This window comes from Chenopodium album, chromosome 6, assembly GCF_948465745.1.
Source record: "Chenopodium album chromosome 6, dcCheAlbu1.1, whole genome shotgun sequence".
NCBI classification, from domain to species: domain Eukaryota; kingdom Viridiplantae; phylum Streptophyta; class Magnoliopsida; order Caryophyllales; family Amaranthaceae; genus Chenopodium; species Chenopodium album.
In genome coordinates, this window is record NC_137839.1 from 74833377 (window position 1) to 74904864 (window position 71488).

Genomic DNA, 71488 nt, shown 5'->3' on the forward strand with positions numbered 1-71488 from the left:
ATCCATACTTTGAAGAAATTTATAATGGTCGATAAAAATTCCTTTAACAAATAAAACAGACTAATATGAAGTATAAAAGTTAGGTTACTACATATTTCATAATGAATTTTGATAGTGTCTAATAAAAATTTTAAAAAAATGATTTTTTTTAAAAAAATTATAAAACCACCGATAGATTTCACTTTGATTTATTAAAGTTTTTTTTAAAAACAATTTATTATAGTTTTTTATATAAAAAAATAACCCGGGCCTCAAACTAGTTATCTTGAAACTTTACCGAGTTGCGATTATTACGAAAAAGACTCACAATTCTCATTACAATTGACACCGGCGAACGACGTCGATCGTGGCATTGTCCACACCATCAAGCCATATCATCCGCCAGCCGCAGTACCGGGCCACCTCCGTTCCAGCAATTCTGGTGAATTTTCAATATTTCGTTGGAAATTTTGACAAGTCATCAGCTCATTTGTTGCTATTCTGTGCTTAATTATTTTACTTAGTGTTAATTTTATTTTTCTGGTTGATACTTGATGAGAAAGATAACTTAGGGTTTGGTTTAATTATCAAATTTGTTCGTTATTGATTGATTAATTGGTTTAGTATTCTGTGTCACTGGGGTATTAAATTTCAATTCGCAGTTGAATTTAGATGATGTCAATTGCCACATCTTTCATTGCGATTGATTTATTGATTTTTGTTGATGTCCAATTAAGGCGATTGATTGGCTGATTTGAGTTGTTGTAGAATGTTGAGGTACTATGATATTGTTTAATTGTCTATTCTTGTTGTTGGAACTGTTTTTGAGCTGATTGTATATACTGTAAATTTTATTCTAAATTTCGAATGTTACATTTGTAGTTTAAGTGTTATTTGAAGATGGATAAGATCTAATCAATTCATGATATTAAATATTCAATGATTTTCGTATCTTGTATATAATTATGTAGTAGTTGAAAGTCTTGAATCAGTTTTGAAATCCTGAATCCTTACAGGTTTTGTGGTACTACAACAATGCCACCAAAGCCTTATTTTTGAAAATTTGAAGCCGGAATCATGTACCCAGAAACCATTGTTTTGTGGTAGAGCTAGAAGAGTTGTCTTTCTACTCATTACTTATTTCACATTTATGCCAATAGTTAGCTACTATTATGGATTCAATCGGAGGCTTTGATGGATTTAGTATTGATTTGAAGTTTTGTTGTTCATTTCGTTCTCTTTTTATTTTTTTGATTGCAACTTGGGTTTTAAGACTTTTAACAGCTGTTTTTGCAAGATGATGAATTGATACTGTGTTCCCATTGTGCAAATATACATGGTGGCGAAGTAATTGACTGTGTAGATTCAGTAGATAGTAGATACTGATCAATTCTTGTAATACATGACTAAGTGGATGTCTATGTTATTCCTTACAGATATAAAGTACAAAGGTGTGGGAGCTTCTTGTGATCGACAAGATGGCAACATCTAATCCTGCTAAGAAATTAGTTTCTTCTGTGATCCTTGATTTGGACGGTACACTTCTTGATACAGGTATGCTTAATTAATGTTTTGTGTTTCCTATTTATCAATTGGTGGGTTGTTTGCTTTTCTAAACTTGTATGAAGTTATGCATCTTTTATGAGGGGAGATCAATAGTATATATGCTATTTTGTTCATGCATTAAATTGTGTGGGGTTGGCATGGGAATTGGCATAAAATTGACCAAAATTTTATGAATTGCATCCCCCACCCTGCAAATCAAATCTTGAAGAAAAGTTTTCAATTTCATATTACTCAAATACTCAGTACAGTCGGGGTATAATTTATGTTGTGCTTTTGAAGCTTGGTGGCTGAACCTTGTATGTGCTCACTGCCATAAAACAATGGAATATTATGTGATCTTTGGTGAATTTGCTTGTTTGGTAATTGTTCTTACAATATTGGGAATATGGGTTGTGAACTGGTGAAGGAAATCAAGGAAATCCTTTTACAGCTGTTTGCTTGTAGCTGCTAGTGTTTAGAAGATTGTGGACTTAAAACACTGGAAAAAACTGAAGTAAAGAAGATACAATGGGAATTTTGGGCTGCATCTTCATGGGGCTTGTAGAGTTCTCCCACCCTCCTTCCCTCTCCTGCAGGCTTCGGATAGAGAGATTAATGGTAGATTTTCCCTGAGAATCCTAACAATTTGCAAATTGCAAGACTTTTAACAAAGCTTCTTTATCTTAAAATGTTTTTAGTCTCTTCAAATGTTTTGGGTTGTTAGTATATTTAATTTTATTTTCCGATAGAGTATCCAGAGGAGAGAAATGGAAAAGAAAGATTAGAGAGTTCATTTGGAGATACTTTGCATTGCCTTTAGATTTGAATTGTTTGATTGTGGACTCCCACTAATTATAGTTGTTGATGGGAATATGGGATTTTAGCTTTCGGTTGTCTGTGTATTGACCATCACTTAAATATTATACTTGGGATAAGAGATGGTCAATGCGGTATCATTGGCTCTTGAAAAATCAGTTTAAGCCCTTCCTTTACGAAGACAATTTTGTGATCGTTTAGTAATGATGTTTATTTCAATTTACATTTGTACTTGTTTTGTTTAAGATTTGCAGTAGATATTGAGGATCATTATTAGAGAGTTTTTGTTTTTGTTTTTGCTCTTGTCCCCCCCCCCCCCCCCCCCCAGTCCCCCCTTTTTGTTTAATTTTTCTTGTTCGTACCACTTAGGGTGGGTTAGGGGGTTGAAATGCTGAATGTATTGCAATGAAGAGAGGTTGTTTTTTTTTTTTTTTTTTTTTTTTTTTTATATATAAATTTAAAAAAAAATTTCTCACTCTCATAGGCAATCATTGTTTGCTACTGCCTGTTAAAATTGCATATCAAGATCAAACTTCACAAATTTTGACCAAAAATTCTCACCAATAATATGAGAAAAAGTGTAGTCATTTGCGGTCTTCTTAGATTCATCACAATGTGTTCTTCCAATACATCTATGTTTTATGTACCGTTTATAATTTGCAATTTGAGATAGTTATGGTAAAATATCGTGTCCTTTGGAGACTGAAAAAGCGTTTGTGGCAACTTATCTGAGATGAAGGGAGTATTTCTCAATGAGTTTAAACCATATGCAATTTTCTCAGTGTTTGAATCATTGTCATTCTACTTAATCTTGTACTTTATCTGAAATGGACAATGGACAGGACTACTGTATCAGGCACTTGAATTGTGAAAATGTGATTTGATCTACGTACTAAAAGTGATTAACAAAAGAAAATAATATTAGGGATGTGATTTGAATGGTTTTTGAGGATGCAGAAATTGAAATATCTATGCTTGTCAACAATATTGGATCATGCCAATATGTTAGAAAGGCAAGCACAACAAGGCTTAAGGGATGCTCACCTTAAGTTTGCCAACTTGCCAAGAACAGCCTAGAGGTGCTTGAGGATAAGAGGCAGACTTGTTTAAATTACTGTTTCTAATTTGTTCTATATTTTATCAAAATTAAGAAATCTGGTGATGCTTGATATAGCATCACGGAGTTTCTTGATTTTATTTCTTACTCTTGCAAGATGTGATTCTGAATGAGAAACATCGTGCCTTTCTTTGCCAAGGTGGTTTCAGTTACCTCTCACCCTATTGCTGAACTCTAGGACCAATAATTTATTAGTGTGCACATCATGCCTCACGCCTTTTGAAACTTCTAGGTGCTTTATGATGATTTAGTTTCAATTTTATTACAGATGGAGTAATACTTGATGTATTGAAGAGTTTCTTGATTAAGTATGGAAAGGAGTGGGATGGGAGAGAGGTGCTTAGGATAGCTGGAAAGACCCCCTTGGAAGCATCTGCTGCTGTTGTTGAAGCTTATAACCTACCTTGCACGGCAGAGGAATTTGAAAAAGAATTCACCCCAATGCTCTCTGATCAGTAAAGAAACTCTTACCTAGTCCTCCTGCAATAATTTCTAGGATCAGTAGTCAAAAGTTTGATGTTGTCATACTTGTGTTTTCTTGTTTTTGTGTGTTGTAGAATAGCAAATATCAAGTGCTGCTTGTATCTAAAATTCTAAAGCGTGGACATTTTTTTGGCCAATTATGGAACGTCAACAGTAATATTACTTTCCAAGCATGTGAAGCAAATATATTTTTCTCTTTTCTCTATATCATAGCAAATATCTATTTTTACTTTTTTTTTTTTATTGCCTTCTTGGATATATTTACTTATATTGTGGCTTCTTGGAATTTATTCCTGAGCTATTGAGTTTAAAATTTTGTGATTTCTCCCTCACATGATAATTATTGATCTCACATCAATTACTAAATCTATTTAGACAATTGTTGATTTCGCTTCACTTTGTCATTTTTCATACTTAAATACAGAATTTATCTTCTAGCTTACTTCCATGTTCTATCAAATGATTGTCCCTCTTCTATCCGAGTGTTATTTTCTTTTTGTAAACCATCTTGGTGATGATTTGGGATATTAGGAAACTCTGATTAAGGACAAGGCTATGTGTAGCAAAATTTGTTCAAATGAAAGCTGAAACTTTTTCTGTTTCAGCCATCATCTTCTTTGGAAATCTGGCATTTGATTGTGCCATTTCTGTATGGTTGTATATACTTATTACTCATATAGCCTTTCTTTGCGGAACAGAGTGTCTGTATTTTCGCTTGAATACTTTTGACAAAGCATGACTGTTTCTTTTTTGAGTAGGATAAGCATATTCATCTGAAATACTGCAATCCGTAAATTTGATAACCCTCTATTATTGATTTCTGCTTGATTGTTCTTCCAATTTTGACTGTAGCTTGAGCAACATCAAACCTCTTCCAGGTGCCAAGCGGCTGATAAATCATTTGCATGGGCATGGAATACCGATTGCCTTGGCTTCAAACTCTCCTAGAACTTCCATAGAGAAGAAATTGTCCTATCACCACGGTACATAAATCTTGAAGCCTAATTCATTTTATTGATGGCTTCTCCATCCATCATCATGCTTACTCATTTTCATTTTGTAGGTTGGAAAGAATCATTTTCTGTTGTAATTGGTGGAGATGAAGTTAAAGCTGGAAAGCCATCTCCTGATTTGTGAGTAATAAGTACACTTTTGTTTGCAAAGTTTTTTGTTATATCTTTCTCCTCGTGCATCAATCAATTAAGGGTGTAGGTTGTAATCCTTTTGCATTTATGTGAGGGCTGTTGTGGTGTTGGTAAGAAGAGGAATTGGAAAATAACCTGTGTTTGATCTAATTAAACAATTTTTCTAATGTGCTTAATTCTTTTTTTTGGGCAAGGTTCCTCGAAGCAGCCAAAAGGCTCAATGTCCAACCTTCCAGTTGCCTCGTTATTGAAGATTCCATGTAAGTGTCCTGCCAAAGATATCTAGTATTGGCTGTCAGCAGTGTATATAAAGGTGTGCCTAGGCTCTGAGGTGGGTGAAACTATTTTAATGAGGTGTCCCTAGGCCGAAGGTGCACCGTGCACCCCTTTTTTTAACCAAAAGTTTACAAGCATCACTTAATGTGTATGTAGCAAATAGTTCTGCAAAAACTCTACATTACTTTTTGATGAGAGAAATAAAAACTTTGATCTTATAATCATCAGTAAACATCTTGGGGTGTAAACAAGATCAACTGATTCATATTTTATACTGTTGCGACTCTGTGTCTATAAAAGTTGCCATCTATTGCATACTTTTCAAGTTATTTTACGATATAGTTATACTTCCTTTTTTGGATGACTCGGTGTGTGAAACCAAATTTTAACCTTTGTGAACAAACTTTAAGAACACTTTGTTTTCAACATATTGATTTTTAACACGATTCCCCTTTTTTCTTTTTGAGTTAATTTTTTTTAGTTAGCATTGTGTTATGTGCTGTATATGTCATGCTTGACACTTTAATTTTTCTGCCTATTTTAGACCTGGTGTTACTGCAGGCAAGGCTGCTGGAATGGAAGTGATTGCTGTACCATCACAGCCAAAACAATCACATCTCTACACAATGGCAGACGAAGTCATTAATTCTCTATTTGATTTTCGTCCGGAGCAGTGGAGCTTACCTCCATTTCAAGATTGTAAATTGCCAGAATTAAAAGCTGTCAGAGATGGGATGCTGTTTGCAGTTTATGTTACTGAATATTTCCCTGAACCTGTACAGGGATTGACGGAACCCTTCCTATAGATCCTTGGCACATTGGTGGTCCTGTCATTAAGGGATTTGGCCGTGGCTCAAAGGTACTTGGCATCCCCACAGGTGTGTTTTAATTAGTCAGTAATTTACTTGCTAGATGAAAATATATATATATATATATATATATATATATATATATATATATATATATATATATATATATATATATATATATATATATATATATATATATCTTAACAATAGTTCCATTATAATGTATCTGACATTTGGTAGAGTCTTGTGTAATTTGTTTGATAAATTTCCACAACTTTTATCTTTGAAGTAGAGATTTGGATGATTTGTGTGAATTTAAACCTGATAATATAATAAGAGCCTACTGAACATTTGAATGGATGGTTCAAATTCTGAATCCAGATTAATTGGTTTGTGGATTGGTGAACCATATTCAAGATTTGTACTAACATCACTCGTCATACTTGGGCTAGTTACTTTCTATCAGCAGCCCACTAGCCCTGATTAACTGTTTTGTTATACTGTATAAGTGTATAACTGTATGAAATTTTGAATTTGACTCAAAAAATGACGTACTTTCTTACATTTCGGTTTGTTACTAATACGTTGTAATAATACTAAGCTTAATTGGTATTTTGGCATGCTATATTTGTGCTCATAATTTCTTGACAATATCAGAATCTGCATTCTGACCATTTCATCAATATTTTGTAGCAAATTTGTCCACACATAGCTACTCAAATGTTCTCTCTGAATATCCATCTGGTGTATACTTTGGTTGGGCGGGAGTTTCCAAACGCGGAATTTACAAGATGGTTATGAGCATTGGCTGGAATCCTTACTTCAACAATCCAGAGAAGACAATAGTGAGTGGAACATGAATTTTATGGAGGTCTACCCCATTTTTGTTTTTTGTTTTTTTTTTTTTTTTTTTCCCCTCTCACTACTTTATAAGATTTATCTTTAACATCCTTTTGTTTTTTTGAAGGAACCTTGGCTTCTGCATGAGTTTGAGGATGACTTTTATGGAGAAGAATTACGCCTTATTGTTGTTGGTTATATACGACCTGAGGTAACGTGTTTTGTGTAAACTTTATTCCCTTTCCACTCTACTATGAATACCATGATTAAGGCCTTTTTTACTTTGAATTTTACAGACCAATTTTCCTTCTTTGGAAAGTCTTGTAGCAAAGATTTATGAGGACCGGAGAATAGCAGAGAGCGCTCTTGAGTTGCCTATTTACTCAAAGTACAAAGATGATTTCTATCTTAACAGCTTGTTGGAGACCACTGTTAGCCACACTAAGTCATAACTAATTGCATATGAAGAAACATGTTTCATTTGATAATTTTATTGTAATGGACCTCTGGAAACAGAACTATTACAATACATCTTCTCATTTTATCATCAAAATATAATAATAATGGAAGATGTTCTTGTCCATCTGGGCCGAGTTCAGTTGGCTATGTGCTAGCTTAGTTTGCCCTCCTTACTATTCATAAACATGTTGTATTCTTACAGTATCTATACAGTGTGGCTCTAGATTCATGTCTCCTTTTGCTGGCTGTAGACACAATGCTCCATATATTCAGGCATGTTTGTATCAGTTTTGGTATGGCTGTACGCCTGTACGTGAAAGCCGGGAATTTCTGAATGTAACTACTTGTTCTATGTAGCTATTTCTTATAGCTTGTTTGTAATTTGGTAAAAAAATTAATGGTGACTACTTGGTGCTTTGATGTGAATGTCCCTAGTTTTTTTTTTTTATGTTTGCATTATGAGTTGTGTCACGCTATTATTATTGTTTATGGGCGCCTTATGGCACTTTTCTCTCTCTTTTCTTGGAGAAGGATCCTAATCGTACCCCAATATTTCAGGTTATTTTGTTCTAATATTTACAAGATAGACATTTTTCCACTAGACCATGCTTAGCTTGGTTGTGTAATAAAATTCCAAACAATAGCACGTAAAAAGCCACTGAAGTGTTGATCATAAATGTAATTATAACACAACTCAAATCATAAAAAGCCACTTCTATTTTTCTACAATATTTTTAAAAATAAATAATTTGAGCTAGCCAATGTAATGTAATATGTTATGATAAACTCTTGTATAAAAAGAAAACGTAATTTAGGGCCTGTTCTCATTGAAGGAAATTAGGAGCTGAATTGAACTGAATTTCAACGTAAGAGAACATGCCCTTAGGCAATAAATGGTTGTGTTAAAGTTGTTACATTGAACAAGACAAGCTAACAACAAGCTATAGCTAGTAAAATTTGCCCGAACCTGTACTAATAGAGTGATAGGCATGGTCTAGATGTGACTTATATAAGTTTAGCTAACTGAAGAACCCTCCAAACCCAACACAAAAATAGTCTAACCTAACATAAGCTTACCACAAGACAAGACAATCCGTATGACAACTCACTTTTTGACCATACAAAGAAAAAAAAATACTTTGTATAAGGTTAATTGATGTAGGGATTCCTTTACCCTTTCCTCCAATTTCAAAGAGCCTAGCCCGTTAATTCTGTAGGATGTTCCAATCCAATAGAGTTTTTCTCGTAAATAGAGGTCAAATGGTGAAACACAAACCTGATATGCGAGTCAAATTCTGCATGAGCTAAAACTAAATTTGCGAAAAGTTCGATTTTTGGGTTGTTTCGGACACCATGAGGTCCATTCCATTGACATAGATTGTGAATTTGTAAACAGGCCCGGCTTGTGCTAAGCTGCGAACTCTAGTTTCTCATATTCTTTCTGGCTGCCCAACAAATCAACAATAGATGAAAGTCTAGAATACTACAGTAGATACTAGTGACTCAAGCTTCCTAGAAAATAAAAAAACCGAGTGAAGTTGGCAGCTCTAATACCCAGTGCTTCAATGGCGGAAGAGCAGCCGCAACAAGAAGATGAACAAGAACAACACTTTGAACAAAACGATGAAACCATTGATAATCAAAGTGAAGTTTATTCATGGCCAGAAATTAGGTTCGACATTCAACCTCACAGAAACTACCATTTTCATCGCCAATTTCTCTCTCCTTCTAACCCTAACAACTTCCTCAAATCCGCCAAATGGTACTACTTCTCTCTCCTCCTCTTCATTTCTGATTTTTTTTTTTTAAATTTAATTTTACTGTTGATTTTGTGCAGGTCGCCTGATGGTTCATGCTTCCTTACCAGTTCTGATGATAACACTCTTCGCCTCTTCTCATTGTCAGTATTTCTTTCTCTTTTATTTTTATTTCTAGGTTTGCAATTATAAAACAAAGTAATACTTACGGCCCGTTTGATAGGCGGTAATAAACTATGGTAATGGTAATGAATTTATTTGTAACAAAGTTTCGTGCCAATAACGAAACTCCATCCCAAAGAGCATTATAACTGTGGTAATGTTGTTTTATGAGTAATTTAGTGAGATATTTGTAAGTGGACAAACATTATCATGGACATTAGCCTGAGCCGTTGCTTCCAAAATGTAAATTCATTACTCCCTCCGTCCCTTAATTAGATTCCTACTTCTCTCTATTATGTGGGGAATAAATGCTAGAAGTAGGAATCTTATTAAGGGACGGAGGGAGTGGTGTTTATCGAATGAGCCTTTACGGTCTTTAATATTTGTATGTTATGGTTCTTTCACACGGGGACAGTCCCTTGATACGATTATTTGAGTTTATTGATTTGTCCGTAGTGTCTGATTTTCCGTAGTACATTGTGCCAACATCAAAAGGTAGCCGTCTAAGTTGTATTGAGATTGAGATGCCTTGTAGTGTGGGTAAAGATTAAATTGAAGTAGGAGAATGGAGAAAGCTATAGAGAGATGAAGGGAAGTATCATTTTTTGTTAGATGTTAGCTAAGTAATAGTGGTCCACTAAATAGCTAAACTTTATAAATTAATGTAAGAAATTTATGGAACTGAAATTGTATATCAGAACTACTCTTCTAACCTTGATATTATTGTTTTTATTCTATTTTATTACTCAAAAATTCACCTCAAAATTTAGTGAATGTATTTGTATATAACGCTGACACAAAGACAGAAAAAAATTCTCTTCTTAGTAGCTAGCACAAAGCACTCTAGCAGTAGGCGATTATGATTTGCTGTTCTCATACTCTCCTTCTGCTCATTATATACATTAGCGAGATAATTTTGATTACTGTTAACTTGTTTCTTTTTATGCAGGCCTGATAATGAAAGTGATTACCCGAATGGGTCTTTTTCCTCTGATCCCGATGAAGGTGAGAATTTACTTCGCAAAACTATTAATGATTGTGGAATCCCTTTTCTTACTGACAGCTATTCTGCCTAAATCTGGAGAAAATGAAAAGTACTAATTTCTGCCTTACTATATTTGAGTCAGTTGCTTAAAGTACCAGTATGTATATGATCTGCACATAATTTGAATGCTGATGCCTGATTACATGACCTGCCTTGTGAACCTGTCTAATTCATGTATACATGAACATAAAATTTTTGCTTTATTGCAAATAGAATTGACCAAGCTTCATGTAAATCTCTTTCTTAATTAATGTGGGGCTATGCCTAACTTAGAAGAGTTAATTTTGAGAAAAAACTCCATAAAATGCTTTTTATGTTTCAACTTTTTGTGGTGAATTATTCTGCTATCATCTCAAGCATACTGTAGCCCCCCCCCCCCCCCCCCCCCCCCCTTTTCTTCTCTTCCCTCCCCGGAATATGGAGGCATAGCTTTCTGAAGTTTATTGTTTGGCTGCAGATTCATATGCTGCCAACCTTGTCATAAATGAAGGGGAGTCTGTGTATGACTATTGTTGGTACCCTTACATGTCAGCTTCAGGTATGTGACTACAGGCTCTTAACCTCCTTTTGTTCATGTATATTTAAGTCATACTCCATAATGGAAGATTTTACATGTTCAGTGATGTTTATGTATAGCATCTCTGGTTTAGTGTGCCTTTATTGCAGTTCCTTTCATGAGGCTCCTGCTTAAAGCAATAACAATTTAATCTTACATCAGTGAGTGCAGAGATGCTATCTCCATTAGACCCTTGAATATTGATATATAATATCATTGCCCTTGTTTTTTATCTCCAGATACGCCTAGCTGTGTTTTTGCTACAACTACTCGTGACCACCCTATTCATCTTTGGGATTCAACTACCGGTGAGGTGCTGTGCCTTTATTGTAAATCTTCTGCTTAAGAGTCTGCTGTAGATTTCAATTGCCAATGTTCTCATGATCATCTTATTGCCTTAACATCTTTCAAATAATTGCTCAAAGTCTATAATGCTTTCTTCTTTGACTTTTTTAAAAGCTATCTTATTTGTTTTTATTCTTTGTATTTACCATATATCAAGCCTAAAACTCTTGGCTTCTGTCTTCCTCTTTTTAGCACTTAATTATTTTTCTAATTATAAATTTGTTTTTGCAGCTACGCTGTACATATCGAGCTTTTGATGCTATGGATGAGATTACTGCTGCCTTTTCGGTTGCTTTCAACCCTACTGGAACCAAGTATATGACATGAGTTGCTTGAAGGATTCTTTGTTCTCTTGCTTTTCTAGTGTTCACTTTGTATTTGTATGTTGTCAAGTTCAGGCATTGAAGTTCTGCCACCAAATTTTAGGAACTGCACCTAAGTTATATTGTTTGCATTATTTGACAATGATTAAGTGATTTATCTCATTCTTGTCTTTTTCCTTGTTTCTCAATTCCTAGGATATTTGCTGGGTACAATAAAACACTGAGGGTATTTGATGTGCATCGCCCGGGTAAAGATTTCAAACAACATTCAACTCTTCAAGGATCCAAAGAAGGGCAGTCTGGTACAGCGTTCTGCCTTTTCAGATACTAGTACAACTTATGCAAATGCGTTGGATTGTGATTGAAGAATTTTAACCTTAATTGTTGGTTTAAGGCTTGATAGAAGAGTCTTGATGGTTGATAAGAATTAACATCAATTACATTATAGTAAAGGCGAATCTGGTATGACACTTGTCAGGTTTTTATTAAAAAAATTCCCGCTACTTTTACTTTCCTTTTTTTAACAAATATTTATGAACATTATTTTATAATATCCTATAATATTTAACTTTCAATTTGACAACTATATATAAAGTATATTCTACATGCATTCAATGAAAATATTTTGACATATAATATTTTATAATAGGTATTTTATGGAAAAGAAAATCAAGTATTTGTTTCAATTAAAAATATTGATTTTTATTTTTAATTAATTATTGTAAAATTAACATTATAATTTATAAATATGCTAAGTAAAAACCGTGCATTGCATGGGACTTAAACTAGTTTAGGAAAAGGGCGAAAGAGTAGACTGCAAGTATCTAGGCATGAAAATTAGATAAAGATCTCTCAATTATGCAATTCAAAGCATCTAATTACATGTTCAATTATGTTGACTTCCTAATGCTGTATATACATGCCCCCCCCCCCCTCCCCTCTCTGCGGGCATATTCTGATAGGTGTGAGGTGTTGGTTGTACTTGTTCACTTGTTCAGTGATACAGTATGCTGGCACCATAATGCTTTTATGTCACACGGATCTGTGCTCTCCTAAATTTCACGTAAACCTATCACACTGGTGAAAAGGGAAGTTCACGGCATTAAGATGTTCAGACCTACTCTATATCGTCTTTGGAGTGAGTCACTTATGGTATTCTGACTTGAGAATAATGTGTCATGGCTCCGCACATGCATACAAAAACATAGAGAATAAAAGGAGATAGGAATTTGTTTCTCTCAGAAATTTCCACTGCCATATCCAATTCTATCTAGTTTCCTAGAAATATCATTTGTTTATATACTTTTAGGTCATTGTTAGGTTACTTGTAATTGGGTAGGTGTCATTTTTCCGACAGTTATTATATGAAATTTTTTTACTCTCTCCACGCGCGCGTGCACACACACACACTCTCTCTCTGTCTCTCTCTCTCTACGCGCGCGCACACATACACACACACACACACACACACACTTGTTTTCCCTTATCTAGATGGGAACGTCATTTAGGGTATTGGGATAACAATTGTGTTAGGATTCAACCTCCTTTCCATGTTTTCGATGTTTTCCTAGACTTTTCTAGGCTTTAGATTTCATAAACATTCTGTCTATCCAGTGTTAAACAATGTAAATCTAAAAAGAAGCTCTTTTAGGGAGCAAGTGATGATTAAAAATACAGAAGTTTCCTAGCAAGTGATGTCTTTCTTTAATGCTTGTGTGTTATTAGACTTCTAAAGATATTGTGTTGTCACATGCAATTTAGTGTCCTAACTCACTAGACACTATAAGGAATTCATGATTTGATCTTGTTTGTGCCCCCCTCGACTAGCTCGGCTGTCACAAATCCCAGTCACCCGTACTCCGTCACCAAAAAGATAGGAATGGCCCTTTAGGTCTAGATCCAGATTCTAGCTTGTGTTGCTTTGCGCTTACAAGCCCATTTTCCAAAAGGCTTGCGCTCTTGTTCACAGAAGACAAGAGCGCGCTGTAGGATCCGGTGTCAAAAACCTGGCCTGTGATTGTATGTTTATAATTATGCTTTTGTTAGGAATATGTGTTTCTCAAGGAATGTGTCGGTTAGTGAAGTGAATATTAGCATTTTAAACCTCCAATCTCTAATGGCTGGCATAATCAAGGTAGTAGTAACTTAATCAGTTTTAACGAATATCTATTTATCTTCTGTCATGTTGTACTTCAGATGATTATTAATAAAAATCCTGAACATATTTTCAGATTTCCACAATGGGAAAAATTCAGCTGATAGAGAGCGGAGAGGGTAGCAAAAGAATAGGCCAAATTAGAATTTTATTTTATCTTTCTTTCTAATTGTTATTCTTTTGGTCAGTTACCTGTTTTCATTAGGTTACCTACTGTTGTTTGCCATGTGTAGGTATCATATCTGCAATTGCTTTTTCTCCTGCAAACTCTGGTATGTTTGCTACTGGTTCTTATGACCAGACTACTGCCATATATAGTGAAGACAATATGGAACTCTTGTATCTTTTACATGGACAAGAAGGCGGGATTACACATGTAAGTTTTCTGTTAACTGCTCAGTTGTTTTGATTCTTGTGGTGATTACTGATTTATCACTTGGCAATTTATTTTTGTACAATTTTAATATTATGCAGTTACAGTTCTCAAAGGATGGCAACTATTTATATACAGGTGCTCGGAAGGTGAGGCTTTTCCTTCAGTCTGTAGATATATGGGCATACAAAAAGTTGTGGTTATTGATAACCTTTGGAGGATGTTTGAGCAATATATTCATCTCTTTTATAGGTCCTTTTGTCTTAGTTGTTGTTAGAATGCTGAATAAATATTCAATGGAACTTTAGTGTCTTCAGATTTGCTAGGTGCAACTGTTAGTACAAACAGATATTTGAAATCGTGATTCTAAGCCAGATCTTGTTATTCTGATGCATAGGTTTCTAGTATAAGAAAGTGATTATAACAAATAATAATTGTCATAAAAATTCTAGAACGTCATGTAGGTTGATATCTCGGTTTGGACGTTGGAGTGTGTCTGATTTTCTGAACATTGCTTTTAGCTTTTTATCCATTGAGGAGGCGAGTTCAGTCAGATATACGCACCCTTACTTTCTGAAAAAGTGAATGTGACTATGTGGGGCAGGGCAATCTTATTAGCCAGATGATGATTTTGTTAACCTCTTTCTCTTTTGACACACACATAATTTTGTGTCCATTGTAAAACATTTCTTGGGTGCATTGGTTGAGTAGGTGCTTTTATGGTATTATAGTTCTTGCTTAGGTCTTGTATCTTTTTACTTATTTTTTTAAAGTCTTAATTTTTCTTTTTTAATCAATAGTCTCTGCAAATATTGACTTCAGTGTTAATTAGGTTTTTGTTGAGATACTACCAGCACTAGTAATTATGAGGATGCTTCTGTTGGTAGATCTCTAGATGCTTGAAAAATCTGGATTTAGCATTTTTTACTTCCGCTCTTACAAATGGTTTTCGAAGTACCAAATCTATGATGCCTCTTTGAAGCACATTACTTTTGTGGCTAGGGAACAGAGAAGGGAGAACAATGAAGGGATTCTGATTCAAAACTATACTTTGTAATGGGATTGCAAAAGTGGCTTTGTTTATTTTTTTTTTAAAAAAAGAAAGCAGCTTTATTTATTTATTTTATAATGTTGATTGTGTTGCGTAAATTAGTCACTTGTGATATTATTAATATAAGGTCTCTTGTATTGCTTGGTTTCAGATTACCTGTTAGTTTGTATATCCCTCTTGGTATAATATTCCGGATCAGTTGAATTTTAGAGGTTAATAATAAAAAGCTGCAAAATTGCTGAAGCAATTTTTTTTTTTTTTTTTTTTTTTTTTTGAAGGATCCCTATATAATGTGCTGGGATGTGCGTAATACTGTGGAGGTTGTGTACAAGTAAGCAGTATTCTTCTCTCCTTGGTTAATATATATATTGAATATAAGGCTGTGTGCTATATACTGCTATGGCTATCAATTATAAATCAAATTGTTATTATTTATTACAATATTGGCACTGCCGCACTGCACTATATTATTACTGTATGAGGTGTTACAGGCAGCCATACTTGTGCTGTTATTCCCCATATATGTGGACAATTGTTATTTACAAATTTTTCAAAATTTATGGTTTTGATTATCTGATGAGTAATAGCTGTTGCCATAGATGTAAAGTAGTTTGTGGTAAAAGCATGCAGGGTCTAATTTTCCAATTTTTTTGCCTAAATTAGCTTGTCCTTTCTCTGATTTCCTCAAATGGATGGTTTTAAGGTGCTACATTGGTGATATTCTGTACATGCTTCGCTAGATAATCAGTTGTATACAATGAACTAAGCTTCAGGGTTTCTCTCTGTAGGTTATATAGATCAACAGAACATACTAACCAGCGGATATCATTTGACATTGAGCCCATCGGTCGACATCTTGGAACAGGTGGACAGGTATGTTATTAATTCTACATTAATCTTAAGATAACTAGTAAGTGATCACAAAATCCATTATATCTTATTTGTATCTCATTCCTTTTGCTAGGATGGTTTGGTGCACATTTATGATCTGCAGACTGGGCAGTGGGCATCCAGTTTTGCAGCTGCATCAGGTATTCATTGCACTGTTCAGCATTTACAAAGTATATTGCAAGATTAACAGGATAGCTTATGTTGTTTATGTTGGATGTCAAACTAATTTTTTTCTATAACTATCATGCTCTTCTGTAGATACTGTGAATGGATTTTCCTTCCATCCATTCCTTCCAATGGCTGTCACTTCATCCGGACATCGAAGGTTTGGGTTTCCTGATGATGCTGATGATGCAGAAGTTGTCACCACAAACAGTAAGTCTTCAAACCCTGTTGCTGTTGATGCACTTAATTTCCCTTTGCTGTAGTCAAAAAATTAACTAAACCTTCATATTACATCTGGACTCTCCATGCTTAATTGCTTATGTACTCTATAGACATTGAGGCTGTCTGACCTGTCTAAAGAACTATTAGGGGCACTAGGTGATTGCCCTCGAGCTTTATTTTACTTCCTCCATATTTTTTTTCCCCTGAATTCTTTGGTACTCATTTTTTGTAGTCTTTGGTTTCTAGGACAGGTGAGTGAATGTAAGAAACAGGTGGATAAAAGTAAAATGGTAAGTGTAAGATAGAACGTAGATTAATTAAGAGTGACTAGAATGGTGTAAACATTGAGTAAGATAGGTTGAAGATGATAAAGTGTTTGCTAGGCATAGAATAACAAAGAGATCATATGTAAACAAATATTTTAATGTAAAATGTTTTGGATTAGTAATCTCAAATACTGAACTTTTAAAACTGGTATTATATAAAAATCAAAATATAAAAGGACAAAGTTGTCTGGTGTCAAGCATAAGTCAAATTATTGTGATTTTAAGAAAGTGGAGATAGTAGCTACTATTAAGCCTTTTGGCGTTAAATATTAAAGGAGATAATCCTAGACATTAAGGTCTTCTTATCTGTCTAAGAGAGTGGTTTGGAAACCTCATAGTGATCTGTTCATACAAGTGCATTCTTTATGAAACCAAAAAACAAGTGACTTCTTAAAAGAATTGAAGTTCAGACTTCAGAGTTTTTTATGTTTCAGATAATAATTATGAATAATGAGGTGCTTAGAGAGTTAGAGTTAGGGTGTAATTTTTGTTTTATTAACTGAATTTTGTTAGTAGAAACTTATTGTAAATCATATGAATTAATGTGTGCATCTTGTTTGTTAAGGCTTGCAAATGAATTTTTTATTCTTGGCAAATCCATACCAAGGTAACTTGTCTCCTTCACCTGTTCATTTAGGTAATGAGAATTGTGCTTCTGTCTGGGGGTTCTCCTATACTTCAGCGGCAGAAAACATGATGAGCATCGACAATGGAGATTCGGATCCAAAGTTGGAAGATGAGAAGTTGTAGAGGAGCTTAGGTGACTCTACACTGTCAATTTCTGAGAGGCATGAAAAGTGTTCAGGTTCTGCAATTTCATTGAACAATCTAGACTTCATTTTCGTGTAAGTCAAGCACTATCATTAGCCTATTGTAGCTTGTGAATATGTAGCATTTAGACTGTACAAGTTGGCTTGGTGCCATATCTTATATTTCTTGCGTGCTAGATAGCTAACTTAGATCATTGCCAGGAATGAGCCATGTCAGGTTTATGGGTTTTCAACTTTGAAGTACAGTTGGTTTGATCAAATTTTACCAAGTTATAGGTTTCTTATTGTTTCGAACTGAAAAGTATATAGATTGTCTAGCCTGCCCTTTTCGAATCGATGACCTATGTGCAAGGTGACCTATATGGACGCATCATGAAATGTTGGTATAAGTTAATGATATTCATGTGTTTGGCAGTACTAGTTCATTCTGAATAAAACCATTGTAAGTGCACTCAAGATTCAAAAATATCCCCTCTTACAAACGTGAGAGCACTCAAGCATGTAACTTACAAGCTAAAATAATGGAAAGATCTTAGAAGGTATATGTCAGTCTGTTGAGTCTGTTGTAACCCCAACAGTCCCAAACTGAAGGCCAGTCCTAAACCGGCGTTGTTGAGGCTGTCTTAACCCTACCTTACCTTAACTCTCGTCAGTGACTAAGCTATAGGACTTAACCATGGAAGATTGGAAGGGTTTGGCATGAATTTAATCCTATGTTGGAACTTGCCTTCAGCCGCCCTTTTGATGCAAGCCAGGCAGTGAAGGTTCAAGCACTGGTTACTTCAAGACAATTCTCTATAGTTGCATCAATAAGTCACTAAATCTACCCCAACACACCGTGACATTTTCTCCATTCAATCCTAAGAAACAATTGAAAAACACATCAGTGATATTTGACATATTTACAATCCTAAGTATTATTTGACATGTTTATAAATGTTTACAAAGCAAAGTATTATTCTCTCCGTATTTTAAAGCAAAGTCCAACCCAAAATAAGAAGGAAAAATATTACTCCATAATATTGATGGAAAATTATGTTGATAGTTAAAGTTTTGGTTGGACTTTCTTTCATGTGATCAATATATTAATATTTTTGACTTAAAATATCCTTAGCAAAACTTAACTTTCAACATAATTTTCCATCAATCATAGCTAAAGCAAATAATTTTGAAAAATATCATCATAATATCGTAATCATTTTTCAATCACAAAGTTTCATATGTGGCTGGCTCAGCCACAATATAATAGTTTTATTTTTTATTTTTAAAATCTTTTTCTCTCTCTTCTCTAACTCCTCTTTCTCTCTCCTCTTTTAATTTCTTCTTCTCCACTTAGCCACTCATTTCACCCCCTTCACTAAGCTATTTTTTCTTTCTCTCTCCTCTTTCTCTCTCCTCCTTTCTCCAAAAAAGGGCAGCATACTTGCAAAACAAACCACCTGCAATTACAAAGGAAGAACGCATGTCCTCCACCAACCCGTCGTCGTACTCCGTGAGCTCCTCGTACTCCGTCGTCAAAAAAAAAACTTACAGATTGTTATTTGAAGTGAAATATTCAGCAGTAAAAACTCTAGATCTGGAGTTTTCGTGGTCGAATTTGGCCTTTTTAGCCTTATTTGAAGTGAAACGCGAAGCCATTGTTAATTTTAAAGGTATTTGTTCGATTTATTTTTTTTTTAACGATTTGGTTGTGGGTTCGGTTGGATCTATGTTTGTTTGTGGGTTTGGTGTATGGTGGTGGTGGTGGTGGTGGCATGGCGTATTGGGGGTGGGGCTAGTGGCGTTTTGGGGGTGGTGGTGGGTCAAGAGTTGCTAGGTCGGGGTTACTTAAGGGGTTACTAGATGAGTAGGTCGGGGGTTACTAGATAAGTTACTTAAGTAGGGTTACTTGAAGGGGTTACTTGGGGGATTATCTGGGAGGTTATTTAAGTGAGGTTACTTGAGGGGTTACTTAAGTGGGGTTACTTAAGGGATTACTAAGTCGGAAGGGTTACTAAGTCGGAGGGGTTACTAGAAGGGTTACTTGGTCCGGTTAGGGGTTACTAGATGGGTACTTGAGGGGTTACTTGGTCCGCTCAGGGGTTACTTGGTCTGGTTAGGGGTTACTAGGTTTGGTCAGGGGTTACTTGGTCCGGTCAGGGGTTACTAGGTTTGATCAGGGGTTACTTGGTTGGAAGGGTTATTAGGTTGGTGGGGTTACTTTGTCATTTGCTGATTTGGCACCATGTCGCATAGTGCGGCACCAGAAACGCACTGTTTTTCAATAACTATTGCTATTTTAATACTCCCTCTATTCTATATTGATCCACTTTGATCAATATTGTCTCACAAGAAGATTCTAAGTAGAAAGATCAATATAAAACGGATGAAATAATATTTTAAACGATTCTATGACGTCGACTTAATTGCGTGTCATTCTTACATTACATTGTAATCTTGTAGCATAATTGCATGATAATTTTCAATAATATTGCCATTGTAATTAAATTTAGAGGATTCTATGACGTCAACTTGATCAATTTAACGTCACATGTAATCTTTTTGGCATAATTATACGATCATTTTTCAATTATTACAGCTATTGAAATCACCTTTAGAGGATTTTATGATGTTTAATGACGCAATGTCTTACGTATGTCATAGTATGTAATCTTTTTGGCATAATTATACGATCATTTTTCAAGTATTACAACTATTGAAATCACCTTTAAAGGATTTTATGATGTTTAATGACGCAATGCCTTACGTCAAACTTAAAACCTATAGCTCTTTCACGAGGCTATTTAAGTGGCCTTCTTTTCCAAAAATCATTGAATCTTTCATCTCTTGGAAATTAAAAAGCATTCTCTCTTTCTCCAAAAAAAATAAAGCATTCTCAAAAACCTTAGCATTTGCCTTAAGGCATCAATTCTTAGCAACTTGTTAGTTTGATGGCCGAAGTGCATGGAAAGCTGGTTTCAAGTAGAGCTATTCTCCTCAATTAGATAAGTTCTTTTTATTTATTTGTCTATCAAATTTTTAGTACTTGTGATATCACTCGATCTGAACATTTGATCAAAATTTAGGTTTGGAAATTTCAATTTTTTTAAGCGAATGCATTGACATAAATGACTTATTTGATTAAATTTATTGGGTTAAAATTGTCATTTCTTAACGCGTTTTCAATTATAAATCCCAAATAAAGTATTGAAAATGTGAAATTAGTGTTAACTTTTAAGAAATAATAAAGGTCAACTACAACTCAAAATTTTAATTTTGTTTGTAAATTGTTTAATAACAGTAAAACTAAAATTTGGCCAAAGTTGAGGTTTTCACCCCGATAAATTGTGGGATGGGTTAGATTTAATTAAAGAAATTCTCAATCATATATTCAACCTAAAAATAAATCTGACCCAGCGTAATGGTAACACCAACCCTATGTTGATTACTCCTGCCATGACCATTTAATAAAAAAATAGTGGACTAGTTGTTTGATTTAGTTGGATTTTGATGAAAAAATAAAAAACTCCTTTAAATTATTTAAAAAGGACTAGAATAATTTGTGTCCCTTATTTGTTGATAATTTGATGTTAGTTTATTGATGAGGTTAATTTGATTTTAGTATATAAGTTTCTAACAAAAGTTTCAAAATTTTCAAGTTATGTTATGAACATATATTTTCAAGTCCAAAAATATCATACATACTTCGTCCCTTTTTATTAATCATAACATCAATTTTAATTAACAATTAATACATTAATTAACATATGGAGTGTTTTTTTTTTACCTCATACTCTGTACTTCGTGTATTTTTCGATAAATATAAATTAAAATAGATAAGACATTTTATTACAATATTACATGAATTTATTAATGAATGAGGAGATTTAGTTATATAAATGATTTATTTTTATTTCTATGAAAAAATTGATTCATTTCAATGAAATTAAATAAAATTAATTACTTCCTTTATAATTTGTTTTTTATAAAATAAATCATGATAAAGATACAAAAATTAAGAAAATAAATCATATTAAATTAAAATAATATGATTTATTTCCTTGTTTTTTATATCTTTATTATGTTATTCTTAACTACTCCATCTTTTTTGTTTTTTCCACTTTTCATTTTAGATCTTCTTATATGTTTCACCCACTTTGCTTTATTCTACATAATAATTCATTTTCTTATTATATCTTACTTTATTCACCTTATTCCTATACAAACCTCATATTTTTACATTTTTTTCTTTTACTTCATTTTACACTCGCTCACATATTCTTCAATTTTTTTATATTCATTATAAATCTAAGTTACCTTTAGCAAACTTTTGGAAAATTTATCTAGTGAAGCCTACGGTAATTAAAAAAATTAGAACTTAATTTAAATTCAAAATTCCAATTTTCAAGTTATTAGTCTTTGCCATATCACACCTAAGTAGATGAAAAATCATAAACGTATCATGTCTTGTACATTGTACAACAAATGTGATGTTTACATTTAAAAATTAAGGTACCATCTTTTATACACTTTATCATATTAGCTAGCTAGCTCACACATACATAATGTTAATTAATGTGTTAGCTAGCTTAACTAGTAAAGTCTATGGAAGATTGGATTTTGAATTTTGATATATGAAGCAATAAAATTATTATTATTTTTTCCACTACTACTACTACCATTACTAACATTGGTGTGGTGTTAAGTTCCTAAAATTGTTTATATTCATACATCTACGGAATACTTCATAATAAGTATCTATCCAACTTCTCTTTAAAGGTATAGCCTAAGTGTGTGTTTGTTCTATTCACCTGATTTTTACTTATTTAAATTTATCAGAACTTATTAAAACTTATTTTACGTCATCATATCATCATCATCTTCATCATCCTTATTATTATTGTTATTATCAATATCACCATAATCAATTCTTGTATGGTAGAAAATGATTATTACCCTTGATAGAAAATCTCAAATGATCAAAGAAAATGATTATTACCCTTGATAGAAACTCTCAAATGATCAATGAAGAGCTGGAGCAAATGAAGGATAGTTTTCTCCCTTATTAGAAGATTACAATAGTTTTGATTACATGTTTATAAAGTGGAAGAAGTTTACATATCATCATAAAAAAAAAAAAAAAAAAAAAAAAAAAAAAAAAAAAAAAAATCATCTTTTAAAATTTGTGTTCTTTAGCTATCTATATTCATCAATGGAGAGTAATTCAAGTATAGATGAAGATAATCCACAACAAAAAAAGCTCAAACTTTTATGTGATCTTATAGATCATACCCAAAACCCTTCACCACCTATAATTACACTTAGTGATGATGTTATTGAGCACATCATTTCTTTATTACCCATCAAATTGGCAAGCCAATCATCAATCCTTTCTAAGAGGTTTGAAAAGTCATGGCAACATTCCATTTACTTGTGTTTTAATTTTTTATTATCAAAAAAATACTCTCAGTCAGAAATTGCTGACATAGTCCATCATGTCATCATAGGTCATTCTAATAAGAAAATTGAAACATTTCAGTTATGTCTTGATTCAAACCATCTTGAGGATTTGATTCATATATGGCTAAGGATAGTTCTTTTGAAAAATCCTAGTGTTGTAGACTTGGATTTTTTAATGGGAAGGCCTTATGCGGGTCCCTTTGTTGTTCCTTTCCAACATTTTGATATTGAGTCCATACAACACCTAAGGTTTGCATATTGTGTGCTAAATTTTCCAACTGAAAAGTTTAAAAATCTACACTTTTTGCGTACTTTGGTCCTTAGGCATGTCAATGTAAAACCGAATTTTGTCAAAACCGTAGTTGATAATAGCCCACTCCTAGAGTCCATGGACATAGTAAAATGTTATGGTCTTCGTCACTTTAAGATCTATGCAAGTGCCTTAAAATTTTTCAAGATACTGAAAATTGCTGATTGTTATCGGCTCGATTCGGCCTTTGTCGATGCTCCAACTCTGAGAGTTTTTCACTTCATTGGAAAACCTCGAAACTTGGATTTTAATGATAGAATGTATGAACTACAAGATGTAATGTTCAATTTTACAATCGTCCCATATGCTGTTCCAAAGAATAGAATGGAGAAATTAATGTCGTTCGTCTCACATGTTAGAGTTCTCACTATTTCTAGCACCTTGCTTGAGGTACACAACCTTTAACCATTTTTTTTTTTTTCTTGAAATGAAAATTCGCATCCTTAAAATGACTACCACTATATTTGATTTTCATTGACCGATTTTTGAATTTTTTTTTTTTTTTTTTTTTTTTTTTTTTTTGTTGGTCAAACTTATAATGATTTTTTTATTAAAAAAAATAAATCGAAAATTAATTTTCTAAATTTTCAAAGAACTTTTTAATTAATAATTAATTTCCCATTGTGTCAAAAAAAATAATTAATTTCCCAAAAAATGATATTAAAAAAGAAAAATTAATTTTTAACAAGTTTGATTAACAAAAAAATAAATAAAATAAAAAAACAGGCCAATGAAAATTAATTATAGTGGTAGTCATTTTAAGGATGATTACAGTAGAAACATCTTCTTTTGAGACAAACCCTTTTAACTTGTACTTTTGCAAGGGGATCTTATTAACACATATTTATTTCTTCTATAATGATCTTATATATTTGTGAAACCTATAAGGCTTTGATTGATTGATTGATTGATTATAATGATCTTATATATTTGTGAAACCTATAAAGTTTGAATATATATTATCGAATTTGTTTAATGGCGAATTCTTGTGTGATGCTAGGATCTTTGCTCAACTTTAGAACAAGGAAAGATTAAAGGACCAAAACCTTATCTTTGGTATCTAAAGGAGGTTCAATTGCTTATGGAGACCTCAAGCTTTCTCAACCCATATGATATTATCAATTTTCTTGATAAATGCCCGGTTCTTGAGAGGTTTTTCTTTGATGTGAGTATCTCTTAATAATCTCTTAATCAAAAATAAAATTTGCTTTAATTTATTGAATTATTAGTTTAATTAATTTGTTGATTGTTAAACTAATATCTTAATTAATTAGAAGAAAATTGTCAAAGAAAACAAGGGAATGCATGTTGAGTTATTGGTTTAATTTAAAGCCATATATTTCATTTCATTCAATTTCCATAATATATTTACTCATACTTAATTAAAATTCAAAATAATTAATATCTCTTTAATTGAACAGATGCAAAGTTTCGCTTTTGATAGAACTTGCCAATTGTGGTTGTTGAATGATAAAGAAAAATTTGAGCAATATGAAAAGCAACTACCCTTCCTCAAATTGGTCAAGGTCTCCAACTTCAAGTTTAGTGAAATTGAGAAACAATTGCTAAGGTTCTTCTTAGAGAAGGCGGTGCATTTGGAAACCCTAGCTATATTTGGCATGAGGAATTACCGCTTCACCAAGAAGAATGCACCTGCCATTGTGGATCTGGTTAACCTCTTGGACTCTTGGAAAACATCTCCTACAGCGAAGGTGAATGTCTATAGGTATCGTCACAAAGAAGATGGTGAAATTCTTCCTGCACATCAAGATTTCATTAAGTATTATCCTTATTATTAGACCTATTTTAAGGGACTAGTACTATTGTTATTTGTATTGTTTTTTCTTTTGAGCTAGTAGTGATTTGTATTGATCACTGACTTTATTAAGGTGTTTTAGCTTAAGTTTATGTTTGTTTTGGTTGTCAAGTTTGAATGTAAGACATGAATTTGAAGTTTCTTTTGGTTAATGAAAATGGTTGTGTTTTGTTTGTCAAATAAGCTATGTATGTATCTTTCTTTCTTTTTTTTTTTTTTTTTTTCTTTTTTTTTCATAAGGAAAGATACATGAAAGTAAGGAGATTAGGATTGGCTTCTCACATGTCCATGTCTTAATCTATCAAGGTGTAAAAAATAAGAAAATTTACTATCCATTCGAGTCAACAATTATCCTAATGGGCCGGGGTAGAATAGCCGAGAAGGGCAACAAATTAAAAACTGTTGCCTAATTGCCTTCCCGATAAATATGTTGTGACTTAAAAGCTGTAAAGGAGTCCAAAATAGACTTGATATCTGCCATGGGAAGGTGTAGCTTCCACGGACAATTAAAATGACCCTGTAAAATATTTATTATAGTTAGATTATCGCCTTCAATATAAACATCTGAAAATTAATCTACTAAGACCTCATTCATTTCATCTTATTTTTGCTTAACTTAATTATTTTTACTGAACTAAAATTATTTTCGCTGAACTGAAATTAGTTTTACCGATTCTCTATTATATTTCTTTTTTAGAGTTACTTGTTTTCGCTGAACTGAAATTATTTTTATTGTACTGAAACTAAGGCCCTGTTCACTTCACCTTAAAAAGAAATATTCAGTAAAATTAATTTCAGTTCAATACTATTTCAGTTCAGTAAAAATAATTCCAGTTTAGTAAAAATCAGTAAGCTTAAAGAAGAAATATAATAGAAACTCAGAAAAAATAATTTCAGTTCAATAAAAATAATTTCAGTTCAATAAAAAATAATTTCAGTTCAATAAAAATAATTTCAGTTCAGCAAAAATAATTTAAGTTCAGTTAAAATAATCTCAGTTTATCAAAAATAAGGTGAAGTGAACGGGCTTAATTTTATTAAAATGAACTTTTTTTTTATTAACTGAAATTATTTTTACTGATCAGAAATTATTTTTATAGAATATTATTTTTTTAAGGTGAATTGAACAAGCTAAGGCCAAGTATCCTGTTATTAATTAATATTAGTTCTTGTTTCATGTGATATCATGATATGATTTTCATTATTCAATTTTGGTTTGATCTTATCTGATCCAATCTGGTATCATGATCTGATATGATTCTTATATTTTATTTTGGTTTGATTTTATCTGATCTGATCTAGTATCATGATATGATAATTATATTCTATTTTGGTTTTATTTTGTCTAATTTGATATCATGATATGATCTATGTATACTATTTTGGTTTGATTTTATTGATATGATATCATAAAAAGATTCATATTTTATTTAAACCTGTTATTATTTGATATGATACCCAGTATCATAATATGATGTATATTCTATTTTGGTTTGATTTTATCTGATCTGGTATCATGATAGGATTATTATTTTCTATTTTGGTTTGATTTTGTCTAGTCTGATATCATGGTATGATCTATATTCTATTTTGGTTAGATTTTCTATCTGGTATCATGATATGATTCATATTCTATTTTAACTTGATTTTATTTGATATGATATCATGATAGGATCTACATTTTATTTTGGTTTGATTTTATCTGATCTGGTATATCTTGATATGATTATTATTTTCTGTTTTGGTTTGATTTTGTCTAATATCTATATTTTAATTTGGTTTGTTTTTGTTTGATCTGATATCATGATATGATTTTTATCCTATTTTGGCTAGATTTTATCTGTCCAGTATCATGATATGATTCATATTCAATTTTAACTTGATTTTATTTGATCTGATATCATGACATGACTTATATTCTAATTTGGTTTGATTTTGTCTGGTCTGATATCATGATATGATTTATACTCTATTTCCATTTGATTTCATTTAATATAATATCATGGTATGATATATGTTCTATTTTAGTTTGATTTTATCTAATTTGATCTCATGATTTTTGTGTCTGATTTAATATGATATAATCAATCAATTTTATGGGTTTGGGAAGATTTATTATATGTGATTTACTAGTATACATACCCTTCTATAATCTTGGTGTTGAAAATATTTTGATAAAGTAGCTCGTTTACCTAATTTAATCATTTCCTAAAAAAGCGTTCCAAAAGAGTGTGTCACATTTAAAAGAAAATAGAGGAAGTATTAAAAGGTGTTCCTTTTAAAGGAAACGTCAAATGTGCCACGTGGCACTCTTCAAAGTGTTTGCATGATGACATATGTCACTAGGTTTATGCGCCACGCAAGCTTGTCACTTGAGGCCTTCCAAAGGGAGGTTAGTTATGTATGATAAATGCATAACGAGGGGCATGGAGGTCATTTCACGTAAATGCATTTCTGAATTTAGAGTAGTATCACTGGGTGATCAATTGTAACACTAGATGATTAAATGGTATCATTGAACACTTCAGTGGTACTATTTATGTATGTAGTGGTATTATATATTCATTCAGTGGTACTCACTACGTGTAGAAATAGTATCACTACGGTAGAAATTGTATCACTACATAGTCAATGGTACTATCTAAGCTTTTAACGGTACATTTAAAAAATGGCCCCACTTATCCATCTCTCTCCTCCTTTCTCTCACCCCCATATGCTTTTTAATATTTTAGTATTTGTTATGCATTTGCAAATGCATAACTAACCTCCATCACTACTTCCTCCTTGTCACTTCATTCAACAAAATAAATTATGTTTTGAGTGAGAATCGAACCTGTAACCTCCAAAATACAAAGGTCACTCATTCACCATCTCAACCAACTTTGATTAATGTTTTAAATCTCACATAATTAACATTATATATTTCTTTAATATATTAAGTAAACTAGTGGTTATATTTTTTTCGTTTATATATATTTCACAAGATTAGAAAATAAATACATATAATTAAAAATAATTATAAAAAAAAAAAACAATAACACCGTACCCGAGACAACGCCCAAACCACACAGGCACACATATACAAATAAACATAATTATCAAATTAAAGAAGTACAAACTAGCAACCCGAGGCATCGATCGGGCTACACAAGTTTAATAATAAAATAGATGTAATTGTTAAATTCCATGGAATTTTTTTTAGGGTTAAATTCCATGGAATTAAAGATATTTAAATTAGCAAGTTTGGTAATTCATGATAAAATTAAAGATTATATATAAAACTTCAAATAAATTGAGCATGCAAAAAACTAAGGACACAATAACAAATAAAATAGAGATGAAAGAGTAAGAGGACAAAGAAAGTGTTACTAAAAAGCCTACAATTATTGAAATTAGGAGTTTCAAAGTGTTTAAACTCATTGAAGGCCACTCGTAATGTCCAACATTGGAGAAAGAGAAAATGTGGTTCCACTTTATAAGGTAGAGGATTACTCCTACTATCACCAATTGGTTTTAGTTTGGATTCTCCTTGGCCCATATATGTGGACCAAACTTGTGGACCAAACTCTCCTCCTCCTTATTTGAGTTGCCTAGACCCATTTCACAATTGTTTAAATTTTTTTTATTAAATGTTCAAAAGTATATGCGTGATATATTGCGATTGTTCATATATTTTTACTAAGTGTTCAAATTTTGTGATATACCACAAGCCCATTTACGCTACAAACTTCATTTTTCGCTAAAAACCTAGGCGACTGTTCAGATTTTGTACTAAATGTTCAAAAGTATCGGGTGGTACATTGCGATTGTTCAAATATTTTTACTATGTGTTCAAAATTTGCGATGTCCGGATTTTTTTCTAAATGTTCAAAATTTGCAATTGTTCAGATTTTTTAACTAAATGTTCAAAAGTATAGGTGTGGTACATTGCGATTGTTCATATATTTTTACTAAATGTCCAAAATTTGCGATGTTCTGATTTTTATTTTACTAAATGTTCAAAATTTGCAATTGTTCATATTTTTTTACTGAATGTTCAAAAGTATATACATGATCCACCTAAATCTGTCCATAGAAAAATTTGTGACACAAAGCAATCACTAATTGATTTTATGGATTTTTCTTAGGCCTTATTTGTGGACCTAACTTACCTCTATTTTAATTCCCCAAGCCCATTTTGTATTATCTCAAAGTTTAACACAAATTCGCATACAATTATATTTTTAAATACTATGCCACACCTTGCATTGCACTCAACAAAATGTACTCCGTAATTCATAGAGCATGCAGAGTATATCAATTTAACGTTAATTGCACTTTGCACCGGTTATTTTGACCATAAAGGCACCTAATTAGCATATTGATACCGATTATTTCCTTTGTCAATTACAAGCTTAAAAGTTTTGAATCATAAGTAGGGGTGAACATGGTCTGGTTTGGTGTGGTTTGAGTCTAAACCAAACCAAACCAAACCGTAATATACGGTTTAGTCAATTTTCCAAACCAAACCAAACCATATTAGTATTGAAACCAAACCAAACCGTAATAATGCGGTTTTGTGCGGTTTGGTTTGCGGTTTATGATGAGATGACATTTTTTCCTAAAAATTGTCAAATATTAATAAATTTATAATAAAGTTCAAATAATTAGCCAAAGGGATTAAATTCTACTACAAATTTTTAATAAAAATAACAATCAACTAATCAAGTGCTAAGTGCTAACACAATAACACATAATAAAAATAATACATAATAAATTAACAGTGGAAAAAAATATAATAAATTTGTCCAAAAAAATAATTCATACTACATTATAGTTATATGACCTATTAAATTTTAAGTATTGATATTTGAGATTGAGTATAGCTGTATAGAGTATAGTAGTATACTGACCGTATAGTCTTCTAATGATTTTTCATTTTTTTTTTTTTTTATAATATATAATAACTATTTTAATTTATTAAAAAATTATTTAAATATTAAAATGCGGTTTACTGGTTTACGGTTTGGTTTGGTTTATAATTTTTGAAAAACCAAAGCAAACCGCAAACCGTATTTCCCAAAAATTCGAAACCAAACCATATTTTTCCAAACCGCAAACCAAACCAAACCGCTAAAATGCGGTTTTGGTCTGGTTTGGTTACTGGTTACGGTCCAGACCAAACTGTTTACAGCCCTAATCATAAGTCACGATGAAAATACCATTGCCTTCCCTTCCTACACAATCTTCTTTAGTGTGTTCCCATGCATGTTGACTATGAAGTATATATAAACTTAACTTTAACAATATTACAATTTACAAAGTATAACATTGGTATAAAATTTTCCATGTCTTCCGTGTATATTACACTTTGACCCCATATAAAGTTCACCTAAAAACTTGAAGTTGTAAAATGTAAGCAATGTTTTTAATTTTTTGGGTGAAAAATGTCAACTTAATGTTGAATTATAAGTCAAAATAGTTTGTTTACGGCTTAAAGTAGTTGTGTTAGCCCTGTTTGTGGTTGCTTGGCCGTAAGGGAGGATAATTCTACACTAAGGACATGTTTTGTACAGTGTAGTATTTTTTTTTATTATTTTTTTATATATATAAGATAAGGAGTCAGATACTTTGGGAACGAGGGGGAAGGGTAGGGGATTGAACCCCTAAAATCAAGGTTGGAAGGTGACAATCTTATCACTAGACCAAACTTAGGGCCTGTTCCGATTGACTGAACTCAGCTGAACTGAACTGAACTGAACTCAGCTGAACTGAACTGAACTGAACTGAACTCAGCTGAACTGAACTGAACTGAACTGAACTGAACTGAACTCAGCTGAACTGAACTGAACTGAACTGAACTGAACTCAGCTGAACTGAACTGAACTGAACTGAACTGAAATGAACTGAAATGAATATTTTATAAGAGAAGGAAATTAGGAGCTGAACTGAACTGAACTGAACTAAACTGAACTGAATTGAGCTGAACTGAACTGAACTGAACTCAGCTAAACTGAACTGAACTGAACTGAATTTCAACGTAAGAGAACAAGCCCTTAGCTTGGTTTTGTACGGAGTAGTATAGTGGATTGTTTCCTCTATTTCTAAAGGTATGACTAAAGCACATTTAGTATATAACTTTATCATTGGTATAAAAAAAAAAATGTATTGTTTGGTCTAGCCTAGCTTCTCGCCTTTTTTGGGTAGCTTCCTTTAGCTAAAGTAGAATTTTGGAAAAACTAATGAGAGTAACTTTTGAGGCACACTAGAGACTTTAGGAATTAGGATAGAACCATAGAATGAAAATGATTAGTTTTTATAATCTACCAATTATTTTCAAGATCCATATTATGTTCTCACTATTTTTAAAGGCTTCATAGACTCATGCTACGCGATAATACTTGGTTCAAAAAAAAAGAAAAATACTGCGGTAAATCAGTAATACCAATATGACTTTAAAAGTCTTCAAATTAGTTTTCTAATTAATAAAAAGTTCATTTCAAATGTTTTATGCATCTTAATCTCATTTTGAGCTTTGGATGGAAACTATATGATTCGTTTGAATTCCTTGTTTAAAGTTCGAAAGATTAGATCAAACTTCTCATAACCCTTTTTATCCTTTTTTTTTCATATACTTAATAATCAAAGGTAAGGATTACAGATGATGGAATAAGTTCGCTAGGTTACTCAAAAGAGCTTTACTAGCTCCAATATTAAATAGAGTACAAATAAAACCTAGTATAACTTCCTCACAAGAAAAAGCCGGCTTGAACACCCAAGTTGCCTTCGAACCTGCTGTAGGAGACACCGAAATTTTCCTGTGTTGGCTTTGGATCCCTAATCCTGTTGATGTTGGGAAGAGAACAGAAAGGTAGAGAACACGCGGTCGTTGGCATACATTAACTCAGGCTCAAAAAGATACAAAGAGTCTTTAACATTAGATAAAATTAAAGTGATGCAAAAATATGTCAATAAAGCTCAACTTTATTCATAGTCATTCAAACCCAAATTAAAAGTGATGCAAAAATATGTCAATGTACTGTTCTTAAACTTTTTTAATCACATGATTATTCTAGAGAAATGAGGCCGGATAAAATTAAACTTTGAAGGTGTTTTCTCTTAATCATATTTTCACATATATGAAGTTATATAACTTATTGTAGTTGTAAATTTAAGTTGAACAGCTATTATTAACTCTCATTAAAACTAATTTAAATATTATTTGGTACATTATTTTCATCTGACTTGATTAGACTTAATTTTTACTCGTACTTTTTATCTTCATTTGATTAGACGTGATCAATCTTGATTAATTTTTTTTTTTAAATGTAAAATGATTTTAAATCTAAATTATTTTATTTTATTAAATCTAAAATTATTTTATTTGAACTTGTGCGACTAAACTAAATATTCAACCACTACTAATTTTTAACGAAATATTACATAGAAACACTAGAAATCTCGTTAATATTCTCTCTTTTATCCAATTTCATCATTTTCCAATTAAACTAAATTTAGAGGAAACTCAAAAGTAAAAACGAGAACATTCCCATACTTTTTTTTTTCCCTCTAATAGAAAGGTGATACAACTTTTATAAGACACCACTAATTGCGCCCTACAAAAAAACTTTAACAACGAAGTACAAACATGAGTCGCATGACAACCCCATTTAGCCAGAAATTGATTGTCCTACAAATTTATGGTTGTTATTCCATTTTGACGCATAATTGACCCTTTACACCCCCACCATTTTCATTTATTCATCTTCCCATTTTTATTCTTTTTATTTATTTTATATATTTTATATATTTACTTATTTTGGTCCTTTTCTTCAAAAACAAAAACAACAGCCGCCTTTTTCCACTATACCAAAAATCCCCGATTTCTGTATTTGACAAATAATGTTAGGATTCACATTGGGTCAACCCCCTATTTATTTTAACTAACTTAGATCCAAATCTACCACTTTAATTACCCACCTATAAATTAGAAAATAAATAAATTAATAATACCACTATTGTACCACTATTAGTACTGATGATCATAATTCATACTACTAGTTGATAATAGTGTATTAATAATAAAGAAATTGAAGTGTAATTATGAATGAAAGACATAATTGTGGCTTACATTATTGGGGTATGTGGTTTACTCTTACTATAATGTTATTTTAGATCCACTTATGAAAAAAGAAAGTTATTTCTGATTCTTTTGTGAATATATCTCTAATCCCAATGTCCTATATCCAAATCATCCAATTTGTAATTTATGTCTCATGATTCTGCATTTTCTATATTTTCTAATATAAGAGTGCATATTACATTATTACTCCGTATTCCAATAACCTAAACATATATACGAAGTACTGGTAGTATTTATTTTAGTTGAATATTAAATTTCACATACTCCTTAAGGCATGTTCACATTTACTTAATTTCAGTTCAATTCAGTTTAGTTCAGCTCCAATCAGTTCAGTTCAGCTCCTAATTTCCCTCTCTCATAAAATATTCATTTTAGCTCAGTTCAGTTCAGCTCCAATCAGTTCAGTTCAGTTCAACTCCAATCAGTTCAGCTCAGTTCAACTCCAATCAGTTCAGCTCAGTTCAGTAAATGTAAACATGCCCTTACTTGTACTATTGTTCAAAACTTAACTTTCTTATACTTGTATTATTTGAGCTTATCAGCACTTATACAAACTTTTTTTACAAATGATTTGAATAGGGTTCAATCAGTTCATCTGGTTATTATTTATTTCGGTTCACCTCAAACCTTACTGTTTTTTGGGTTCAATATTTGCGGGTCAGATACTATACTTTAAGGGTATGTTCTCTTACGTTGAAATTCAGTTCAGTTCAGTTCAGTTCAGCTCCTAATTTCCTTCTCTTATAAAATATTCATTTCAGTTCAGTTCCTAATTTCTTTCTCTTATAAAATATTCAGTTCATCTCAGTTCAGTTCAGTTCAGTTCAGTTTAATCAATGAGAACAGGCCCTAAGAGTGATGGGGGAAGGGTAAGGAATCCCCACCCTGAAAGTGTCAATCCTTACCACTAGACCAAGCTTAGTTTGGTAAAACACACCCTATAATTGAAGTGGATATATAGATCGAAGTTATTGAATAAAGCATAATAATCAATTCTAAATATGCCAATTTTAGGAAAATTAAGAAGACAAAGTTTCGAATCAAATTGCCAAATGAATACAACAAATTATATAATAAACTCAAAGATATAGAAAGTGAGAAATTGGGGAACAAAATCAACAAATAATTCCTTAGATCCAAACCCACCACTTTACCATTAAAATTAGGGAAAAAAAGAATTACACCACTGTTGTACCACTACTACTAATAATCATAATTGATACGAGTAGTTCATAACAGTGTATAAACAATAAAGAATTAGAAGTGAAATAATGATTGAAAGAACACCAAATGTGGCTTACATTATTGGGGTATGTGGTTTACTCTTATTATATGCTATTCTATACGCTTTTCTGAAAAGAATATGATTCCCTAATCCCAATATCATATCCAAATCGTCTAGCTACTTTGTATTATGTGATTCGTAATTTTGCACTCACCTACGATATCCTCTAATAAATTGGAATAAAGGACTAATAAGAGTTGCATAAATTTAAATTTGGGTGTGTTTCATTTAACTGATATTCATTTATAGTTATCTTATTTGAACTAATACAATAAGAGTATAAGACTTATGTAAGTTATAATTTATTGAACTTAGAATACTTGAGTAGAAATATGATAAATATAAGCTCTAATAAAGTGTAAATAATTTATATATTTAGATTAGAACACCCTTATACTTTGTATATTATAAGGGTATGCTCACATTTACTGAACTAAACTGAGCTAAGGGCATGTTCACATTTACTGAACTGAACTGATTGGAGCTGAACTGAACTGAACTTAGCTGAAATGAATATTTTATGAGAGAGGGAAATTAAGAGCTAAACTGAACTGAACTGAACTAATTGGAGCTTAACTAAACTGAAATTAAGTAAATGTGAACAGACCCTTGATTAGAGCAAAACTGAAATGAACTGATTGGAGCTAAATTGAAGGGAACTAAAATTAAAATGAAGTGAACAGGCCATAAGGCTACATGTATAGAATTCACAAGAATCACAAACATTGTATATATTAATATACTTCGTATTTTATGTACTGTTTTATACATGATATTCCAATTTTAAATAAGTCTAGGTGACAAAATTAATCACTATATTTGTCAAATTAGTTAGGTGATCAATAAAATACACTCTTATACTTCGTTAATTATACCATTACATATATAGAATTACAATATTGTACATATTGTATATGATTAACTTAAGCTTTACCGGGTTTTGCTATCAAAAAAAAAAAAAAAAAACACTTTACCGCACTATAGATGATATATTCCAATTTTATACAAGTCTAGATGACAAAGTTAATCACATATATTTGTCAAATTGAACAAATAAGAAATTCAAAGATACCAAAGAAGTAGAAATTAAGTGAGAAATGAGAGATCCTTGAAAATATGGTACTTATTGTTGAATTAAACATTTCCATATCTTTTAGTACCTAACTAGGTAGACCTAAGAAATACTTGAATTGTTTTCTCATTCATACAAAACAAATCAAATCAAATCAAATTGCACGTACACACATATAAGAACAATTTACACAATTATCGAAATATATATCACAAATAATCGAGCATTCCAATCGATCTAATATTATTATTCCATTAATAAATTGATTGAGGAACTAGTACACCTAATCCTTAATCATGAAGATAATACTTACACATGGGCATTATTTATTAACAATATAATTTGTACTTGCACCACAAAAAAAATAATGATGCTAATTAAAAATAAATTCTAATGAAAATATATATATTATGCACTTTATTTAAGCAAAATAGAAAACAACAAAAATAAAAAGGTGTAAAAAGTATGGGAATCAAAATTGGGGATTAGCGAAGTTCGGCTGGTTTACAGATTATGCTTATCTTCAATGCGGCTAAGCATATGGGATTAGTATTAGATTAGAGTAATGTATGAGGTAGGCATATTTATCGATTTTGTATTTGTATAGTTATTTTATTTGGATTGAGAGTACTAGTGCTTAATTATTGGTGCCTCCTCTCTTTAAGGGCTAAAGGCTATGTTCGGCAATAATACCTTCTCTATGTGGTATATACTTCACTAATTTATTTTAAGTTTTTAACCTATTTCAAATGCAATAAGAATAATTGATGCTAAATGATAAAATCTTTCCTATAGACACTTTGGGTGGGGATCGGATTCTATTAAACCCCCCCCCCCCCCTCTATAGTACCTAGGCCTCTAACCTGGGTCGAAGGACTTAGTGTCTGTTCACATTTACTTATTTTCAGTTCATTTCATTTCAGTTCCAATCATTTCAGCTCATTTCATTTCAGTTCAGTTCAGCTCCTAATTTCCCTCTCATATATAATATTCATTTTAACTCAGTTCAGTTCAGCTCCAATCAGTTCAGTTCAGTAAATGTGAATAGGCCCTTATGACTTTATAAGAGGTTCCGACCTGATAGCTAGGACCCTTATCTTTATTTTTAAAAAAAATATTAAAAAAAAATCAATTTAACTATGTCATATAATTGGAAATAAGTTTAACTAATGTTGAAATGAGTTCACATATATAACCTGAGTTTAAATAAGATTTAGGGCCTATTCCGATTGACTGAACTCAGCTGAACTGAACTGAACTTATTAATTAGTGATTTTTAACTACGGATTAGTGATCTTTGATTATTTATTACTATACATATGTGTATATACAAATGTACATATTATTATTAATATTATTATTAATATTATTAATTATTGATGATTATTATTATTATTATTTATTGATTATTATTATTAGTATTATTATTATTATTATTATTATTATTATTATTATTATTGTTATTATTATTATTATTATTATTATTATTATTATTATTATTATTATTATTATTATTATTTATTGATGATTATTATTATTAAATATTGATTATTAGTATTAGTATTAGTATTATTATTTCAATTATTATTGTTATTATTATTATTATTTATTGATTATTATTATTATTATTATTATTATTTATTACCTATTGATTATTATTATTATTATTATTATTATTATTATTATTATTATTATTATTATTATTATTGTTAATATTATTATTATTATTGTTGTTGTTGTTGTTGTTGTCGTTGTAATAAGAGCTTAAAAGAATGAAATTTGGCTTTATATCATTAGCAATATCATTAGACGTAAATTAAGAGCTGAACTGAACTGAACTGAACTGAACTGAACTGAGCTGAACTGAACTGAACTGAATTTCAACAGAAGAGAACAGGCCCTAAGGCCCTGTTCACTTCACCTTAAAAAAAATATTCAATAAAAATAATTTCACTTCAATAAAAATAAGTTCAGTTCAGAAAAAATAACTTCAGTTCAGTAAAAATTAGTAATTTTAAAGAAGAAATATAATAGGAAATCAATAAAAATAATTTCACTTCATCAAAAATAAGGTAAAGTGAACGGAACCTAAATTGGTTAAAGTCAATTTAATGGAACAAATAAAAAAAAAAAGTTCCAATAATTTAAGAGAAGTTCACATAAGTGAAAAATGAAGTTATACATGTTATACCATGCCTTTAATCTTATAGAAAAATTTCTAAAATTAATTAGTTTTTGGTGTAAAGTAGCTTTTGGTACTTTGGAGAGGTAGATCATTAGATCATAGTACAGTGTATTGATTCTTTTGCCGATCGATCCAAACTCTATAGTACTGTATTGATTCAACAATTGAAACGCAAGTTTTTTAAGGTAATAAGTCAATCTAACTCTATATAAAAGCCAAATTAAACCGATTAACAAATATATCTGCCAAACATACTGTGGAAGTAATTAGAAATTTAGAACAGTGTCTTGATGTATTGGCTAGATTCCAAAATTAGAGCCTGAATAAAACTTCTAGGATACCTCTTACGTAGCAGTATTGTATTGTATTAAGATATACTAGAATTCCCTAATTTGCGTATCTATATTAATTAAGGTTTAAAATGATGCGGCAAATGACAACATCAATCGAATCTAATTAATTAACTATGTAGCTTCAAAAAATTCAAAAAAAAAAAAAAAAAAAAAAAAAAAAAAAAAAAAAAAAAAACTATATGGTGATTTATAAACTTGATTAGAATTTGTGAGTGTACACCATTCATATGATCAATTTAGGGCATGTTCGCATTTTTTTAATTTCAGTTTAGTTCAGTCCAGTTCACTCCAATCAGTTCAGTTCAGTTCAGCTCCTAATTTTCCTCTCTCATAAAATATTCATTTCAGCTCCAATCAGTTCAGACAGTTCAGCTTAGTTCAGTAAATGTGAACAGACCCTTAGGACTTGTTCACATTTACTTAATTTCAGTTCAGTTCAGCTCTAATCAGTTCAGTTCAGTTCAGTTCAGTTCAGCTCTAATCAGTTCAGTTCAGTTCATCTCTAATCAGTTCAGTTCAGTTCAGTTCAGCTCTAATCAGTTCAGTTCAGTTCAACTCTAATCATTTCAGTTCAGTTCAGCTCTTAATTTCCCTCTCTCGTAAAATATTCATTTGAGCTCAGTTCAGTTCAGCTCTAATCAGTTCAGTTCAGTTCAATTCCAATCAATTCAGTTCAATTCAATTCAATTCCAATCAGTTCAGTTCAGTTCAACTCAGTTCAGTAAATGTGAATAAGCCCTTAGTCTATAAAGATAATTAATGTTAATTAATAGAGTTGATATTGCTTCATTGCATTATGTAATATTTGCAATTGCACCCCCCAAAAAATTGTATTATAACATTAGAGATTGACCATTTGGCTCATTTAGATGTAAATAGAGGATCATAATACACAAAATATTAATGTTAACTAGTTGAATTAAGGTGGATTAGAATAACAATCTTATCTTAATACTAGTAGAGTAGTAGTGTCAAAATGAAGGTTGCTAATTTTGCTATTACAAATAAAATACTACGGAGTATACAAATACAAAATCGATTTACTGAATGAAAAAACTAAATTGAACTGATTGAGGCTGAATTGAATTGAATAGAACTGAAATGAATTGTTTTTGAGAAAAGGAAATTAAATTAGAAACTAAACTGAAATAATTGAAGCTGAACTGAAATAAAATTAAGCTGAACAGAACATGCCATAAATGTCTAGATTGACTTATGGTAGGACTCATATTTTCATTAGTTATAAAAATTTTTAGTTTAATTAATAGGAAAAAAAAAACAGTCAACTCAAAAGTCAACAATATTCCATTCATATCCAATATGATCCTATTAGAAAATTTTAAGTTCTGAGTTAAAATATCCAATTAGATATAAACTAGTATACTTGTGTATATGATGTTTGATTTGATTGATAATCCATCTCGAATCTAGTTCATCATTTATCGTCCCATAATCTCAATACGAGTAATAGAGTATAAGTTAAGTTAAGAAGTGAAACGAATAAATATAATTTACTTCAATGGACGTGGTACCAATTATCCATCATATAAACAGAGTTAAGACATTCTTAATTTAATTTTTAATTTAACACACAAAACTTAATACGCTTCACCTAGCCCACCAAATTTTACTCCTCAAATTTTTAAATAATTAAAAAAAATAATAAAATAAAAAAGTCAGTTCACCTGTTTACCTAGAATGCCTTGAACTAGAACGAATCCGTGTATCAGAAGAGACCGACACAGCCGACCAACCTCCACGTCATCTTAACTCTCCCACGTTCTTTCCCCAACAAATCACCATCCTCCACGTGTTCTATAACGGCTAGTTTTTCTTTTTTCTCTCTTTTTAAATTCTCTCCTAAAAAATTCTAGACTTTTTTAGAAAACTGAAGAATTATAACCGCCATAGTAGAATAATATCTTTTTTTTTCCGAAATTTCTCGGTTCTTCACCACTAAGTTATAAAATTAAAAAATAAAATAAAAATGAAATTAGAAAAATAAAAACACGTCTTTCTTTTTACTCATTTAAAATTAAAATATAAATTGAGCATATCTTTTTCATTTTTCAAATATATATAAATAGTCCCCCACTAATTTCAGCAAGTTTACAATTTTAAGTTGAACTACTCCACTTCAAATTTTCTCTCTCTAAAATATATAACTTCTCTCTCTAAAAATCACCTTCAACAGCAAGCACAACTCACCAAGTATTTAGCAAGCAAATCAAGCGGTTACGAAATCTCTCAATAAATTCTCTCTCCTCATTTTTTGGTTTTCTCTCTCCTCATTTCTGGAATATTTTGGGCGAATTTCTGGAAATTTGATTTTGAAGCAGAGCAAAAATGGCGTTGACGAAGAGCTTGAGTTTCTCATTAGGAAGGAAGAGGATTTTGATTTCTAATAACAGCTGTAATTTGGAGCAATTTTGTGCTGATTTTGAGCAGTATTCTCCTATTATGAAACGACAGTGCTACTTTACTAGTAGTGGTGATGAAGATGACGAAACGTTTCGTTTGAAGAATGCGAATTCGAATTCGTTGCTTGAAGCTCTTCCTCAGGAGATTCTGGTGAGTTATTTCTGGAAAACTTCACGAAATTGATTGAAATTTGGGGAAAAATTGATTGAAATTGATTAGGTTTTTGATTTAATTTTTTGCAGATTAAGATTGTTTGTGGTGTGAATCATGATGACCTAAAACAGCTTTACTTAGTTTCTAAAACAGTTCGCGATGCGGTGAGTAAATTCATTCAATTCGATTTCTCTCTTTCATTTCATTTCATTTTTAATTGAAGTTGAATCAAATTAGTAATTAATTAATTCAATGAAATTAGATTTTGATTGCGAATTTGTTGATTATAATTGCAGGCGATTATCGCGAAAAAATCGCATTTCGAATTCACAACTCCGTTGAAGACGAAAGCATTTAGAAATTCAATTGATTTGGTGAATAGTCCATTGGATTTGGAAGAAATTGAAGCTCCAAATGCGCCGAAACAAGCTCGAAAGATGAATCGACCTCGAATTAGTAAGAAAAGATTGAGTGACATTTCCGTCGCTTTGTTCTCCGACGAAGGAGAAGATGAACAGAGGTGGTCTAGAAGGAGTTTATTCATGGAAACTGACAGTTAGGTTTGATTTAATTTAATTTAATTTAATTTAAGTTTTTTGTTTTGTTACTGTAAATTATGAGGCTATTTTATTAATTTTAAATTTGTAGAAGTGAGAATTTAATGAGTTAGGCAAGCCATTATTAGGTTTTAATTAATTTTTGTTCTTCAATTCTTCCATTGAAGATTTAGGAAACAGAAATGGTGGCTTGTCTTTCTTTGTAACAATAAGTGTTCTGTAATTGTAACTAAGGAAATTTGGTGTAAATAGAAAAATGCGGTTTTTTATATTTATGAAGCAGTAATTTTGAGTAGTTGGTTATTTTATTGAAGTTACTTTTAGTTGCATAACTTGCATTAGTATCTATAGTTGGATTTGGTGTGTGTGTTTAATTTACCACACCATTTCTTGGCATGAGTAATTTTTATGTTGGGACACTTTTTATTGTGGCATGTTTATAAGGTGACTTAATGAGAAATGTACAAGGCCAACAAGGGTAATGTTTGGATTGCTTCAAGTGCCATTGTTAGGGCGTATAGTGATACAAGACTATTTTTCGCATGTGCAATTGATATGTTTTAACGGTTTTACCACTACATGATATTCCGTACAATTATAAGGTGACATCTTAAGAGAAATGAGATACATTTCGCATGTTTGTGGTACAATACTGTTATATACTAGTATACTACCTATGGTAAGATTTGGTGGGAGTTTTTTAGTTATCCATTACTACACCATTTTTCGGCACGTGTAATTCTTGTTTTAGATGAATTAAACAAGATTGAATACCGTTTATGATTGGATTTGGTGTGAGTCATTTTATAATTATTCATTACATACTATTATATGGTCCAACACATATACGATTTTTTTTGGTGTTCCACTCGGTTACTCTTTGGGTTAAACCGGATTCGGGATTCAGTTTTGACTGGTTAGGTTTCAGTCTCCTCTCATTTATCTAACACATATACGTAATTCTTATGTTAGATGGTTCTATCATTACACATTACTCGTGAAATTATTCAAATGAATCACATTTATTTTCCTCCCCTGCGTGGTATGAAACCGTTACATATTTTACAAACCAGAATTTACGGATTTACGGACGAGTATTAAAGAAAGTAAGACTAAACATTGAATTTATGCCGCAAACAATGGAGGTAACAAACACCATAATGTGTAACAACAAATACAACCAATCATTTGATAGCTGGTATGACAGTATATTGACAGCCAACCCATTACTTTAGATCTGTAAAAAACATTATGTTTCATAAATAATGTTACATAGGATTCTTAATGGAGGCGGTGTATTCCTACAATTTTTTTCTAATTAATCAACTTAAAACATAGATCACAGAACATAATAATAAAGTTATTTTAATAAATAAATGTAGTATTTATGTCTCTAATTTTGCCTGTTGTCCAAACATATTAGGGAATCCTCATGTTAATTGAAACAAATTAAGAAACAATATCAATTTATTATGGGTTATTTAAGATTTGTCAGATTAATTAGACATAGGTGTAAAATTTTCTACCAGGACATGTGCCTCCTTGTGGGAGGGCAAAGAAAGGCAGACATATGACAATATATCTAATTATTCTTCACAAAATTAAGAGTTGAAAATTATAGAAAATAATAAATAAAAATAGAAAGTCTTCTACTAAAATTGCGGTAGATTCTGTACCTCTTTTACATATTGGATAGGCATTTTATTAAAAGCATATATATAGTGTGAGATCATATCCTAAAGTCATGGGATTCCTTTGATAGAATTGTATGAAAAGGAATCTTAAGAGTGATGATGTCTTGGATTTGGGCTATTAGGGTTTTGCAATGCCGTCTTTTTTTACCCTTTCATGCATCGATACATTTTTGAGGTATGGGTCGTATACTTGTATAGCCGACGAATATTCGGGATATAATAATCAATATGGCAATATGGTTGTTTTGTAAAAGAGAAAAATATACAATTATTTTTTTTCGCTTCAATTGCAACACTTTGATAAAAACAAAACTCTCACACTTTTAGTCAAAGTGTTACAATTAAAAGTTATTGAAGGAAGTATAAGCTTGTTGGTAATTTACCTCAAAAAAAAAAAAAAAAAAAAAAAAAAAAAGAAGCTTGTTGGTAATCCTCAACTTATATAGCTTAGAAATATCATTTTCAATAATATGAACTCAAACCAACAATTTAATTAGAGATAGAATGTTCAAGCTATTTGGATCATGTTTGTATTGATAACTACAAAGTCTCATTTGGCAAACCTTCCAAGGCTATTACTAGCAATTTCGAGTAATATGAGAGGTATTGTCAAAACATGACCAACCTACATGATTTAAACCGATCAAAAAAATATCCGGTTTAAATTTCGACTTTATGGACACAATGATTTAGCATGACTGAAGTTTGAAAGTAGATCCGACCCAAACATCCGAATTGACACTTTTGGATATGACCGATCCTGCCCTTGGTGAAATTAAAACATTTAGATGACTGTCCTACAATTTTATTTTATTTTTTGGTGGACAAACAATGCATAATGGTCTCCCTACCTAACATAACCTACAATAACACAATCTTGATGTGCTTTAAATAGCCTTACATTTGGATTAAACATTTAAGGACATTTTGTGAGAAACTACCTTTTAAAGCATTTTTTTTCGAGAAACTACCTTATAAAAAAAATGTTGTAAAAAACTACCTTATAAAAGCTAAATGTTGTAAGATACTACCCTTGGTCGGAAAGTGAGAGTTGACTTAATTTTTCCGGCGTTGACCTAGTCATGTGCCGGTCATGTGACGTTTAATTCATCTTTCCCCATTTTCTCCTAATTTTCCCCGAGCCTATCCATATAATACCCAAGATGAATTAAATGTCATGTGACCGGCACATGACTTGGTCAACGCCGGAAAAATTTAGTCAACTCTCACTTTCCGACCAAGGGGTAGTATCTTACAACATTTAGCTTTTATAAGGTAGTTTATTACAACATTTTTTTTATAAGGTAGTTTCTCGCAAAAAAATTGCTTTAAAAGGTAGTTTCTCACAAAATGTCCAACATTTAAACATATAGCTGACAGAGTGATGACAACCGTATATGTTAATGAAAGCTTTTGTTTGACAAATGATACATAGCTAATTGTCTCCCAATTGAACATAACCTACAAAAACAAAACCTTAACGTACTCATATATATGGATTTTATGCTCATTTCGTAACAGGCACATAGAATAAAGACTCAAGAGAGCCCTACATACTTACATAGTACTTAATAGTTACTACTTAGAAAACTAATCGATCCGTGGACTTATTTACTAATCTTTATATACTGGCTCACACGATACATATTGTTTTTGCTCCGGAAATCTTAAACTTGAGCAATATCGTTACTTTAATAATCTTGTATGTCTTGAGACCTCTTGACAAATCGAGTTTTAGCAATAAAAAAAAAAAAGGTTGCCTAGATTTTGTATATCTACTTTACTCTTCGAGCTTAGCCAATAAAATCACATGGCATTTAACAACAAACAACAAGTAGCAACTCTCAATTCCCTATGCAATCGGAATCACTTCATAGGCACATCCCCCGAATACTAGTATCCACGAGAAACCGCCTTGTAGGAGTTATTGTTCACAAGTTCTTTTGAATTGCTATTTAAACACAACTTATACTAATAAGATATTATATTATGTTATTTATACATTTACACTTCGATTATAGAAGTAGTATTTGATTATAGTTGATAAGAATTTTATGTTACGACCTTAATAGTTAACGAACATGATTTCTATCAACTAATTTATCATGTTTTATCTATAAGAGATATCGATTTTGTACGAGAGAATTCAAGAAGAATTTATGTTCAATTATACGAGAGATTGTGTTTGTTCATGTCGGACAACAAGATTTGGGGTTGAAATTTGAAACCGGGGGTGTGTAACTGTGTACACATTTAGTACACGTGAACACGTCAAAGCAAGTAGAAGATGAGGCATATAATGGGCTGTTATTAGTGGGCCAACTCTATGTTATCAAGTATTGGGCATGTAGTGGGCTGTAATAAGGCATATATTGGGCGGGCTGAGTTCTGATTATATGGGCTTCACCTATGGTGGAGAAGCACGAGAAGGGACCTTGGGCTTTATATGATGGTGCAGAACATGGGCTTTAATAATGGTAGATTTGTGTGTATAATAGTTATTCAGCTTACTTTGATAATTACTCTCCCTAACCCTTTTCGATTGCTCCATAGACCAATGTTCAATGTCTTAGAAGTATTAGTTTCATTATTGTTGAGTTCGTTTGCTAATGCATAGTTATGTTGATCATAAATACAGAGTATCATTTTTACAAAAGGAACAACTTCCAAAAATTATATTGTCATAGTTGCTAATTACGAGTTATATGGAGTAAATCTAATCATATAACTAATATATAAAGCTAAACTTTTAGCCAGGTTACGAAATAACGACACTTGGCATTCCAACTTTTCGCCAAGTGTTGCGCCACCTTGGATAGATTTAAATAGACTTCATATGATTAAAAAGCCGTCAAAGTGTCGCGCCACCTTAAATAGATCTCATAAGATAAAAAAAATTAGGTAAGAATTCTATTTTCAATCAAATTAGGATAGAATTTTAGAATAAGATTATTAGTTTAGAGTTATATTTTCGATAAAATACCAAATAATAAATTTCTAATTAGGCCACAAGACAACATCATTTACCTGGGTATAGATTGACTTTGTAGAAAAAAAGTTAATTTAGAATTCTATTTTCAATTTAAAAGTTAATTTTATCTTAGAAGTCCATAAACTACCCGGGTATCGCCGGGGCACAAAACTAGTATATATATATATAAAGGGGAGTTTTTTTTCCAAGTTTTTAGAGAGCCACGTAGGATCTAATTTTCTCAGCGCGCCATGTAGGATTATAAATCTTAGTAGTAGCCAATTAAATAAGAGATTATTAATTTCTTTTAGAATTAAATAATTTAAATGCCATGTAAGCAAAATTGGCGAATGAGATTTTTAAGTTTAAATTAATTAAATATTATATATTATCTTTTAATATTAGGAATTTTATCTAAATATATAACAAATTTTAGGCTCATAAATACAAAAAAAAAACATTATTTAAAAAAAATCAAACAAACCGTGCATCGCACGGGCTTCATCTAGTATACAATTATAGATCTCCATGAAATGAGAGTGAGGGGTAGCTCAAGTGGTTAGAGCTTCCCTCCCGGTTTCAAAAGATCTTGGGATCGATTCTCACCCTGCCCTTGTGGCTCTCTAAACACCCAAAATAGATCTCCATGAAATTAATAAAGAAGTTATCTCGAATGACATTGTATTCAAGTTTCAATCGATACTCTATAAGAAAATAGAGAGTTATACACATACTTTCAGTATATTCGTGTAAACCTTTTTTTTTTTTTTTTTTGTGTGTGTGTTTAGAGAGTTACAAAGACGGATAATGAGAATCGATCCCAAATTTTCTTGGAATCAGCAGGGGAGCTCTAACCGCTAGAGATACCCCTCACTCTCACGGATAAATTAAATTTGATTGCTCCATGAAACCAAATTCAATTCACAAGGTAATTTCTTACTACCTCCGTTGCATATTATTTGCAACGATTTGACGTAAAGTAAAGAGAAAAAATGTCTAATCGTTGCAAATAATATGTAACGGAGGTAGTAATACGAAAAGTTTTTTCTAATGTATATTAGGTAATTGTAAACCCTAAACTTTTTTTTTAAAAAAATAAATAAATAAATAAAAATTCGGTAAGTCGGTTAAGACTTAAGAGTCTCACTCTTTAAATTCCTTTCCCCTTTTCGTCCATTCCCTTTACTCCGTACATTTCTTGGCTCTCGCAATAATAAGAAAGTAGAATTCTTTAATGGCGACAATGAAGCGCGAAAATCCAACAGCAAACGAACAAGAGCAACCCCATTTTAAGAGATTAAAGAACGATCTTCGTGTTGTCCTCAATCCAGCCGACTGTGATTTGGGTAATTTTATCTTTTTAAACTCCGTAATTCTTTGATTTCTTTTTGTTTTAATGCATTTTTTCATTATTTGTATGAAATTCTTGTTTTTGATTTGGAATTAATTTTTAATTTTGCCCCCAAAATTCTATCTTTTATTTTAAATTAATGGTTGGGAATTTAGTGTTTATTTGTTTGGCTTTAACCCTTGATTTCCCCCCCTGAAAATCCCATGAATTGATTTGAACTTTTTCTGGGGTTTTGATCAAATTTTAATTAAAGAACATTATGCTAAAAGAATTTGATTAGTAATTGGACCTCTGAAAATTAGGTTGATTATACTGTTACAATCTTTCTTGTTCGATGTTGAATTGAAATTGAGATAGGAAATGTAAAATTATAAATTGATACGGAGTATTAGTAGAGTATGGAATAGGTGCACTGTAGAATTACATTTGGCTTTAGAGGAGGTGGTTTTTTTGATGGAGATGCTTTGCACTTGTCTTTAGAATGTGCCCTATACCTTATGAAGGCGCCATTGATGGCTAGGGTAGGGATTTTTTCTTTGATAAGGGGTGTTTCCGTGCAAGATTTTTCGTAGTATAGATGCTTCATTGCATAAAGTGGCTTGGTGGTATGGAGATGGTGCTGATATCTAGAGGCTGATTCATGTATGATCTTTATAGCGTATTGATGGAGAGTTTTTGGTAATATGGTTGATTGTTTTGTGTATGAGGAAGTGGTTTTAAGTGTTGAAACAAATTATGGCTTGAGTTGTCAAAGTGTGGCATTATTCATGTAAGGTTTGGATGTTTTTGAGGGTCATTATTATTATTGATTTGGTGACAAGCCATCGACATCCTACCTTGAAGTTGTCACAAAAATATTTTGTTGGTGTCTTGGTTAGAACCCTACTGAAAAGGTCTGGTATATTTGCAATTGTTGATCAGATTAGAGAAATGATCTCACGATGCTTTTAGAATCCTTCCTCTACCAATGTAGTCTTGGGGTCTGGTGTATTTTCTATGTTGCTGTTGCTTGTGTTGGAGTGAATATCATGGAATTGGTGAAGAGGATAATTTTATAACCTGATGAGATTTGTCTCATGTGTTGGCTAAGTTAAAGAAATGTGATCTGGTAAGAGAAAAAATGGGGATAGATGCACTGATTTCATTAGGTTTATATCCTAATGTTCCATTACCTACGTACAAGCTTTGAAACATTGTGTTTATTTTCTATGTTTGAAATAATGTAATATTTAATTTTACCTTAATTTTCTAGACATATAAATGATGTCTCATGACTATGTACAATGCTTAATTGAAGAATTTTTGTTTTTATCTAATTAACTTGAGATTTCAGAAGATTGTGCCTTTTCTCCATACTTTCTTGGCTTCATGTTGTCTACTGGTTTATAAGTATGTTTGCTGTTGATGGGGTCTTACATTTTTTTCTTCCAGCTTTCAACATTGAAGCTGATGGCCTCACAGGGCATGCTCTTTACGAGCAGGGATTTGCTTATTGTTGGTCTGGTGCTCGGGGAAATATTGGAATTACTGGAGGGAAGTACTATTTTGGATGCAGAATCATCTCTGATCAACCTGTGATAATGGAAGAAACTCCTCTTGACCAACAACATGTTTCTCGTGTTGGCGTTTCAAGAGGTGATGCTCCTGTTGGAAACCTTGGTGAAACTAAAGGTAGTTTTGGGTACGGTGGAACTGGGAAATTCTCATCTAATGCCAACTTTGTGGATTATGGTGAGAGGTTTGGCATTGGTGATACGATTACTTGCTTAGTGGATCTTGAAAGTAAACCTTGTGCTTCAGTGGAGTTCTCCAAAAATGGGAAACGGTTAGGTATTGCAAAGTATTTTGATGAAGACCCTAAAGGTCTTGGAGAGGTTTCTCCAACTGGAAATTTACCATGGAAATCAGCCCTCTTTCCTCATGTTCTGCTGAAGAATACTGTGGTTAAGATGCAATTTAGCGCAGAAGACGGACTAGTTCCTGAAGAAGGGTACAAGCCATGGGCCTCTGCTGTGAACGATGGAAATGCAGTAATTGGACCTGCTTTTTCCGACTCCCAAGCTTGTGAGGTGATAATGATGGTTGGATTACCTGCTTCAGGAAAGACTACCTGGGCAGAAAAATGGGTGAAAGAGCATCCAGAAAAACGTTACATTTTGCTTGGAACAAACTTGTCCCTTGATCAGATGAAGGTTCATTTGCTGTTTCTTTTACTTTTCGAATTTCTCTCTTTTTCCATGACCTTTGTTTAATGCTTAAATAACATAATAACATGCCACAGGTTACAGGTTTGCAGCGAAAGTCCAATTATGGTGAACGCTTTGATCGGTTAATGGATCGGGCAACTGGAATTTTTAACACACTATTGTCAAGGGCATGTAAAGTATCTAGGAACTACATCATTGATCAGACTAATGTTTACAAAAGTGCTCGAAGGCGGAAATTGAAGCCATTTGCTAACTTCCACAAGGTATCTATGGTAATTTTTTTAGGCAATTGATGTATTTTGTTCTTCTTCCAAGTTGTTAATTTTCTTGTTTATCAATAGATTGCTGTAGTGGTCTTCCCAAGACAAGATGAGCTAAAGTTTCGTGCTGAAAAACGATTTAAAGAAATGGGTAAGGAAGTACCTCCTGAAGCAGTTAATGAGATGTTAGGTATGCTTATTTCTATTCATGTTGATTATTTTTATTCTTACCCCTTATATATGAGATGTAAACTTTATGATCCCTCTTTTTCATTTTGGCAGCTAATTATGTTTTGCCTATGAGCAAAGACATGCTTCATACGGAAGAGTATTTTGATGAGGTAAATGTTCATGCTGTACTTGGTGTGGATATTGAAGCTAATTGTAGCTGTATTAATGGTCAATTTAACCCTTTTGTGTTTGCAAAATGGCCAATTATTTGCCTTATGTACTTTATAATATTCAAAAATCTTATTTTTGATGATATTACTGTACTAGGTCATCTTCACAGAGCTCAGTAGGGGTGAGGCACAGCAGCAGCTTGATGAGATGAAGCGTGCCCCTATATTGTCATCTAGCATGAAGTCCAAGGGTGATCATTCATCATATTCCCGTGAAAGTTCTGTCCATTCAAATTCTAGGTTGTCAGCTTGTGGTCCTGGACAACCCTACTCACAATATTCAAGCCCCTCGTTAGGACTTCAAACAAGTATTTTACTTCACTCGATTGCTATTTAATTGACATACTCGATACGTTTTTTCCCCTCCATTTTCTTCATACTGACATTATTTGTTTTCATGGATTTTGCTCCATCTAAGATTTTGGGACAGGCTCTTGGATTGGTCCTCCTGGACATGCTTCGCAGCCAAATCCTGCCAACGTGAGTTCTAAGGCCTGAATCATGCTAAACAAGTCTTACTCTGATTTTCTATTTTATGTTCTAGTTGGAACCTAACCTAATTTCTTCTTAACACAGGCAATTAGAGGATATACAGGGGTGGAGCAATCTGTTGCATTAGAGTCAATGCAGCCTCGTCCCTTCAACTATGTGAGTAGAGAGATTCATGCATCTGTGGGTCTTTTTCTTTTCTTCTATGTTTTTCAATTCGAGTTTTGGCTTTATGTGAGGTGGTTGGGTTTCCTTTAAGTGTTTGGGATAGTGTCTAATCTATTATGATCTCTGTTCAAATTTTATTTACATCATTTTAGCTTCCTATTATTGATTTTGTGTTCTGCTTTACCAGTCCATGTTACTGGAAGGACACTTTATGAAGGTGAAGGCTTTTTAATTGTGGAAACAAACTTTGAAAATTATGGAAACCACTTACTGTGATATGACCCTCTTTTAAATTATTCTCTCTTGAATTTTTTTATACTTGTAATTTTTTGCTTTTCCTGCCAATCTCTCTTTAAATAACCTAAAGGTGCCCAAAATTTATTACACGCCTTATTGACTATATGCATAATTACCCGTGTGCATTGCAAATTTTCCACATATCTTACCCACCTGAAAATATATGTTTTCTTGTTACCTTTAATATGTATTCCAAATTCGACTCTACAACAAAATATAGATATGATATTATTTACTGTTGATGCAGGTAAATACCAGATATGAAAGCCCTGGATTTTCTGGCAGAATAGAAGCACCAGGGTCCTGCTCCTATCCTGGGAGTTTGAATCCAATGCCTCCCAGGAATTGTCATCCTGGAACATATTCAAGCTACAGTAATCCTGCTCTCGGGAATAATTTCACTCAGCTTGACGGTGGAAACTATTTGTATGATCTTCATAGAATACATGAATCTGCCTGCTCTTATGGAACCAGATACGGAAATAATGCAGAAGAAGCAATTTTAGCTAACCAATTTAATGGTTAGATTCCTCCTCTACTTACGTGATTGATGTTTTACCTCGCACCACCACTTTTTTACCAGTGAGATGGATATGTGTTTTGCATCACTAGTTCTATAAAAAAATATATACACTCGGATGTAAGGTGCACCCAAGGGTATTTTCCACTGAATCGGCAAAAAAACTACCTTTGGGTGCATCTGCGGCTTATATCTATGTGCACCCGAGTGTATATAAAAGGTGGTGTGTATGAGATAATTTGCTCTTGAAGGATCCAGACCTCTGTGACTAGCTTTACATCACTGTTATACTCATTTACACCTGTAAATTACCATAGTCGGCCACAGCATGATATTTAGCAAAGTATAGATTATCATTCAAGCAAATGTAGGTGGTGAAAAGTGAAAACACCTAGAAATAAAAGAGATCAAATTATTTGGGAAAGTCAAATTATTCAAATGGATTCCTGATTTCTTGCATGTAATAATCGTTGTGGACCTGTGTGATTATCTCAGCCTTTAGGCAACTCAGGCCCTTAGCAATGAAAAAGGTGGACATGTTATTTTCAGCATTGAACTTGAATTGAATATGTTTCTTATGTATATCTATATTTGCAGTTTCGCAAACCCCATACTCAAGGCCTCAGGGAAGTTACTCTGCTGATGTGCGGCATCCTGGAGCTGCACTATACCATCCTCCTAGATATTACTAATTGCTGGTGCTGCTCTCAGGAATCGAGATAATACTTGGCTTTGCTGATCATGGAGACTGATGTGTAAATGTTTTGTGGATAACTCTTTAAAGTGAGTACTATTGGCTTATGCGCCATTTGATCCTTTTTGTTCTTCCTATTTTGACTTTTTTTGTCTCGCAAAAGGATTCTAAATGGGAAGAACAAAAAGGATCAGAGGTAGTGACATATCTTGTCTTGTCACACAATTTTATTTTTGTCCCAAAATAATAGTTGATTTTTCTTATAGTCCCCATTGAAATCTTATTAACACAGGGTTTTATCACAATCTTTTCGTTTATTGAGAAAGTGAAAGTTATTATCCTTTGGGGGTTTCATGTGGATTAAGAGTTTGTTTCACCAAGCTTTTAGAAGGTTTCCGTAACGTCTATTTCCTCGAAGTTCTCCAAAAATAATTTCTATAAAATGTAGGAACATCGAACACCTTCATGTAGTATTAAGTGTATTTTTTTAACGTTGGTTTACCCATTGTGTATAATATGATATTATAATAATATAATGTACTATTTTCTTTCCCAATTGTTTGAGCAGAATTGATTAGGTCAAGAGAAAAGTAGTTGAACCTAAAATGTAGTTTTGTGAAAATATAATTGTGATCTTAATGGACATATATTTTAGGGAATAGGGACAACTTAATAAAAAATATGAGGCAATCTTTAAAAGACAGAGAAGTCTAAAGTTAAGGCCGTCATTCAATTAGTTGAACAAATCAGATGCGCAATCGTGTACATAGTTATTTCCATGTAAGCTTGAGTAACATACTAATATAGAAAAGAAACCATAGAAGACCTTTCTTACAGTTTCCTATAGAACTCAAAATAGAATTTCAGAATCTAATCATGATGGTGAAACATGTGCTAAATCCCACGCCCTAAATTAGAAGCTTTTCCCTAACTCCAACTAACTCAACATTTATGTGGTCAAACAACAATCTTGACTCTTGAGTTAGTCGTTACTAGTATCTAAACTCTAGATTCAAGTACAAACTTTCTAAAACTCTAAGCATAAAATTACTTTACCTTATATTTCTTGGAAATAAAGCTCTTTTTTTATGGTAGTTCAAATGTGGTTGACCCACTATTATGTTTCTTCATTGTTCCTACATCAGCAAATTGTAGACCCAAAGTTCTTAGTAGACCCTATGTTTTGTTTAAAGTATTACACTTTATCATATTGATGCTTTTAAATTAACTACAGTATAACCTCGCTATTTTTTCTTAAAGTTTTTTATTACTTCACTAGCTTTCTTAACATTTTATTAAAGAGCAGTGGAGCACTTCATATGAAGTAGTAAATTCAAGTGTTCAACTCAACCTCTTTAAAAATTTGTATCCATTAAGCTGTAACACTTAAATAATAATAATAATAATAATAATAATAATAATAATAATAATAATATGAAGGCTCGTGCGGCAGCTCATATTTTCACTAGGATAGGCTTTACTATAGCTAGAAGAGTGGGGGCTCGGATTGTATCTCGCCTTCCCACTAATTTACTGTAGGTTGTACGACTATTGTTTTTGAGAAATAATAATAATAATAATAATAATAATAATAATAATAATAATAATAATAATTTTTAAAAAATAATAAAGAAAGAAAAAGTTGCTTTTTATATCTTTGCTAAGCTTTTCTCTCCTTTTGAACGAAAAACAATAAAAATAGGCACTTGGAAGAATGAAGACACCTAAGTTTCCATATGTAGGGAGGCCCAACCACGTGATTAGTTTTGGTTGGAAGAACTAATACATCATCATATCTCTACCTCTTTTCTTTTTCATCTTTCAATTGCATGCATCATGTTTCTTCATTTTTATTTTTATTTTATTACAAGAGTATATAGTATATAATGCGTTAATTTTTATATTATCGACCCAACTATATTATATGTCTTGTTAGTTGATGTTTGACGTTGTATGTATTATTTTGTTAAGATTAGAAGTTTACATCTGTTGGAACTCTGGCCAAACACTATATCATAACAATAATAGCACTAATACAATAGTTAATTACAACGTACGTAAAATTCTCGATATTCTAATTATAAAATTACATAGTACATACTCCATATAAAACAATATTACCACAAATAATTTGCTTTTTATGTTTGTAATAATTGTGACGAAGATATTTAAACTACGAAGTACGGAGTAATGGTTATACTAAATCAAAACTAAGGTGTCGTTTGGTTCACAAGGGAATTAGAATTTTCCATGAATTGCAAATATATGGGAATTTAATTCCTATAATCAAATTCATGGGATTTTCCAAAAATTGTTTGGTTAACAATGAAGGAAGTTACTTTCCAAGGGAATTTCTACTTACCTAGGGGGGTTAGGTAAGTGAATTCCTATATTTTGTGGGAACTCAAAATTCCTAGGAAGTTCCACTTCCCCCATATCATCAAATTTTTGCCAACCAAACAACATACAAAATTTGCAATTCCTAAGAAGTTTCAATTCTCATGTTTTATTATGTCAACCAAACAAGCCCTAAGAAAAAAAAACTAAGATACCCCTCCGTTTTTAAATACTTGCTTCATTTTTCAATGCGCGGAGTTTTAGGAGAAATTGGAGAAAGTAATAAAAAATGGAGGCAGTGGGATAGTTGAGAAACTAAAAAAAAATTGTAAAAAGCAAAAGTAGTGGAAGAATAGGAGGAGGAGAGAGTATTATGTTGGGTCCAATAAGTGTGAGAAATGAATTAAATATTGTAAAAACTTTCCAAAAAAGGGAATGGAGCAAGTATTTAAAAACGGCCAAATAAGGAAAGTGGAGCAAGTATTTAAAAACGGAGGTAGTAGTATTTACTCCCTTTGTCCCCGATTGATAGTCACTTTTGAAGAAAAATCACGGGAATTAATGAGAATTAAAGAAAGTACATTGAAAAGGTAAATTTACATTGGGTATGTAAAAAAGTAGAGAGAGAAAGTAATTAAAGTACATGGGAAAGTAAAATTTATATGGAAAAGTTAAAATTGCACAAATATTTTTGCAAATGTTAGAGAATTTTGGTTAAAAAATAATATTAATGGTACTTTAAAAAAGCAAACGTGACTAACATTTTGAGTCACCAAAAATGACAAAAGTGACTATCAGTCGGGGACGGAGTATATACAAATTGCGATATGTAAATTTTCATTAGGTTTTATTGTAGTCATGTGAAAAAAATAATCACCCAGAATCTTTAGATGTAAACAAAGTCGTAAATAAAACAAAGATCATATGTCAAATTGCCAATGGCTAGGACAACATATATAGGATTTTAGAATAGTTTGCTTTGTGCAAGTTTCAACACATATAAATAGAAGGAATTAGGGTTGTAAATTATATTGCTTTCTCAATCTACGGGCCTGTTCTGATTGACTAAACTGAGCTTAGCTGAACTGAAATGAAATGAACTGAACTGAACTTATTGAGCTGAACTGAACTGAACTGAACTGAATATTTTATGAGTGAAGGAAATTAAGAACTAAAATGAATTGAACTTATTAGAGTTGTACTAAACTGAAATGAATTAAAATAATATGAAGAGAACATGCCCTACTTCATACGGACACAATAGGATATCAATCCATTATTTTTACTAGATAGCCTTTTTTTTCCCTAGAAAATTAGATAAAATTCTTTTGGAACTTGATCTCCAAAATAGGTCTTTTTACTCAAATAACAAGATCAAATTCTTGAGATATATGTTACATGTATCTAATTAATTTCATCTAGTATCTTACTACCAAACAAAGATCAACATAATTAATTTTTTATGCCATTCCTTTCAATGAATTCATCATATATACCCAATGCATAGATGTACTTGTCTCTGAATCGGAGAGATTGAGTGATTGACCATAACGTAATATCTACCCAATTAACTACATGTCTTATTTATTGATCATTTATGGAGTATTATTGTTTTGTAAAGACTCAGACATGTGTTCAACATTTGGTCAAATACTCAGTATTGCCAAAATAGTTGCTACTTCTAGTACTTCTATCTCAAAGCACTTGTCACTTTCGCTTTTCATTATTCATTATAATTTTATGGTAATGCTATACATAGCTCTTAGGGCTATATATAAGCATTAAAAACACTCTTGTAAATTATATAAAATTAAGAATTCACGACAAAAACACACGTACATCAGTGTAATTAGTGTGAATTTGTCATGATTTTCTAAATTTAAACAGTTTTCAAGAGTATTTTTAATGCTTATATGTAGCCCTAAGAGCTATGTATAACATTTTCCATAATTTTATTATCTTCTTCTCAAACTATATACAGTTACATATATCGTTCTAATTTTGAACATTAGCAAAAAATTAAAAACTTTACGAGTAAATTCTCATTAATTAGTATGTATGAGAAATTAAAATCAAAAGTGAATCTTGTTGAATTCAGTCTCTATAAGCATTTTTTTTAAAAAAATCTTCTAGTATGTAACAAATTAGTGCATTGGAGACCATGTATAGGGCCTGTTCATATTTACTGAATTGAGCTGAACTGAACTAATTGGAGCTGAACTGAACTGATTAGAGCTGAACGGAACTGATTGGAAAAATTAAAATGCATAAATATATATATGAAAACGTTTATGAAAATTAATGATAATATATATAGTGGATTGTGAAAAATATAATAGTGTTATAAAAATAACTATGTATTTTAAATTATTAAATTTTGTAATATTACATTTTAAATATATATATAAATAAAAAGTATTCTTCAATATTTTACTTTAGTCAATTACATATGCTGCAGTTTCTCAAAAAAAAAAAAAAAAAAAAAAAAAAAAAAAAAAAAAAAAAAAAACTACTTCTTTAATTATTAAAAAATCGTTCAACTATAAAAAAAATGTGACCATTTTGAACGACGAATATAATTTAAAATAATAATAATAATAATAATAATAATAATAATTATTATTATTATTATTATTATTATTGTCGTTGTTATTGTAATATGCTAAAACATCTAAAACCAAAAAATTAAAAACTGAACTGAACTGATTAGAGCTGAACTGAACTGATTAGAGCTGAACTGAATTGAAATGAACTGAATTTAAAATAAGTAAGGCCCTTAGATGCTAATAGTTCAATACAACGACATCTACCCTACAAAGTTTATTTGAAGAAAATCTAAAAACATAGAGTAGCAATCTTATAACAATAATTACTACCTCCGTTACAGGTTATGTGCAACGATTAGACATTTTCCCTCTCTGCTTTATGTCAAATCGTTGCACATAACCTGTAACGGAGGTACTATAACCTTTGTATAAACATCAAATTCTAACAACTATTTGAAGACACAATTCTTCAACATAACAATGAAATGACTGTTGTACAACTGAGTAAAAAAGGTGTCCATTAAATTGATGTATATGCCATTATATAGAGGTAGGACATGTTAATTAATTGAATGAAGTGGACAAGAAAGAAAGGACTTATCATTTGTGTCATCATAAATAAATATCTAAACTATTACTCTTTCGTAGTCTTAATTTCAATAATAACCAACCCTCAGAATATCAAAAGCTAATGTTTTCCAACATCTTTTTTATCACAAGACAACGAACTTTAATTCATGTCATAGAAAGATATGTCTATCTTCCAGATGGTTGAAAAGAACGCCAAAAGGACCAACTGATAAGATGTATTGTGTTGCCTAGGAATTAAATCTACTGTACCAATAAAAGTTTGAGGTTTAAATGGTGGATCAAAAGTGAAATTAGATACTCTGTAATCACATAAGTTCAATATCATTTAAGATCTGTTCCAATTTATTGAAAACAACTGAATTGAATGGAGCTGAACTGAACTAAGGGCCTGTTCCGATTGACTGAACTCAGCTGAACTGAACTGAACTTATTAATTAGTGATTTTTAACTACGGATTAGTGATCTTTGATTATTTATTGATTATTTATTGATATTTATTACTATACATATGTGTATATACAAATGTACATATTAAAATATTTACGAAAAATATACTATATAATTATAATTATAAAATGTATGGAAAATATATTATAAAATGTATGGAAAATATATTAAAAACTTGAAACCTCTAAACATTTTAAACACATATACTATTTAATTTAAAAATAAAATAGTATTAGGACAAAAGAACACAAAACACTTACATGTATCTAACCCATTTAAACAAATTTTAAATAAAGTAATATATATAAAAAAAAAAAAACCAACAAGAAAAGCTAAAATTTGCTACGGCCCAACACCCTAACCCACTCTCTTTTCCTTTAATTAATAACAAATCTTACAAATTCCTAGCACCGTTTGGAAGCGAAGTTTAGGAGAAGCAAGAATGGGATTCCCTCATCCACCGCCTGGTACAAACTAAATTTCATGAATAAAATGGGAAAATTTATTAGTTTCGTTAACTAACATTATCATTATTGCACAGGAAAATACTATGTAGTTGATTCAACGTATCCTAATACACTCGGGTACTTAAGTCCCCATACAGGACGTGATTTGAGGTATCATTTGCCTGATTTCAAGAGATCAGGTCCTCCACAAGGAATGTTTGAGCATTTCAATTACCTACACTCGTCTTGTCGAAATGTAATTGAGCGGATTTTTGCGATTCTGAAAAATAGGTGGAAGGTTCTACAACCTAAATTGATGCCGCAAATGGAATTACGTTTTCAGTTGCAAATAATCGTTGCTTGTTGTACTCTACACAATTTTATTCATTTACATGAACTAGGGATTCCAATCATGCACCAAGTTGAAGTCATGGAGCGAAGAGAAGATCATACTATGTACGATCCTAACAGAAAAGCAGCTATGGATATTGTACGACAAGAAGTAACTGATCAGATATGGGAGTCAGTTCAGAGGAATGCCGAGGTAATGGAGGAGTTTGGTGGACAAGAAGAAGACGAAGAACTAACTGACTATGAAAATTAGTTTAAGTTGTGTAGTACTCTAATTTTCTCAATGAGATTAACATTAGAAATATGTTTAAAAAAAAATAGAACCATTTGAACAATGAATTGTATCAATATTATTATTGTTATTATTATTATTAATAATTATTGATAATTATTATTATTATTTATTGATTATTATTATTAGTATTATTATTAGTATTAGTATTATTATTATTATTATTGTTATTATTATTATTATTATTATTATTATTATTATTATTATTATTATTTATTGATTATTATTATTATTATTATTTATTGATTATTATTATTAGTATTATTATTTCAATTATTATTGTTATTATTATTATTATTATTATTGTTATTATTATTATTATTATTATTATTATTATTATTGTTATTATTATTATTATTATTATTATTATTATTATTATTATTATTATTATTATTATTATTATTATTATTATTATTATTATTATTATTATTTTTGTTGTTGTTGTCGTTGTAATAAGAGCTTAAAAAAATGAAATTTGGCTTTATATCATTAGCAATATCATTAGACATAAATTAAGAGCTGAGCTGAATTGAACTGAACTGAACTGAACTGAACTGAACTGAACTGAGCTGAACTGAACTGAACTGAACTGAATTTCAACGGAACAGAACAGACCCTATTTTATAAGAGAAGGAAATTAGAAATAAAACTGAACTGATTGGAGCTGAACTGAAATGAAATTAAGCTCAACAAAACTGGTCCTTATTGAGTATTTGGCACATTTTTTTTGGTTCATTATTGACAATTTAGACATTTGAGACTTTGAGAGTAGGAGGGTAAGGAAATTTCTACTCTCAAGGAACTTCATAAGACCGGATTTGAACATTAAACCACTCAAATTTGTCGTAAATCAACACTGTACTTTGCTGATATATACTCCGTAATACCTACTAGTTTACCACCTTACTAGAGTACTACAAAGTACTAATTATACAGTAGTATTTTATTATATCAAATGATGGTTCACCAATTACACTTATCATTTTCCTTGTGAGGAGGAGTTCCTAATATGTTCTTTTTTCTTACCCTTAAAAAAACACTTACCAAAGTATATATAATATTAAATTTAATGACGATTTACTAATTACGGATTATTATTAACGCTTAATTAAGATGAATGTACAAATAAAGTACCATAAATCTCCCATTTGGCACTAACTCTTTAGTATTTACCATTCCATTTCCACATGCCTTTGCTCTCACGCATTGTATAATCCAAAAGCTGTCCCAAAACACTAAATCCAACTTCCACTATTCATCCCCCACTTCACTATATATTCCAATGCTCCTTCACTTTTTTCCTACTATCTTCTCCCACTTTCTCCTTTTGTGTTATGGGCCTTCTCCAACTTTCTTCTTTGCTAATTATGCTTCTTTCACCATTTCCTCTTACAAATATAATCATAATAACTTACAACCCATGACATTTATTCTTTTTCTTCATTTATTCACACCACCATCACTTATGGCAACTAATTCTTCTTATCATTCTCTCTTTTCTTGCATTGTCTCTCTTTACACCCTAATCCTCCTTTATTTCCCTCATGTTTTCGTAAAATCGTTACTCTCTCCTCTCCTGGTCTCCACTCTAGTCCTCCTACTCACCCTGTTGCGACAAGGCACGTCGCAACAACTTAAACAAGAACAAGAACAACAACAAAATATAGATTTTGCCGAGGGTGCAAAGACACCCCGGCAAGTCATAATTCAAAACGACTTGGAACCTAAGCTTAAGCCCGAACCCGAACCCAGCCCGATACAAGAAGAATGTAATGTTGTTAAAGCCCGTTCTACAACTGAGCCCGGCCCGAAACCGGAACATCTCAAACATGTAACGTGTGATCCAGGTCGGTCAGTTGAGATTATTGATTCGTTTGAAAACCAGGAGTACAAGAAGGAAAAGGGTTGGGCCGGGCCGGAGAGTTTGGAATGGGCTGAGCCCGAACCCGAATACGGCCCGAAGGTTTTCCTAGATTGGGACGTGGGTGCGCCACTTGAGGTTATTTACGAAGCGTATGAGGGGGAGGAAGAAGGAGAAGAATCACAAAACGACGTGTTTTGTAAGGCGGGAATAATAAAGAGGTACCCATCACTTTCCCGGTATTACCCGGAATCGGAATCGGATTCGGGTTCGGATTCAGATTCATATTCGTATAGTTCTTCGTCATTTGATGAAGAGGAAAGAGAGGGGTTAATTGAGATAGCTCTAGATGATTATGGGTATAATTATGGTGATAAGAAGATGATTAACATGCTAATGAAGCCTAAATCAGGAGATCAGAAGGCAGTTTATCATAATTTTGATGATGAGGATAATTTAATTGAGATTGATATTAATCCCACAAAAAATATGTCTGATTTTCCTTGGTGAGTTTTAATTTTTATTTTTTTTTGGTGGGTGTAGTTGTATAATTTATTAATTTTGGAGTTAAATTAAATTCTAGTACGGAAATGATGTTACATGTTTTGCATGTTTCTGTTAATATATGCTAATTATTAACTACTTTAATTAATAGCTTGTTGAACGTCAACACTCAATAGTCAATAGGGCTTCTAATTTAATTGAAAGGTATTGTGTTATTAGTTAATTAACTTGTACTTTCATTATCATAATTGATAAAGTAAGGATGTCCCATCATCAAATGAAATATAAGAAGTATAATTTTCAATGATGATATTAGACACTTGTCACACTTTAGATTATTTATTCCAGCTAACCACATTTGTATGAGTACCTATACAAGAGCCTGAATGTTCGTTAACGGTCGTATGTTACAATAATATGCGCCTTACGTTAGAGAGCAACAATTGAGAATGAGATTTGGCATAGAAGTTGTCCATGTACGTAATCCCTAGACTCAACATCATAACCTAATATTTGATATGCCGAGAAATGTATTTCATGTGCATAGGACTATAGGCGTATAGGCGTATCAAGTAAGGGGCTTGAGTGGCACTTTTCCGCCATTTTAGCTAGAACCGTACCTAAATTATAGTTGAATGAATTATTTAGGATCCTATGGGTATTTACGAACACAAAAGAGCTACAGCTACTACTCCGTAATCACCTAGCCATTTGAAAGGATTATTGCTAGACAAACCTCCTTCTTAGTTCAAACAAAGACTCTTTCGAACGTAACCCCTCTAATAAAGCTTCCGTTTGTTTTACTCGCATCACTAATAATGGGTTCAACGAATTTGATACTGTATTTAACTCCAACTAGAATTTATGAAGTTGTAAAAAACAATAGAAATTCCTTAGGGAACTCTAAAATCCAAGAGATAGTAATTTGGAGTAACAAACTTACAATATAACACCAAATAACCAATCTTTTATAAATCGATAATGATATCAACAGGTACCAATTTTAATTACCAACACAAACAATTAATATGACCAAATAGTCCACAAAATGTTCCCTCTCCCGTCTTTAATGTTCTTCATTCTCATTTTGATTGTGCATGTTTGTCAATATATTAGTTTGACCATAAATATCTTTAGTTATTTAGTTATATATTAGTGAAAAAGTACGTATAAAAGTTGAATATTACTCTGTAATAAATTGTTCATTGAGATGAATTAATAAAAAAAAAAAAAAAAAAAAAAAAAAAACTCAATATAACTACGTTTTGTTTATATATTAAGAGTAATTTTGAAAATTTTCTGATCTTGCAAATGTTGACAAGATTTCGAATGGAAAGAACAAAAAGAATCGAAAGGAGTACTAATAATTACCAAATGTGAGGCCAATAAAATCTAGTTCGCTAATGAAATGATGGCCTATAACGCGATTCTAAGAAGAAAAACCAAGTTGCTAGCCTGCTAGGGAATTAGGGGAAGATACACATTATATTATAGATCGATCATAATAATGCTACAATAATATGATTGTACTTGAGTCGACCAAATGGATAATACTTCCTTTTCTTCTTTGTCACTCCCGCAGTAATGTTGCTTCAATACTTGATAATGGAAGTATGATGTGTGGTTGGAAAATAAGAATGGTGACAATTGTTTCAAAGTGGACAATACACAAGAAAGACATGAAAAAATGGAACAGTTCATATGTACAAGTGTATTATTTGTCTAAATTTTCTCTTGGAAAGCGACTTTGTTGTGGAAACTTGCATTATTTGAGGAATTGAATACCTAACTATCCTTTTCTTGAATGTCTCTTCTAAATATAATCAACCATGCATGGGGATAACCCGAAACAAGGAGGAGGAGAGTTTAGTCCACAACACAAGGGTTGAGAGCTTCCATAATAAAACCAATTGGCAATAGCAGGATGTGCTCTAGCTTCTACCTTATAAAGTAACTATCGCTCCTCTTTCCACTACTAGAAAACTGCTGAATGCGGACGGAAAAATTCCGTCGAAAACACCTCAAAATCCGTCGGAAGAAGTTGTCGGAAAAGGGTTCGTAGTAAATAAGGTCTTTTCCGACGAAAATTCCGTCAAAAACACTGTTCCGACGGAATTCTTTCGTCGGAAGGGATTTTCCGGCACCGGCAAATCCGTCGGAAATTTCCGACGGGCGCAATTCTGTCGGAGATTTTCGAGGGAATTTCCGTCGGAAAATTCATTTATGAAATTAAAAAAAAGAAATTTACGTCGCGCCACCATCGGCACGGCGTATCACCACCTCCAATCGCATTTCACCCACCACACACCTAACCCAGCGGCCACCACACACCCACCCTACACCCTAAACACACCTAAACGGCTAAACCCACCTAAGCCCAAACCACCCCCCCACAAACCTAACCCGGCCAGCGCCACCCACCACACACCCACCCTACACCCTAAACACACCTAAACGGCTAAACCCACCTAAGCCCAAACGACCCCCCCACAAACCTAACCCGGCCAGCGCCACCCACCACACACCACCAACCCACCAAACCCAGATCTAAACCCGAACTACGCCCCACCTAAACCTAGATCTAAACCCACCATCCATGGTCTACCTAAACCCGACCCACCCACCACAGTCCACCTAAACCACCCACCACCGCCCACCTAATAAACCACCCACCGCGGCACCAAAACAGCCCCAACGAAATCCAAAAAACCATCTCCAGCCACCACACGCATGTACATAAGCCACACCCACCACTACCATCGAAACCCAAAAAATAATTAAAAAAAAAAAACAGAAACTAAATCGAAAATTTAAAATATAAAACATACCTTAAATTGAAATATGCTTCGAATTTCACATGGAAACGGTTTAACAAGGCCAAATTCGGCCATTTAAAGTCTAAATCTAGGCTTTAAATGGACAAATTTGGCCTCAAAACCTTTAATTTGCTTTATTCATCATGAGAAGAGAGAGAAAGGGCGAAACCCTTGGCCGATTTTGGTGTGATTGTGGTGGTGTTGTTGGTGATTGTGGTGGTGTTGTTGGTGATTGTCGAAAAGGGGGAAAGAAGAGGAAAGAGAGAGATGAAGAAAGAGAAGAGGAGCAGAAATAAAGAGAGAGAAGGAGAAGGAGAAGAGGAGAGAGAAGGAGAAGAGGGGCTGATTGAAGGAGGGGAAGAGAGGAGCGGCTGAGAGAAGGAGAATGAATAAAAAGGAGGCGGATCAGAGGCAGCTTTAGGGTTTAAAAAAATGTTTTTTTTAAAAAATATATTCCAACGGAAAAATCCGTCGGAAAACACATATATTCCGACGGATTTAATTTCCGTCGGAAATTTCCGACGGAATTGTTAAATCTGTCGGAAAATTTCGACGAAACTAAAATCCGTCGGAATATATGTGTTTTCCGACGGATTTTAGTGTCCGTCGGAACCATTCCGTCACTATTTGCCTGTTTTCTAGTAGTGTTCTCCAATATGGGACACTCACAAGTGAGCTACAATAGATTTCAACACATATTACTGGTAATAAGTTAGGATTTGTAATAATTAATCATAGGATGGAGGAGCATGTCGAAGCTAACTAAGTTAAACTTAATTTTGTTGTGCATAACTTTAAAAGTTGACAAGGAGTATAATAACAAATATAACAAATACTACGTATGTTACAAGGCATCTCACTATTAAGTACTACGAGTACGAAATACATGTGCACACTGTTATCATACTTATCAAGTATCAACTACTTCCTCCGTCTATTAAAAATTACCCCACATGCTATTTTTAGGGTGCCCCTTTATATTTCACGCATATGTTTTTAGGTATATATGCCTCATATTAGAGATGGATGAAGTATGGCTTAAACAACACATCATTACATCAAGTCATCAACACATAAAATTTGAATGTTCTTCACCCGACTCACTATGTGTGCACTTCCCTACCAAATACACGCATTGGAATCCTCAAAGTTAACATAAAAAGGAAGTGACGACCCATTTCTCGTTCATCATCATCAAGCACGAGAGTCGGCCTAAATGATCAAAATCACGACCATCACCATATAGCTAGGGATATGACGGTTCCTTGATACAATTATTGGATTCTCCAAAACTCCCCCTTAAACCTTCTCAAAAATATTAGGCACTAAAATAGTCTAGATGAAGTGAACACAACAACTAGCGAACAAAATGAAAGGTAGGGATTTGTTTCCCACTTTTTAGGTTCGATTCATGGGAACTTGTAATGCTTCTATTTGGCTAAGATGAATGTACATTTGGTATTTTCAAGAACCCTATTTTGGATTTGGCCCAACTTTTCATTTGGGCTATTAGCCATTCCTTTTTGTGAAAAATGGTAGACAATGCTCAAACTGTCAAACTTGCTTCAAAACAACAACAACAACAAAAAAGCTCAAGCTTTAGTTAGTTCATCTTGACTTGTTGACAATGCTACTTAAATTTAACATCTAACTCTCAGATGTTCGGCCTAGTGATTTATACCACTACCTCCGATTTTTATTAGTTGCAACTTTGAAATATTTTATATCTTACAAATACTCGTCAGTTGCAACTAATAAAAATCGGAGGTAGTATCTAAGGTGCATATGTATTATATTTACCTTTTTCTGATATTTATCTATTTTTTGTTTACAAATGTTATTGGTTTTCATAGGGTATTCTTGAGATTAATCATTATTTTTAAATTACCCTTGTGTTTTAAAGAATTCCAACTTGGATTCCGCCCTTTCACTATTGTACCGCTTTGACACTTTCTAGCCAAAACCATCCCATGAGTGATATGTGACTTCGATTTATTCCCTTTTTCTTTTGTAACCACCATATTCTCCACCCCAGCCACGCCTTACTACTAACAAACCAGTCCATCACCATCCTGCCCTTGTCACCCACCACCATAGAACCGTCGCAACTCCGCCGGCATTGTACACGGTGTAAAAGTACAATACACCCCATTGTATGACGTATAAAACTGGCATGGCATGAGTACATTAGTACTTTAGCACATGAGAATCGTCATAGTTTAAAATATTCTATGACAATAATATAATTAAGCATAACAATCAAAATTGACCAATTCTAATAAAATAATGGTACTAGTGCTAATTTATTTTAAAGAATCTAAAATAGTGAACGAGTAGATCTAGGTTGATGCTGAAGAACATGGCTTTAATACAAATTTGACACCCTCTATTTCCTGTCAAGTGTCAACGTATTCTTTTATTCTTTACGCCAACTTTTCCTTACCACTAAATTGGAGAACGTCAACATTCTAGAAACTCCAAACTTAACTGGTCAAAAGGTCAAACACACAAACTGCTTACGTTATGTTTCAGCCGTTGGTTGGTCCGTCATTATTTAATCCTAGCCGTCAAATCAGACTGTTTGCTGGAAATAGATTTGATTTCATTATTTTTGCAATCACCGCCACCTTTGTAATTTGTTTCTCTTACTTAATAAACACATGGCATTTTTATGGCATGCAATGTGAATGGAGAAATATATGGGAGAGAATATGGGAGATTTGGGGCCCAACTCTTGATTACTCTAATTTTTTAGAATTATTTTAATTAATACTCCGTATAAAATTATGAATATTGTGTCATACCGAGTATTGTACATTGTATTACGGAGTATATGATATTTAGTATGGAGTAATACATTTTGAACTTATATTATGTCTACTAGTGCACGGGAACCTCGATTTTAAGCACATATCTACAGAATAATTTGCAACAAGTTGATCGTAAATCTTGTAATTATTTTTGTTATAGTTATGCTATACGATTAGAGAAATAGAGATTGGATCTCCTCCGCATGCTAATAGTTTAGTCAATTATGCTTCCTTTTTTTCACACGAGGAAACACCTGACGTATTTAAACAAATATAGTAAACACTTCTCACGATAGAGTTCCCACAATTATTAGGTACAAAGCACAATGTATATATAATCATAAATTTATTAACCAGTATAAAATAACTAATCAAATTAGTGTTTAACCCGGGCGATGCTCCTGTCTATAAATTAAATATTATTATATTATAGTTTTCTTGTATATTATAATCTTTATACTAATAATATGTTTAAAAAAAAAAAATCATGGTCTATATTAAAATATTTAAGAAGAATAATTTTGTAAATGTATTAGATAGCAAAGATGATATGACTTCTTATTTATTTTCTAAAGGACCTAAGTTCAATTCTTGGCGTAAAACCGTGTATATTTCTAATTGTATGATGTGGCATCTTCTTGGTGAGGGTAGAACGTTCACAAATACGGAGTACACCATTTTTTTTATTTTTTTTGGAAGCTAGTACACCGTATTATTGTATATTGTATAATATACGGTGTATCTTTATTCTTTAACCGGCCAATGCCACGCGTAACCAATTGTCTTAAGCTCCAAGCCAAGGCTGATTTTCAATGACCCTAAAAAAAATGGAAAAAGTAAAATAAAAAAGCGACTTCATCACGTTCATTTTACACCAAATTCCTTTTCCAATTTTATTGGTTGGCCTCTCTTCTCACGCTAAACGTCATTTTTTGCTCTCTCCTTCTCCAAACTTCTGGTAGGAAACCTAAATCTCTCACTACTTTCTCTTACCTCCAATTTTCTCTCTCTAACTGTAACAATGGCGTTCTACGAAAAAGCTTCTAGAGCCTTCTACAATTATCCGTCGCTTTCCAAGCTTCTCGTCGTCGTAACCGTCAGGTATTGCGTCCTCTGTTCTTAAATTTTTGTTGCTTTTTTTCTTGTGATTTGATTTCGTTACTGTTGTATTTTGACCAAAAATTCTGGTGAATTTGATATATGTTGATTGAATATTGCAATTGTTGATGATTTCATCATAAGTTGTTGGTGAATTCGCTTAGAAATATCGTTGAATTCATTTTGTGATGTGAACTCTGTGATTTTGCGAGGTGTATGAATCAATTTTTTTTTTTTTTTTTTTTTTGTATCTGGTTAGCTTTTGAGAATTTTGTGGTGATCATACAGTTGATGTTGATTGTTTGTCGTATTCCTGTTTATTTTGATGATTTTTCTGTTAGTATGATTTACTTGATTTGATTCGTGTCAATATAAGACGTTTTAATTCTTTGTTTTGTGTGCGAAAAAATGTTAACCTTATAATATTGATTAACCTAATACTACTGATTTGGCAAGACTGCCGACTTCCAGCAAAACTTTTGAAATTTACTAATTTAAGCTCAAATTTTGGAGGAATTTGGAGATTTCGAGTTGAACCGTTAGATCGATGACCATATTGATCCTTTCTTAGCATTATATACTTTATCACTCTCAAGCTGATTTGTTAAATTATGCTTGGAAATGATCATAAATGGATATTAAAGCTCAAAATTTGGAAGACTAGGATATTTTTGAGATTAATCGTTGGAATAATGATGATCATTGTTGCTAGTATTTGATAAGCCATGTATGATTGGTAGTGCTTGATACTTTGATCTTGTATCAAGCATTATGTGTAGTGTCGTAGTAAGGTGTTAAAATTAATTATAGTCCACTAAATAATTTTAGGTGAACTTTTTAAGATATTCTTCCTAGATGCACTCACTAAAGCATGGTGATATCACTTTGTAACGGAATGTTATTTTTAAAAGCGTACAAAGTAGGAGTTGAAAGTAACTTACACTGCCAATTATTGGAAGAAATCAAAGAGAGAGAGAAAATTAGACAAGGAAAGAAGCGCTAACAGGCCATTGGGTATTAGGTTCAGGACTTCAGGCTAAAACAGCTGCGTTTGACACTGTTCAATGGTTATATAGAGGACTCTTGGATGATATACTTTCATCTCCTGGAAGTCAAAGGAAGTAATAATTCAGCCTCGTGTTGGCTTATTTGCTTGACTCTTAATTCTTGATATCTACTTGTATTATATAAGTTATAGATTTGGTGATATTGATTGATAGTGAAATGTGTTTTGAGTTACTTGTATATTGCTGGTGTGCTTGGTGAACTTAGATAGACAATTTGAGTTGTTTCAGTGGGCTATCTTTTTGAACTGTTTTCTAATCTTAGAAGCTTGTGAATTAAGTTGAATCATGAGTCGTTCTTCCATAAATGCTCCGTGGTCCTTACTCTCACCTGTCATTTAATTTTTGATTTAGACAAGATATGGCTAATATACAATTGTACTTTGTAATAAGAAGATTTTTTGCGAATAAAAATAATTAGCAAGGATGTTCCATTAGGTTTCTGTGAAATTATTCATGGTATGTGTGCTAAAAAAAATTTGCATACTGCACCAAGCTTATGCATAACCTGCAAGATTTGGTGTGCTTTAGATGAACAAGTCAAATATTTTTCTGTGTCTTTTACTTTCTTTTACTTATTATGATTATTGAACTTGATTTTTCAGTAATTAGATCTTTGTGTTTAATATTGTTTTTGTAATTTATTTTATCCTTGCTCACACATTTTCTTATTTGATGCTGTTCTCTCTGTTAGTGGAGGTGCTGGTGGGGGTCTTTTGGCTTATTCAGATTCAAAGCCACACAATGTTGAAAATGCTGTCATTTCACCTGAAGCTGAGAAAAAGAAAAAGAAGGTGGTGGTACTCGGAACTGGTTGGGCTGGAACTAGTTTCTTGAAGAATCTGAAGAATCCTGATTATGATGTTCATGTCATAAGCCCTCGCAATTACTTTGCATTCACCCCTTTGCTACCGAGTGTCACTGTTGGTACAGTTGAAGCCCGTAGTATCTGTGAACCAATTCGTAAAATGGTTAAGAAGGTAAAGAAAACAGAATTTGAGATCGCCTGTCTGCTTAATTTCCAGATTTTTTGCCTTGTCCTGATACTTTGATTTTCCAGAAAGATGTTAGCGTTAGCTACTGGGAAGCTGAATGTCTTAGTATAGATCCTGTCAGCAAGACAGTAAAATGTCGATCTACTCAAAATGCTGATTTGAATGGGAAGGCTGATTTTTCTGTGGACTATGACTACCTTGTAATTGCTATGGGAGCTCGTTCTAACACATTCAACACTCCAGGGGTAGAGGAGAATGCTCATTTCTTGAAGGTACATTATTAGATGATGCAATCTCTTATTGATAACTGTGCAGTATGAATAACTAGTATGCCCTGTTGTCTGAAGCAATTTGCCTTAGCAAGTCTAGTTTATCAGAAAACTGTGAAGGATCAGGAAAATAACTGTGTTTCGATTGCAGGAGGTGGAGGATGCTCAAAAGATCCGTCAGAGTATCATTGATTGCTTTGAGAAGGCCGCCCTCCCCACACTTAGTGATGAGGAGAGGAAGAGAATACTCCATTTTGTTGTTGTTGGCGGTGGTCCAACTGGTGTCGAGTTTGCTGCAGAACTTCATGATTTTGTCAATGACGATTTAGTGAGATTGTATCCCAAGGTTAAGGACCTTGTGAAGATAACACTGTTGGAGGCAACAGATCATATATTGAACATGTGAGCTCATTCTCTTCCCACTTGGACGCAGTACTGGTTTTTCTGTTATGTTACAGCTGCTGAGCACATGCCATTGCTTGTTAATAGATAAGTTTTATCTGTAGTGTCTTTGATAATGACAGTTCTTTTTACATTTAAAGATTTTAAACAAGGTTGAGCTGAGCTTTCACATATCTAACTTATAATAACTAATTATTTTAAGAGGAGATCAAATTTGGTAGAATTGAACATTGGACAAGCATGTTAAAGCCATAGAAGACTACTGAATGCATTTGACTGTTGTG

At 32.3% G+C, this 71488-nt stretch overlaps 7 protein-coding genes across 9 annotated transcripts in view; all 7 read left to right on the top strand.

Annotated features, from left to right (window-relative positions):
* Positions 1–272: 272 nt before the first annotated feature.
* On the top strand, positions 273–7593 carry LOC145635290 (bifunctional riboflavin kinase/FMN phosphatase-like). Of its 2 annotated transcripts, XM_081686575.1 has the most exons (11): positions 273–421; positions 1416–1533; positions 3726–3912; positions 4793–4923; positions 5004–5073; positions 5280–5345; positions 5906–6060; positions 6144–6239; positions 6864–7015; positions 7138–7221; positions 7307–7593. In XM_081686575.1, exons 2-11 carry the CDS (start codon positions 1458–1460, stop codon positions 7460–7462), a joined length of 1173 nt encoding a protein of 390 aa, XP_081542701.1. In that variant the 5' UTR covers positions 273–421; positions 1416–1457; the 3' UTR covers positions 7463–7593. The 2 variants fall into 2 exon arrangements, with proteins under 2 accessions (XP_081542701.1, XP_081542702.1); XM_081686576.1 differs by lacking the exon at positions 3726–3912 and having other exon boundaries at positions 4819–4923.
* A 1267-nt stretch (positions 7594–8860) lies between these two features.
* On the top strand, positions 8861–17883 carry LOC145635291 (uncharacterized). The gene is made up of 14 exons (XM_081686577.1): positions 8861–9231; positions 9307–9369; positions 10338–10393; positions 10891–10971; positions 11229–11302; positions 11566–11648; positions 11853–11959; positions 14046–14188; positions 14287–14334; positions 15515–15567; positions 16025–16109; positions 16201–16267; positions 16386–16502; positions 17478–17883. Exons 1-14 carry the CDS (start codon positions 9035–9037, stop codon positions 17588–17590), a joined length of 1287 nt encoding a protein of 428 aa, XP_081542703.1. The 5' UTR covers positions 8861–9034; the 3' UTR covers positions 17591–17883.
* A 2545-nt stretch (positions 17884–20428) lies between these two features.
* Positions 20429–25358, top strand: LOC145636315 (putative FBD-associated F-box protein At1g61330). 2 transcript variants are annotated; one of them, XM_081687841.1, is made up of 3 exons: positions 20429–23749; positions 24360–24524; positions 24781–25358. In XM_081687841.1, exons 1-3 carry the CDS (start codon positions 22682–22684, stop codon positions 25156–25158), a joined length of 1611 nt encoding a protein of 536 aa, XP_081543967.1. In that variant the 5' UTR covers positions 20429–22681; the 3' UTR covers positions 25159–25358. The 2 variants fall into 2 exon arrangements, with proteins under 2 accessions (XP_081543967.1, XP_081543968.1); XM_081687842.1 differs by having other exon boundaries at positions 20429–20571.
* Positions 25359–40224: 14866 nt separating this feature from the next.
* LOC145635292 (F-box protein SKIP27-like) lies at positions 40225–41594 on the top strand. The gene is made up of 3 exons (XM_081686578.1): positions 40225–40763; positions 40856–40930; positions 41063–41594. The coding sequence occupies exons 1-3, from the start codon at positions 40539–40541 to the stop codon at positions 41324–41326; spliced, it is 564 nt and encodes a 187-aa protein (XP_081542704.1). The 5' UTR covers positions 40225–40538; the 3' UTR covers positions 41327–41594.
* Positions 41595–47172: 5578 nt separating this feature from the next.
* LOC145635293 (uncharacterized) lies at positions 47173–52640 on the top strand. The gene is made up of 10 exons (XM_081686579.1): positions 47173–47334; positions 48771–49531; positions 49621–49809; positions 49888–49996; positions 50089–50147; positions 50305–50515; positions 50626–50687; positions 50784–50855; positions 51409–51682; positions 52279–52640. The coding sequence occupies exons 1-10, from the start codon at positions 47223–47225 to the stop codon at positions 52371–52373; spliced, it is 1944 nt and encodes a 647-aa protein (XP_081542705.1). The 5' UTR covers positions 47173–47222; the 3' UTR covers positions 52374–52640.
* Positions 52641–60685: 8045 nt separating this feature from the next.
* Positions 60686–61847, top strand: LOC145635294 (uncharacterized). The gene has a single exon (XM_081686580.1). The coding sequence runs from the start codon at positions 60806–60808 to the stop codon at positions 61754–61756; it is 951 nt and encodes a 316-aa protein (XP_081542706.1). The 5' UTR covers positions 60686–60805; the 3' UTR covers positions 61757–61847.
* Positions 61848–68199: 6352 nt separating this feature from the next.
* Positions 68200–71488, top strand: part of LOC145635295 (external alternative NAD(P)H-ubiquinone oxidoreductase B2, mitochondrial-like) — a 6159-nt gene continuing 2870 nt past the window's right edge. Inside the window, exons 1-4 of the mRNA XM_081686581.1 lie at positions 68200–68477; positions 70233–70518; positions 70599–70805; positions 70954–71204. Of these exons, the coding sequence (XP_081542707.1) occupies positions 68398–68477; positions 70233–70518; positions 70599–70805; positions 70954–71204 (824 nt within the window). The 5' untranslated portion in view covers positions 68200–68397. The remainder of the gene's footprint in view (positions 68478–70232; positions 70519–70598; positions 70806–70953; positions 71205–71488) is intronic.

Bases quoted from the DNA above. Each gene is read 5' to 3' on its own strand.
- LOC145635293 (XM_081686579.1), top strand. From the start codon at position 47,223: ATGGCGACAATGAAGCGCGAAAATCCAACAGCAAACGAACAAGAGCAA. The intron at 49,997-50,088 runs GTATGCTTATTT...TCATTTTGGCAG, and splicing joins AGCAGTTAATGAGATGTTAG to CTAATTATGTTTTGCCTATG. The intron at 50,688-50,783 runs GTGAGTTCTAAG...TTCTTAACACAG, and splicing joins CGCAGCCAAATCCTGCCAAC to GCAATTAGAGGATATACAGG.
- LOC145635294 (XM_081686580.1), top strand. From the start codon at position 60,806: ATGACATTTATTCTTTTTCTTCATTTATTCACACCACCATCACTTATG.
- LOC145635290 (XM_081686575.1), top strand. From the start codon at position 1,458: ATGGCAACATCTAATCCTGCTAAGAAATTAGTTTCTTCTGTGATCCTT. The intron at 1,534-3,725 runs GTATGCTTAATT...ATTTTATTACAG, and splicing joins CGGTACACTTCTTGATACAG to ATGGAGTAATACTTGATGTA. The intron at 6,061-6,143 runs GTAAATTGCCAG...GAACCTGTACAG, and splicing joins CTTACCTCCATTTCAAGATT to GGATTGACGGAACCCTTCCT.
- LOC145635292 (XM_081686578.1), top strand. From the start codon at position 40,539: ATGGCGTTGACGAAGAGCTTGAGTTTCTCATTAGGAAGGAAGAGGATT. The intron at 40,764-40,855 runs GTGAGTTATTTC...AATTTTTTGCAG, and splicing joins CTCTTCCTCAGGAGATTCTG to ATTAAGATTGTTTGTGGTGT. The intron at 40,931-41,062 runs GTGAGTAAATTC...TTATAATTGCAG, and splicing joins CTAAAACAGTTCGCGATGCG to GCGATTATCGCGAAAAAATC.
- LOC145635291 (XM_081686577.1), top strand. From the start codon at position 9,035: ATGGCGGAAGAGCAGCCGCAACAAGAAGATGAACAAGAACAACACTTT. The intron at 10,972-11,228 runs GTATGTGACTAC...TTTTATCTCCAG, and splicing joins CCCTTACATGTCAGCTTCAG to ATACGCCTAGCTGTGTTTTT. The intron at 14,335-15,514 runs GTGAGGCTTTTC...TTTTTTTTGAAG, and splicing joins TATATACAGGTGCTCGGAAG to GATCCCTATATAATGTGCTG.
- LOC145636315 (XM_081687841.1), top strand. From the start codon at position 22,682: ATGTTTATAAAGTGGAAGAAGTTTACATATCATCATAAAAAAAAAAAA. The intron at 23,750-24,359 runs GTACACAACCTT...GTGTGATGCTAG, and splicing joins TTTCTAGCACCTTGCTTGAG to GATCTTTGCTCAACTTTAGA. The intron at 24,525-24,780 runs GTGAGTATCTCT...TTAATTGAACAG, and splicing joins TTGAGAGGTTTTTCTTTGAT to ATGCAAAGTTTCGCTTTTGA.